Source organism: Haemorhous mexicanus, chromosome 16 (assembly GCF_027477595.1).
Source record: "Haemorhous mexicanus isolate bHaeMex1 chromosome 16, bHaeMex1.pri, whole genome shotgun sequence".
NCBI lineage: Eukaryota > Metazoa > Chordata > Aves > Passeriformes > Fringillidae > Haemorhous > Haemorhous mexicanus.
In genome coordinates, this window is record NC_082356.1 from 5799472 (window position 1) to 5868974 (window position 69503).

At 51.8% G+C, this 69503-nt stretch overlaps 3 protein-coding genes and 1 pseudogene across 3 annotated transcripts; 2 read left to right on the forward strand and 2 right to left on the reverse strand.

The window, feature by feature from the left end:
• The first annotated feature begins 7787 nt into the window (after window positions 1-7787).
• Window positions 7788-8720, forward strand: LOC132334613 (olfactory receptor 14A16-like). The gene has a single exon (XM_059860716.1). The coding sequence runs from the start codon at window positions 7788-7790 to the stop codon at window positions 8718-8720; it is 933 nt and encodes a 310-aa protein (XP_059716699.1).
• Window positions 8721-13468: 4748 nt separating this feature from the next.
• LOC132334614 (serine/threonine-protein kinase pim-1-like) lies at window positions 13469-35071 on the forward strand. Its single transcript, XM_059860717.1, has 8 exons — window positions 13469-13689; window positions 13807-14053; window positions 14170-14220; window positions 14425-14791; window positions 15434-15610; window positions 15859-15941; window positions 17736-17849; window positions 34985-35071. Exons 1-8 carry the CDS (start codon window positions 13469-13471, stop codon window positions 35069-35071), a joined length of 1347 nt encoding a protein of 448 aa, XP_059716700.1.
• A 3079-nt stretch (window positions 35072-38150) lies between these two features.
• LOC132334615 (hydrocephalus-inducing protein-like) lies at window positions 38151-59447 on the reverse strand. The gene is made up of 13 exons (XM_059860719.1): window positions 59248-59447; window positions 57320-57454; window positions 55663-55862; window positions 50958-51048; window positions 49746-49845; window positions 49081-49199; window positions 47727-47950; window positions 45764-45831; window positions 43415-43647; window positions 41842-41942; window positions 40461-40596; window positions 39848-39952; window positions 38151-38180 (listed from the first exon to the last, which is right to left on the reverse strand). Exons 1-13 carry the CDS (start codon window positions 59275-59277, stop codon window positions 38151-38153), a joined length of 1572 nt encoding a protein of 523 aa, XP_059716702.1. The 5' UTR covers window positions 59278-59447.
• Window positions 59448-66415: 6968 nt separating this feature from the next.
• The window catches only part of LOC132334616 (telomere repeats-binding bouquet formation protein 1-like), a 10082-nt pseudogene continuing 6994 nt past the window's right edge, over window positions 66416-69503 (reverse strand).

Sequence of the window (69503 nt, forward strand, 5' to 3'; positions counted from 1 at the left end):
AAGCAAGTCCTGTGGAGACATGGAACCCCTGAGAAAACTGAGTCACACAATGGGACCCATTTCAACAACAGCCTTATCAACCCCTGGGCCAAAAAACATGGTATTAAATGGATATATCACATCCCCTATCATGCACCAGCTGCCGGGAAAGTTGAACGGTGCAATGGACTGCTTAGGACTACCCTGAAGGCACCTGGGGGGGGAACATTTAGAACTCGGGAAATGAACTTAGCAAAAGTCGCCTGGATGGTCAACACCTGAGGGTCCATCAATCGAGCTGGTCCTGCCCAGTCTGAACCCTTGCACACAGTGGATGGAGATAAAGTCCCTGTTGTACACATGAAAGGTATTTTAGGAAAGACTGTTTGGATTAATCCCACCTCAGGCAAAGACAAACCCATCTGTGGAATTGTTTTTGCTCGAGGACCTGGTTACACTTGGTGGGTAATGCAGAAAGATGGAGAAAGCCGCTGTGTACCACAGGGAAACCTAGTCTTAAATGAGCACAGTGTGTAAGGTTTATTGTGATGCAGATGGAAATAGAATAAGGGATGGATAATGTCCTAGATTGCAAGGCAATGTGTGTGTTCTATTTGCCATCTGTTAGAGGTGTGGCAGTTATCTTCTGTGAATTGGGCAGTTTTTCTTTATCTCTTCCACAAACCAATCCTCCCTCTGGGAGACATCTGCTGTTAATGGGCTAATGAATGTCACTGCATGACTGATAACAGTTACATCATCCCATTGTGAGATGCTCCGCCCAGAGGGAGGGGCCAAGCATTCCTACCTGGATAGAATCTGAGATTTTGGGACAACCGAATAGCCTTTCCACTGGATTCCCAGAGGAGGAGCAGCCTTTTCCACTGGATTCCCAGAGGAAGACCAGGCCCATCTATACCACCACTGGATCTTCAGAGGAAGACTACACCCTTCTACAGGATCACTGCTCCAACAGAACCACACCTGTCTGCAGGAAGACTGCAGGAGGACTGCAGCCACCATTTCAATTGCACTGCTACCAACACCCTGACCCACAGGGTGTCAGGTCATATTCTGACTCTGTCAGTGCTGTTTTGTATTACTGCATCGTTTCTTTTATTTTCTTCCCTAATTTTTATTTTCTTCCCTTATTCCTGCTCCCATATCTGTGCCTGAGAGCCCCCTCAATTTCAAAATTATAACAATTCGGAGGGAGGGGATTTACACTTTCCATTTCAGGGGCGGCTCCTGCCTTCATTAGCAGACACCTGTCTTTTCCAACCAAGACAAGGGAAAAGGTTCAAAGCCTCAGTTATAATGCCAATAAAGTTTGAAGGAACAAATAAAATAGGAATTGGGGATGTTCTGTTAGTTCCAAATGCAGGGTGAAATTTATTAGGATGGAGTGCTCCCAGAGAAAGGGAAGATGGTAGTTAAGCTTCTCCAGTTAAGGGAAGGAAATGAGGAGAAAATTCATGAGATGATGTGGGCAAAACTAAAAAATGGACGTAAATTAAACATCAAACCTATAGTAATAAAAATAGTTAATGAAAACCATCCAGTTTGGGTATGGCAACATCCACTCTCCCTGGAGGGGAGACAAGGACTACGGCTGGTGATCCAGGACCTACTTGAGGACAGGCCCTTAAAGCCATGTATGTCCCCCCATAATACACCCATATTACCAGGAAAGAAGTCAGAAGGGACTTACAGGCTTGTCCAAGAGTTGAGAGAAGTGAACAAAAGAACAGTGAATCGGTACCCAGTGGTGCCTAATCCCTATAGACTACTGAGTAACATCCCAGTGGTTCAGTGTGATAGACCTAAAAGATGCTTTTTGGGTGTGCTCTCTGGCAGAGGAAAGTGGGTTATATTTGCCTTTGAATGGGAGAACCCTGATTCTGGGGGAAGCAACAGCTTCAGTGAACTGGGTTTCCCCAAGGGTTTTCCAAATCCCCAAACCTGTTTGGTCAAACCCTAGGAGGAGAAGTACTAAAAACACTTCTCCATTAAACCTGGGATAAAGCTCATCCAATATGTAAATTATTTGCTTCTCTCAGGACTGGAAGAAAAAGAAGTTTGGGAATCCACCATAGTGTTGTTAAATTTTCTGGGGAACTAAGTTTTTGGATCTCAAAATGGATTCTACAATTTGTAAAAATGGAAGTAAAGTACCTAGGACATGTGATTTGTCAAGGGAGCTGGCAGCTGACCCTGAGAGAATTATGGGGATAGTCTCACTCCCAGGGCCAAAAACTAAGAGGGAAGTCAGCAGGTTTTAGGCTTGTGGGGATATTGTAGGCTATCGATTGAAGGATACATGCAGGCCATCCAGATCTTGTATGAAAAGTTGGTTGAAGAAGAGATTAGGTGGGAAAAAGATGATGAACAAAAGTTTGAAGCTTTAAAGCAAAAATTAGTCAGTGTACCGGCACTGAGTCTTCCTGCCTTAGACAAACCCTTCTATCTGCTTGTGGATATAGAAAAAGGGGAAATGAGATTGACTCTCAAGCAGAGACTGAAAGAAAACCAGAAAAACACCAAGATGCCCAAAAAGTAGAGTCAAGCTTCCACCAACCAACTCGAGAACTGTCTTCCTGTTTTAATGGGTGAGAATTACCAGCATCTGTTGAGGAGAAGTACACAAGGGACTGTAAAAGGTAATGGGACATCTTCATCAAGAAAATAAGATAAAGGGAGGAGAGCAAGACCGGGTTGGCCGCTTTGCTCACTACCAAGAAGGCTCCATAGCCCTGCTGCAGGCGGCAACCCCGTAGGCATGGTAAGGTAGGGACAAAAGGCCAGACCAGACCTCTGTCATTCCTCTCCTCAGTTGTCTTTTAATTCAACAGGGACTGGAGGGCAGGACCGAGTTGGCCTCTGTACTCACCCCTAAGATACACTGACTATGGGTAGCAGCCACACAGGCATGGTAGATGGGAGTCAAAGCCATACTGGACCTCTGTGATGCCCTTTTGTCCATTCCAAATAAGTGTGTCCAAGGAAAACCTGAGATTTTTTCTCCTCTTCCCGCTGTCCTTGCCCACATCAACAGATGCTGGTATGACTCATTCAAGAGAGAGAGGAAATTTTTTACTTAACTGTTTGAGCCAAATGACTAATAGAAAAAGAAAAGGGGGGTTTGTTATAGATGAGTAATGCTATGGTTGACTCTCACAATCAAGGGGTGAATATTAAATATATGTTAAGAGAAGTTTTGTGGATGTATAATTATCTTTCCCCTCCCCCTTGCCTTGTTATCATGGGATGGCCTCAGTAGTTGGGGCATTTGGGAGGGTCAGCTTGTTACTATGGCAGCACCTGACCTCCAATCAAGGTGTAATAAAGTGATCTGCACCACTGGACAGGAGTCGATTGACAAAGCTTTGGGAGGGGCTGGAAGTATAAAAGACAGAACATCCATTTAGTAAATAAGGACACGGTGACTGAATCCTTTGCTCCCAGTGCTGTGTCCTTCTCTTTATTCAGTCTTCTGTTGTGTTTTGATAAGATCTTAATAATTTAAATTTTTGAAAGTGATAATGGTTTCTCACATGAAGTTGGGGAATGTGAGGGAAGGTTGTCCACGCTGAGTCAGCTCTCAAGGTACAACTTCTCTGGCCGACCTCCTTGGGAGGGGTCCAACATCAATATCAAACACAGAGTGCTGCAATCACCTCTTCCCTAAAGAGAACAGTAATAAAATACATTCTTTAAAATAGAATTAAATATTTCTTAGAAGCTCATTGAAATAGGAATCCATAACTGTAAAAGGAAAACTTCCTGCTGACATGAACTAGACCAGAGGGAAATCAAGGCAGAGCCATGGTTTGTCAGGACTTGCTTGATCCTAATGAGCTTCACTGTGCATTTGGAGCTGAGCCCTGCAACCTCAGGGCCTGAGAGGAGATTGCACAAACCTTTCCAGGAGCCAAAGGCAGAAGAAAACCCCAAAGCATCTCAAGGCATGAATGGGTCCCACTGAGGTCCATCCCAAAAGTGGCTCCTCATGGACTCCTTGGAGGAGAAAATTGGAGGCCAGGATGACACAAAAACTTCTCAGAGATTCAGTGTGGGAAGGAAATTCCAAAGTACCTTAAACACCTTGAGTGTCTCAAAGTATTAATGAGCCCCACTGAGTGTCAGTACAAAGCTCTCAAGGGACTCCTTAAAGCAGATAATTGGGGCCATGATTGCACAAACCTCTCCCAGAGTCTGTATCCAAAGGGAAACACCAAGTACCTTAAAAGAACTGAAGTACCTTGAAGCATTAATGAGCCCCACTGAGTGTTGTTACTGACAAAGACTCTCCAGGGACTAATTACAGCAGATAATTGGAGGCCATGATTGCTCACACCTCTCAGAGACTCCCAGGCAAAAGCCAAACCCAAAGTCCTTTGAAAACCCTGCAGTCCCTGGGAGCATTCAGGAGCCTTCAGGGCCATTGCTGAGCAAGGCTCCCCAGGGACTCCTTCCAGCAGATCCTTGAGGCTACTGGGATGTGGGCTAGGGGGGGATGCTGAGGGCAGGACAAGGGGCTGACAGTGCCCAGCCTGGCTGGGGCTGTGCCAGGAGGCCTGAGTGCCTCAGGACAAGGTGTCTCCTCCCAGCCCTTGGTGGCACAGACCCTGCTGTGCCCCAGGGCACCAAGATTGGCTTCTCTTTGTCCCCAGCTGTCATCAGTGCCTCCAGTTCTCTGCTCTGCCTGGGGCCTGGGGACACTTTCTCTGTTGTGTCCCTCAGTGGGACCCATTAAAAGTGAAAGAAACATTGGAGTTGGATTCTGACTTGGAGTTCTGGAGAGGTTTCTTCAGCTCCCTCTAAAGGACTGATGTTCAGGTCCTCAGCATAAAGCCCCAGAGGGTCATTAAAGTCCTTGTGCTGTGTCTGTGCTGCTGAGCTGGGCTGGGCTCCTGGCACAGAGGCAGCTCCTGGTAACCAAGAAGAGCTTCAAAAGCACATTTCTCTTGATGAGCAGCTTTTCTCCCAGCCCAGCAGAGCTGGGGCACTGCCTGCAGCCACCCCGGGCACAGCACAGAGGCACAGAGAGCTTCAATCAGTCAGGGCTGGGAAGGTGCTGAGAAGTGCCTGGGGCACAATCACTGCCAGCCCTTGGCACAGGAACCTCTGGCTGCAGGACAATGCAGCTGCAGCTCCTGGAGCCATCTCCTAAAGCTGGAACATCCCAATGCCTGCAGACTCTGTGAGTACATTCTCTGATTCTCTCTTGTGCAGAGCAGCCAGGGGTGCCCAGGGCTGTCCTGCAGAGCAGGGTCCTGCAGCCCAGGGCGCTGTGCTGGGGCAGGGACTCTGCTGCCTGCCAGGGACAGCTCTCAGCCAGCCCGGGAGCTGCCCCCAGCGCTGGGGAGAAGCTCTGGGGGGAAGGAGCCACCCTGAGCAGGGCAGGTGCTGCTGCTGAGAGGGGCTGGGTGGGACAGGGCTGCTCCCAGCTCCAGACCAGCCTGGGCACAGCTCTGGAGGGCACTTCTCAAAGAAGGTAAGCCTGGGATTGCTGTAAGGATCAGGAGGTTTCCTGAGAGTGTTTTCAATTTCCTTCTTGGAGAAGGATGGGAATGTTGGGGTGGTGCCAAAACATTTTTGCTTTTTCTATATTTTTCATATATTCATGCCTCTGTAAAATACAATTATATAGTCGTAAATCTATAATCATTATTTTTTTCTATTAAACTCTTTTTTTTACTCTTATTAAGCTGCTATTATATACTTCTATAACTAGAATCCTTAATTAACTCTGGTACATTTCCTAACCTTTCTCTTAGATTTTAGAACAACGGGCTGACTGTATAAATACATTCCTGAAATACTGTCTTATTATCTGTGTTATTATCAAATAGCCTTATTATTAGGAAGAGAGCCTACAAGAAAATTTTGTTTTTTGACCAGAATGTGAGCAGTCACAACAAAAAGTAGAGGCAAAGAAGCCCTTGGACCTACTCCAATGAGTTGAGCCAGGGGTGTGTAACTGGGGCAACTGAATCTCCTATTGGATGTTCCTGTTAAATATCCTGATTTATCAACCCTAATAAATTGGTAAAACCAGGCCCCAGGTGTGCCCCATCCCCACTGGGACACCTGGAAGCTTCCAATAAATGTCTGGTTTTTACTTTATTGTTCTAACACGGTTGCAAGGGGTTTTTTCTCTTTTGATTATAGACCACAAGGGGATGAGAGAAGAAGAACAGGAATTGTAATCCCAGAATCACAGAACATTCTGAGTTAAAAGGGACAGAGATGATCATCCAAGGAATGTTTGAACATTTACAGAGACTCCAGAACTGTAACTTTGGGTGGTCAGTCTCTCTGCTGGGAGCCTCCCAAAGGTCCCTCAGCCACTCCTCAGCCCTGGACAGCAGCAGCATCACCTCTGCAGGGCCCAGCAGGGCTCTCCTGAGCTGCCCTTGCCCACCTGCACACAGAGCCTGCCCCAGCCAGGGCCCTGCACACAGGCAGGTTTCTCTAGGGCCAGGGCACACAGGGTGGGATGGGCTCTGTGAGCGCTGGCAGGGACAAGGCTCCTCTCAGGAGGGAATGTCCAGGCCCATGGAGATGCTCAGGGAGGGAGAGGGGGCTGAGGAGAGCAGTGCTGGGGGCAGGAGGGCACTGTTGGTGTGTGGGAGGTGCCGGGCACAGCTGGGCACGGGAACACTGTCCTGAGTGCCCGGCTGTCTCTGCCCTGCCCTCTCAGGCACAGCACCACAACACCTTCCCTTGTTTCTGCACTGCCCTGATATTGTCACTGTTATCTGCTGCTCTCAGGGAGGCTCTGGAATTTGCAGCAGCTGGGTCAGGCACTGCCCCTGGCATTCCTGCCAGGCAGGGGGATCCATGGGAATGGGGTGTCCAAGCTTCCCTGGCACCTGTGGGGCTGAGGGCAAAGCAGTCCATGGGAAAGGGGAATGAGCTGAGCCCACTCCCTGAGATCCCATCATGGGCACAGCCAGGGATCTCCTTGCTGTTCCCTTCCATGCTCTGAGCTGCCCTCCTGGGTGCAAATCTGTGCCAGAGCCTCTGGGACTTCCCTGAATGTCCCACAGGGAAGGGCAGAGCTGCCACAGCTGAGGAAATGCTGCTGGGTTTGCCAAGGGAGCCATGAGTGTCCTTGGCACAAGGGGGTGCTGAGATCTTGCCCAGAGACCTTGAGAGAGAGTGAGATATTCAGGGATCCCTCTGCTCTGGGCAGGGTCTGGTTTATCCCAGGATGACCGCAGAGTGTGATTGTGCTCTGACTGCAGGCAAAGGTGCAAAGCCAGGGCAGCTGGGAACAAGCCCATCCAGCCCCTCACCTTCCCTGAGCCACAGGGAATTCTTTGGCTCTCACATCTCTCAGTGGCAAACTTGGAGTACAGCAGAAATGCTGGGGATTTCTGACCTCAAAAAGCCCCAGGAAAGAGATATTGGTAGGAAAACAATTCCTAAAACCAACTCCTCCCTTTAGAAATGGGAGTGCAGATGCCACCAAGCCTGTCTGCATTAGGAGTGATTCCCCTGACAAATCCTGAATACCAGCCTTGTCCCTTTTCCACATGGCCACAAACCCAGGGCAGTGGGGCAGGGATGGCTCCTCAAGAGCCCCCACACACATACCTGGCTGCTCCTGGCACACTCAGCCAGAACAACTGGAGCTCAGGCAGGGACCTGGGTGAAGGTTTTCCCAGAGCAGGAACAAGGATGGGTGAGTCCCAGCAGGACAGTCTGCAGGGAATGGCCCAGGTTTGGCTCAAAGCAGCCTCTCCTGACTTGTCACTGTCCTTTCTCCATGATCAGGACCCCAAGTGCAGCCACAGCAAATGTCCAACAGCAGCTCCATCAGGCACTTCCTCCTGCTGGCACTGGCAGACACGCGGCAGCTGCAGCTCCTGCACTTCTGCCTCTTGCTGGGCATCTCCCTGGCTGCCCTCCTGGGCAACGGCCTCATCATCAGCGCCGTAGCCTGCGGCCACCACCTGCACACGCCCATGTTCTTCTTCCTGCTCAACCTGGCCCTCACTGACCTGGGCTCCATCTGCACCACTGTCCCCAAAGCCATGCACAATTCCCTCCGGGACACCAGGAACATCTCCTACACAGGATGTGCTGCACAGCTCTTTTTCTTTATGTTCTTCATCTCAGCAGAGTTTTCCCTCCTGACCATCATGTGCTACGACCGCTACGTGTCCATCTGCAAACCCCTGCACCACGGGACCCTCCTGGGCAGCAGAGCTTGTGCCCACATGGCAGCAGCTGCCTGGGCCAGTGCCTTTCTCTATTCACTGATGCACACAGCCAATACATTTTCCCTGCCCCTGTGCCATGGCAATGCCCTGGGCCAGTTCTTCTGTGAAGTGCCTGCAATCCTCAAGCTCTCCTGCTCCCAATCCAGCCTCAGGGAACTTGGGCTCATTGCAGTCAGTGCCTGTTTAGGACTTGGCTGTTTTGCGTTCATTGTTTTCTCCTATGTGCAGATCTTCAGGGCTGTGCTGAGGATCCCCTCTGAGCAGGGACAGCACAAAGCCTTTTCCACCTGCCTCCCTCACCTGGCCGTGGTCTCTCTGTTCCTCAGCACTGGCACATTTACCTACCTGAAGCCCTCCTCCATGTCCTCTCCATCCCTGGATCTGGCCCTGTCAGTTCTGTACTCAGTGGTGCCTCCAGCCCTGAACCCCCTCATCTACAGCCTGAGGAACCAGGAGCTCAAGGCTGCAGTGTGGAAAATGATGACTGGATGGTTTCAGAAACATTAAACTGCTGGCCAATTTCTGCAAATCACTTGTAATAAAAGTAATCTTTCAAGCTTCTTGTAATTAGGTTGTGGTGGTATTTTTTCTTTGGTTTAGCTATTCATATGGTCCAAAAAAAAATGTTACTCTTTGTGCCATTTCTCATTTTGTGTTACTCCACCTTCCCTGTGGCCACAGACTGTGTCAATGAGGGGCTGTGCTCTCGGTGGCTTTAATGGAACTAAAGGATCTCCCAGCAAAGTTTTCTGCAGAGATGCCCTTTTGTTCCCTTCTCTGGAGCTGCAGCAGCAATGTCTGTGTGCAGAGCTGGGGGCAGATCAGTGCTGGCCCAGCAGCTGTGCCCAGCAGCAGCAGCACTTGGTGTTGCCAGTGCTGCTCCCGTGGCCCTGCCCCGCTGCCCTGGTGGCCCTGGTGTTGCTGTAGGGCCTGAGTGCTCTCGGGGCCGGGCACAGCCCTGGGGGTGGCAGTGCCAGGGCTGCAGCAGGGACAGGCCATGGGCACTGCTGGGGCAGCGCTGACGCCTCAGGCCAGGCCCTGGGGGCTCCAGGCTCCTTGCCCAGGCTCTCTCAAGAACACGGCCAGGCCAATGCTCAGCACAGAAAACCCCCGTGAGCAGCCCCAGGGTGGCCATGGGCAGGCTGGGGGCAAACAGCATGGCTGGTGCTCTGCAAGGGCCCTGGGGGAGATGGGAAGGAGCAGCAGAGCAGGGGCTGATCCATCCCCAGTGCGCTGGACAGCCCAGGGCAGCGTCCCAGAGCGTCCTCATGGAGCTGCCAACAACATCCCCCCTCTGCAGCCCTGGCCTCTCCCCCAGCTCACACAGGTGCCCCATCCTTGCAGGCACAGACATGGCAGCACTGGCTCAGGAGCCCCTGTTTGCATTGCACAGAGCAGGGGGAGCACCCCCATGCTGTTGGTGTGGGGACATGAACCTGAGGGAGCACAAATGCCATCAGCCCCTGGGGCCAGCAAGGCCTGGGGGACACCAGGGAAATGACTCAGCTTTGTCCTGGCTTCTGCACTCAGCCAGAAAGTTTGTTCCCATCAGCTGGGAGTTTCCTGTCCCACTGCAGACGCTGTTGCTCAGAGCCAGGGCTGCCTGGCAGCCACCCCCAAACTGCCCTGAGCATTTCCTTGGCTTCACCTTTGCTTTCCTTACTCTTCCTGCTACAAATTTCTTCTCATTGCCCACCCCTGTTCCCTCTCCTGCAAACAGCCCATCCCTGTTTGCCCTTCCCTCTCTGGCCCCACTTCCCATTACAGTTCCTGACTTGGCACCATGGGAACGTCCCTTGGGGAGCAGGATCATCCCACAAGTGCTGCAGGAATTGTCTGCAGGCTCCTGCAGTGCCTCCTGCTGCTCCCTTGCCAGAGGCACCACAGGCCAGGTGGGCACATCTGGGCTGCTGTGTCTGGCTCTGGGGCTCCCTGTTCTGGGCAATGAGGAGGAGCTGCAGAGGCTCTGCAGGACTGACAGGATGGGCTTTGGGGCTGGCAGGAGAAGCTGAGGGACCTGGGCTGCTGGAGCTTCTGAAGAGGAGGCCCAGGGCTCATCCTGCAACTGCTCCAAGGGTGATTTCAGAGAATCCCAGAATCAGCAAGGGTGGAAAAGGCCATGGAGATCATCAGGCCTAAGCTGTGCCCTGACACCACCTTGTCTCCTCTGAGCCTCCGCTTCTCCAGGATAAACAACCCCAGCTCCCTCAGCCACTCTGAACAGGACTTGTGCTCCAGACCCCTCCCCAGCCTTGTTGCCCTTCTCTGGACACGCTCTAGCCTCTCCATGTCCTTCCTAAATTGGGGGTCCAGAACTGGACACAACACTCGAGGTGCTGCCCAAGCTGTGCCCAGCACAGGGGAAGAATCACTGCCCTGCTCCTGCTGGCCACACCATTCCTGATCCAGGCCAGGAGCCTTGGCCTTCTTGGCCACCTGGACACACTGCTGCCTCATGTCCAGCCTGCTGCCCATCAGTCCCTGCAGGTCCCTTTTTGCCTGGCTGCTGTCCAGCCACTCTGTCCCCAGCCTGTCGAGCAGGAGGGAGGAAGGGAGGGAGGAAGGAAAAGAGGAAGGGGTCCAGATCCAGTCCTTCCTGAAATGTGCTGTTTGCTGGCACTGCCAGTTCCCAGATCTGGATATTTCCCTATTCTGGCACAGCCCAATTGCAGCAATGTGCTGGCACAGGAATGAGAATTCCTGGTACTTGTACATACTATATAAACCTTCTTGTAAACCTCCTTGTAGACATACTATATAAACCTTCTGTCAAACCTTAAAAATTCTCTACAAATTCATGTCCAGCATTACTGGGTCTGGCCCCACCCAGATCTGGTGTTTGCTGGCACCGCCAGTGCTCAGATCCAGCAGTTTCCCAGTGGCAGCACAGCCCAAGTCCAGCATGTTGCTGGCACAGAAAGCCAAAACCCGCCAATTTTCTGGTGTCAGCACCGGCACTGCCCAGATCTGCTGTTAGTTGGCACTGCCAGTACCCAGATCTGGCAATTTCCCAGTGCTGGAACAACCCAAATGCAGCAATTTTCTGGCAAAGAAAGCCAAAACCTGGCAGCTTCCTGGTGCAGCCACCAGCACCACCCACATCTGGTGTTGGCTGCCACTGCCTGTGCCCAGATCCGGACATTTCCTGGTTCCAGCACAGCCCAAGTGCAGCAAGTTTTTGGAAAAGAAAGATAAAACACAGCAATTTCCCGGTGCCAGGACTGCCACTGCCCAGATCTGGGGTTTCCCAGCACTGCCAGTGCCCAGATCCAGAGATTTCTGGGTGCCAGCACAGCCCAAGTGCAGCAATTTGCTGGCACAGAAAGCCAAAACCAAGCAAATACCTGGTACCTACAGCAACCCGATCTCATGTTTGCTGACACTGCTAGTGTCCCAATCAGGAATATTTCAGATGCCTGTCCAGTGTAATTCCAGCAGTTTGCTGGCACAGAAAGGGAACATTTGGCAATTTCCCAGTGGGGGCACAATCCCTGCCCAGATCTGGTGTGCGTTGGCACTGCCAGTGCCCAGATCTGGCAATTTCCCAGTGCCAGCACAACCCAAATGCAGCAATTTTCTGGCAAAGAAAGCAAAAACCTGGCACACTGGTGTGTGTTTGGGCTGGTTTAAAAGAAGAAGGAGGCCTCAGCTTAAGGCTGTGGGAAAACCCTGTTTAGTTAGGCTGAGCAGGAGCTCCTGCCCATATTCCTCTTGTACAGTTATGCAGACTGTTACTAGAAAGTTCTGAGTTCTCTTTGCTACCATTGGTTACTTTTTACTGCAAAAATTATAATATTCTTAATCGTTCCTTCCTCTTGGATCCTTCCCTCAGATCCCACCTTAACCCCTCCCCATAAATAAATGTATAAATATCCCTGCTAGACCTTGGACCCAGGCTTTTTTCTGCTTCGCTCTCTGAACTGTGCACGCCGTCCTGTTTGTTGTGTTTGCCTTCATTAAAGTTCTGTTTCCAGACACCCAGACGAAAGCAGTCTCTCTCTGTAAAGTGGCCAGAGCTGGTTCTCAGGGCAACCACTGGTCAAGGGTCTGGACTGGTGTTTGCTGGCACCACCAGTGCCCAGATCTGGAAATTTCCCTGTTCCAGCACCGCCCATGTCCAGCAATTTGCTGGTACAGAAATCCAAAACCCGGCAACTTCCTGCTCCTGGCTCTGGGACCTCCCACATCTTGTGTTTGCTGCACCAGTACCCAGATTTGGAAATTTCCCAATGCCAGCAGAGCCCAAATCCAGCAGATTTCTGCCACTGGCAACAACACGACCCAGATCTGGTGTTTGCTGGCAGCGCCAGTGCCCAGATCTGAAAACTTCCTGGTGCTGGCACAGCCCAAGTCCAGTGATTTTCTGGCACAGAAAGACAAAATTTGGAAATTTCCAGGTTCTGGCTCCAGCAACATCAAGATCTGGTGCTGCACACACAGTGCAGTGTGGAAAGCCAAGAGAAGCGGCAGCTGGTGGCTGCAGAAGTTCAACCTTGTTCTCCACAAGAGGTTCTTAAAAAGAACAGACAGGAGAAGATTCCTGGAAAACTGAAACAGCTTTCCAGAAGTGACATGAAAACAGAAGACACAATCCAGGACGTTTTCCTCTATTTATTTCTATGCTCCCCTTCTCCATGTTGCACTACTTCTCCATCCCAGTAATTGTAGATGCACCTCACCTACAAAATTGGCGACTTAGCAAGTTTTAGGCACTCTAAAATACCATGAGCCACACACACTTTTCCTTGCCCTGTTTTTACTGGAAAGCAACACTGGAGATGGAAGTGCAGTGCTGGGGTCAGGTAAGAATCCTACACCAAGGGAAGGTGCCCCGACAGTGTTTGACCCTCAGCAAGGACAATGCACAGCAGGAAGCGAGGGGATTGCTCTGCCAGTGTGCAGGAGTCAGGGCTCTGCATCTGGGCTCAACCCTGCAAAGTTCCCGTGTTCGGACAGACGAAGGGGCTGTCCCCGGGGCGCGCGGAGCTCGGCCGTGGGGCTCGTGGGGCGAGCGGGGAACGGACACGGGGACGAACGGCACCGGGGCTTCAGTTGCAGCGGCGGCAGCGGCGGCAGCGGCGGCAGCGACAGCGGCGGCAGTAGCAGCGGCGGCAAAAAAACAGAGAAGCCTCTATACTCTTTTTTTCTTTTTCTTTCTCTCCCTTTCCCGCTGTCGGGCACTCTTCTCTCGGGGCCCGTTTCCCGGCGTTCCTCTCCTCTCCCCGCCTCCCTCTCTCCCCTTGCCTGGCCCGGCCATGCCCCCGGCCCGCCCCCGGCCCAGGGCGGGGCTGCGCCGTCCCCGTCCCCGTCCCCGGGCGTCCCGCCGCAGTCTCGCCTCCGCCCGGCTCTGGCCGTACTGGCGGTGCTGCTGCTGGGCGGGCATCGGTGCCTGGGGCTCCGGCGGCATCGCCGCCCTTTTTTTCCGCCTGGCCCGAGCCCGGCCCCGGACCCAACGCCGGGCCCGACGCAGGGTCCAGTCTCGACCCCGACCCCGGCCGCGGCTCCTCCCGGGGCCCGCAGAGGACACACGCGGCGCGGCCGCTTCCGCCGCCTCCGCTGCGGCTTCCCCGGCCCGAGCTCCGCCGCTCGGCAGCGCGGCCGCCGGCCCCGAGCCTCCCGTGTGGCGTTCCCAAGAGCGAACGCCCGGGGATGGCCGGCCCGGGGCGGGTGAGGGGCGCTCGGGGGCCGTAGCTGGCCCCGGGCCGAGCGCTGACAGCCGCGTCCCGCCCGCAGGGAAGGCGCAGGAGGCCCTGCAGGGGCGGTACCGGCTGGGTTCGCTGCTGGGGCGCGGCGGCTTCGGCAGCGTCTTCGCGGCCACGCGGCTCTCGGACGGCGCCCCGGTGAGCGGCGGGGCCGGCGGCGGGCGCAGGAGGAGGGGGCGGAGGAGGAGGAGGATGGGGCTGTGCCTGGGCAGGGCGGGCGGCGAGCTCAGCCCGCTCTTCCCCTTGGCTTGCAGGTGGCCATCAAAAGGGTGCCACGGAACCGCGTCCGGCACTGGGGCGAGCTGGTGAGTGAGCGGGGCCAGCGGCAGAAGCCGGGGCTGCCGGGCGGGGATGAGCCGAGGTCCGGCAGGGTGGAAGCTGCCAGGACGGCTCGAGGCGGAGCGGGCGTGGGGCCAGTGCAGGGCGCAGAGCATCCCGGGCTGGGTGAGGGCTTCCCCAGGCCTGGCACGGCATCGGCCCCTACTGACGGCATCGTGCTCCTCCCGCAGCCCGACGGCACCAGCGCACCGCTGGAGATCGTGCTGCTGGACAAGGTGTCCACCGGCTTCCCCGGTGTGGTGCAGCTGCTGGAGTGGCTCGAGCTCCCCAACAAAATTGTGATGGTGCTGGAGCGGCCAGAGCGGTGTCAGGACCTGCGGCATTTCATTCGGGCACGGCGGTTCCTGTCCGAGGAGGTGGCGCGGGGGCTGTTCCGCCAGGTGCTGGAGGCCGTGCGGCACTGCACCAGCTGCGGGGTCCTGCACCGCGACATCAAACCAGAGAACATCCTGGTTGACCTGGCCACCGGGCAGGCCAAACTGATTGACTTTGGCTGTGGCACCTACCTGCAAGACACAGCCTACACGCACTTTGCAGGTGAGCCTCCACAGGGGTGTGCTCCTGGTGCTGGCATCTCATGGCTCAGCATCTCCCAGGCCAAGCTGGCTGTGGCAGAGGGGATTCTCCCTTTTGCTGCCAGTCAGGGGACGGAGTCTTCGGCTGAGTTGCTTTGGAGGGGGGCTGGGTGGGGAGCCATCTTCCAGCCCTGCTGTCAGCCTTTGCCAGCCACTCTTCCCAGGATGGGGGCTGGGCTGGGGCAGCCAGCCCGACAAAAACCCCCGTGGGTGGGGGTAGCAGAGAGGGGTGGCCAGAACCTGTGCCCCAGCCAGTTTGTTGTGCAGGCGAGAGGAAGGGCTTGGACTGCTCCACTCGCCCTGTTTGCCTTGGCTTCATAATATTTTAGGAGCAATGCAAGCAGGGAGGATAAGGGAATGTTTTTTCCCCAGCACAGAGGGGTTTTCCCTTTGCATGTCATGGTCAGGCCTAGCCAGGGCTGCCCTCTTCCAACACCAGTGGCTTCTTTTGCAACCCTGAGTTTGTGCACAAGTCCCAGGTGCTGGCGGGAGGGCAGTGGTCACCCTGTGTGCCACTGATGCAGCCCCTGCCCACCCAGGGATGCTGGGGCCAGGCTGTGGGAGCAGCAGCATCCCCCTGCTGAACTCCATCTGTATTCCATAGGAACACCATCATACAGCCCCCCAGAATGGAACCACTATGGCTGGTACCACAGCGAGGCAGCAACGATCTGGTCCCTGGGCATCCTGCTGCACCAGATGGTCTGCGGGGAGCACCCTTTCAGGAGGGGCTGGAACATCTGCTGGGGCCAGCTCTCACTGCCACAACGGCTCTCTCAAGGTGGATCCTCTTCTCTGGGCACGGGGGGAATACCAGTGCTGGGAGCCAGCAGCGGGCTCGTGAGCATCCTGCTCTGGCAGCTGCTGAGGAGGTGGCACATGTCCTGCTCTCCTCCAGAACAGGGAATTGATGGGAAAGTTGAGGCCCAGCTCTGGGCGCATCCAGAATGGCCTGGGCATGGGAATAGTGGGGCAAAGCAGACAGGAGCCTTCTCCAGCTGAGCGGCAGTTTCTGCTTTCTCTCCCCAGAGTGCAAAGATCTGATCAGGTGGTGTTTATCCGTGCACTTCTTGGACAGACCCACATTAGAAGATCTGTTCTGTGATCCTTGGGTGCAGGATATTCCTCTGCCATAGAAGAAGGGAGAGAGTCCCAGGCACACTTTGATCCCGGGCCCTGGTAAGTTCCAGCTCCACACACACCTTGGCAATCAGAAGCAAAGGAACCCAGAACCTTTTTGTGCTGCCAGTGCCACTGCCCAGGGGTCATGGGATGGGAACATGCAGCCCTTGTGCTGGAGCTGAGCTGCTCTGCCCAGCACTGGTGGCCGCCATCCAAGCTGGTTTTGCTTGTCCTGGTTCCCTGACAGCTGGGGCCCTGGGCAGAGCCCTGAGAGCCTGGTCTCACCGCAGGGAAGGAGAAGGAGCCCCTGGAGAAGCTGTACCAGGTGGGGATGTTGCTGCTGCTGCTGCTGGGGACAGCGAGGATGACATCAAGGATGACAAGCTCTTCCTCAGCCTGGCCACCGGTGGTTGAAGGTGATGGACTTTGATTCTGGCACCTTCTTCAAAGCCAAAGTCCACAGGGAATTTGCAGATGAGTCCAGAGCTGGGGAAATGCTCCCAGATTTGGGCATTGCCCAGCCTGGCAGGGAAGCAAAGGTTCCCCCTTTGCTGGGGCAGATGCAACTCATTCTTCAGTCGGCTGCCCAGCTGCTTTTTGGTAGGGCTGGAGGGATGGGCTGGGGTGGGTACAAAATGGGAGTGGGCTCCTGGCCCTGCCAACAGCCCCAGCACCCACCATGGCCTGGGCTGGGGCTGGGGCAGCCAGCCCGACACAAACAAACCCCATGGTGGGAGCAGAGGTGGGACTCCAGAAGCTGTGCACAGCTGCTTTGCTGTGCAGGCAAGGAAGGGCTTGGGCTGCTCCACTGCCCTTGTTTGCTTTGGGATCCCCGTGATTTTGGTGGCCAGTGCAGGGGGGAAGAGAGAAAGTGAGGGCTTCCCTCACCCATGGCTGGGTTTTTCCCTAGCATGTAGGGGTTGGGCCTTCCTCAAGGCCCTTACAGAGATAAGAGTTTTTCCCTTTTTTCTTGTTTTCCCTTTTTGTCTCCAATCTTTTTTCAATAATGTGTTGTTTGTTTTTCCAGAGCAAGCATACTGGGTGGTCCAACGTGGATGGGGAAGTGCTTGGGAGCAGCTGTGGCGTGGATGGGCCGTGCCCTTGGGGAAGGCTGAGGACATGGTTTGGGAGCAGCTTTTCTTCCAGCCGTGGATGGCGTGAGGTGGGTCCCTGTCTGCTTGGCAGGGTGGGATCAGAGCTTTTGGGAGATGGCAGCAAGCACAGGAGCATCCTGCTCTGGGCAGCTGCTGAGGGCTGGATGTGCCGTGGCTGGCTGCAGGCTGGGCACATGTCCTGCCCTCCTGCTCTGTTCCAAAGGCAGCAGGGATGGGCAGCTCTGGGCACAGCTCTGGGCACAGCCAGCATGGTCTGGGCACCGCAGGCCTTGGCACAAGGGGACAGGATCCCTCAGCTGACGGGCAGTTTCTGCTTTCTCTCCTTGCAGCTGGGCTCTGCGGGTGCTGAGGCTGCTCTGGGCTCTGCCAGGGCTCTGCTGGGCTCAGCCCTGGGCCCAGCTGGGCTGGCTCTGCCCTCACATTGCTCTGACAGCTTTGCATCAGACGAGCACGTTCTGAGCACAGCGCCTGAGCTTTCTGCTTTGGCAGGTGAGTGAGACTCTCCTGCAGGCCCAGAGATTGCAGCTGGGGACACACATCCAATTGGCAAGGACCCAGACTCTCCACAGTCCCATCTAACCCCCTGGATCTGCACAGGGTGTTTTGTCTGTCCCGTTCTTCCTTCTTTATTGGCTGGAATTGTGCAATTGCACTTTCTTCCTCCTCTAGAAGTGCCACGAGTGGGCCAAGGCTGGCGAGTGGGCCGTGTTCCTGAGGCAGTGCAGGCTGGAGCTGATGGATGGAGAATTGCCCTTCTGCACTTCCCAGCCAGAGCAAGAAGCCGTAAGTGGGACTTGGTGTCTTTAAGAAATCCCTGACAGTTTCAAATGGAATGTGCAGTTCATTACCAGGGTGAGGAGGAAGGTCATCTTCTAAAGGATTTGAGGATTGACAGAGTTTCCATTCCCAGTCCTGCTTGGAGCTGGAAGGGCACAAAGCAATTTTTGGGGTTTTTTTTTGCTTTAACCATAATTTCAAAAAAACATGTTGGAAACAAAGCCCACAATTTTAAAAAAGGCTGCTGAGGTCAGTAAGATGGATCCATGCCATCAGCCCATTTACAATGTAAATAACTGAGCTGACTTTTTAAGTAGATAATTTACCTCTTAATGCAAAGAATGTAACCCTTGCATTTATGGTTTGTTTTTTTCACTAACATTCTGTTATGTTTTTTCACTAACACTTTGATTTTATTCTTATCTTTTAGAATTTATCAAGTTTTTTTTTTCTTTTTCTTATTTTTCTCTTTAAATAGAAAACGTGGCCTTCAAAAGGAATGTCCTTTGCTCCTGGTTCCTGTGTGGAGCAGCTCCCTTCCTGCTGGCTGAGCTGCTCAGCCAGAGCCCAGCAGCTCCTGGCCCTGCAGGGCTGAGGCTTTTCCCCGTTGCTGAGCACAGACTGATGGAGCAGCACTGCTGAACACGGGCACACCCAGAGGGACCAGCAGCAGCTGCCTTTGGCCACCTGAGGCTCCAAGGCCTAAACTCCGAGCAGACAGGGCTGGAAGAGACTGGCAGGCTCCCTGCTGGCTGTGCTGCCCCACTTGTGCCTGGCCCAGCTTTGCTTGGGGCAGAGGGAGAACAAGGGGCAGCTCCCTGCCAGCCCCAGCCCAGGGACCCCTCCAGCCCCAGGGCTTGGGGCACTGTCAGCACCTGCTGCTCCAGCCAGGGCTTCTGCTGGCCCTGACAGCAACAGCCAAAGTGGGGCTGATCCTGAGGGAGCAGCAGCAGGGCCTGGATCTGATCCCTGACTCTGGTCCAGGGCTGCACAAATGACCCCACAGCAGCAGCAGCAGCAGCAGCAGCACATGGAGCTGACTTTCAGCACAGCCCCTGCCCCTCTTCCCTCCCATGTGCAGCGGTGTCACAGCAGCCTGAGGCACCTGGGAGCCCCCAGTGCCAGCAGGGACTTGAGATGGCAGCCCTGGGCTCCTGGAGGTTGTGCAGGGAACGGAGCTGGGGACTCCCTGTCCATGGGGAGCTTCCAGATGGAAAAGGCTGCTGTGCCCAGGCAGCTCCAAGGGCACAGAAAGGAGGGTCTGGAGCACTGGATCTGTGCCAGTGCCACAGTCCTGGGCAGCAGCCAGCGAGCCCTGAGGGAACAGAGGACACAGCAAGAGGGACAGAACCAGGCAAGGTCAGAGACTGCAGAGAGCCAGACCCAGGAGCAGGAACAGCTGCTCCATTGCACTCTTGGAGAAAGCTCTTGGCTGGTTCAGAGCGCTGAAAGGTGTGAAGGGCAGAGAGGAGGCCACAGCAAACAATGCTCCTGTTTCCACAGCCTCCCCTCTCAGTGTCCCAGAAGAAATTGGATGGACTGTGTTCATCTCTCCGAGTCGTCTCGTTCAGCATGAGCAGCTCAGCACCAGGAGCTGAAGGAGCTGAAGCCTCAGGCCACAGGAGCTGGGCAAGAGGGAACTTTCTGAGCAAAGTCATGCTGCTAAAATAGCCCCAGCTGAATGCAGTGGATGTAACCATGGAATCCCAGAATCCTTTCACTTGGAAAAGACCTCTGAGCTCACCAGTGCAGTCGGTCACCCAGCAGTGACAAGCCCAGCACTAAACCACGTCCCTGAAGTGCCAAGGCCTGGACAGCAGCCCTGAGGGAGGCCTGGACAGCAGGCCCTGAGCCAAAGGTGCCTCTGGATGAACCTTCCACCCAAAGGTTATCTTTGTATCTGCTCCCTAATGAAATATGCATGGTCATTAGCACTGTGATAGATGTAGGCACTCCTCAGTGAAACATGCATTGACCTTTCTGTGTTTAGAAGCCAGACAAGGCCATGAAATCTGACATCTGGCCTTGTTTGGGGCTGAAGGATCAAAGTCACCTCCCTTGGTTCCTCCTGGGGCCCTGGCCAGGCTTTGGGAGGGAGCCAAGAGGAGCATGAAACCAGATGTTCCCACCCTAGAAGTGCTGTCAGTTTGTTCATCCAGCACTGTCAGAGCTGGGCCCTCTCCCAGCGGGGTTGGAGCCTCACCTGTGGCTGGAGGCACCTGCAGGAATTCCCAGTGCCCAGGAGTGGCTCTGCAGCCCTGGGCTGTGACAGCTTCCCCCAGCTGCTGTGTGGATCTGGGGGATGGAAAAGGCTGAGGGTAAATGCTGCTGGATCTTTGTTAATCACTGCAGGCAATCTTTGGTGGGGATGATTGGGTGCATTGCTGAGCTGCTCCTTTTGTGATTCTTTGCTGCTTTGAGCTGCAGGAAATGACACTGATTCCTTCAGCTGGAGTCTGTGTCCTTGGTGCTGACCCTGCCCACTGGTAAAACAGAACTGGCACAGTCTGGCCAGATGACAACAAAATGTCACTTGTTCAATGTAAATGTGAGGAATCAGTCCCATCAGAAATTCCCAGATGGGAAGCTCTTCCCTGGAGTTCCCTGGCTCTGGAGTGGGCTGAGGTCGGGGCACCGTGTGAGCAGTGGGGCAGTCGGTGAAAAGAAGCTGCACCCCTGGATGTCTTCAAATGCATCCAAAAATTATATATGGAAAAGGAAAAGAACTTGTGGGTTTGGGCAGACAAAGATGGATTTGTTAAGAGTTCATTGGAAATATCACCTTCAGAAGGAACAATTATTGTTGGAATGCTCCCACATGGAGCAAGAAAAGAAGGTTTTAATCTTGAGATCAGATGCATTTGTGCAAGTGAAATATTAATATAATAAATAATTATATATGTATTTATAGTATAATAGGACCTTTATATATTTTTTATATTTTTATATGTATGTCTATATCAATCTATATCTATACCAATATGAATATCTACATATAAAAGAATAATAATGTGAAATAGTGCTGACATTACTAATTTGGTAGCTTTGGCTTCTCAGGGATGTAACACTAAATTCCCTACAGAACAGGATTGGCCAGGACCCTAATGTCAGTGGTCAACTTTGTGAGATTGTATTCAATGAAAAAAGGAGGAAGGGATGAAATTGGCTATTTTTACAGGGTTTGCTGATACTGTGATGCAGAGTGCTTTGTCTGTTCCTGTGAAAAATACAGTGATTAAGCCTGCAGGGTTTTTCATGTAGCAGACTATCCACAAGCTGCAGGACTGGTTGAACGGGTGAAGGGGTTGTGAAAAGAGCAGTTGAAAGAATGAAGAGATGGGAACCTGTGCCCATGGAGAACCCATCTCCCAGATGTGCTCCATGCCCTTAACAATGGCCCACTGGGGAAATGGAAACCCCCTGGCTGTGCAGGGCTGCACCCAATTTGCAAATACAGCCATGGGCAGTGAGACTTGGACTGCCTGGGAACTTGTTCTGGCTGGGATGGCCCCTGGCAGGGCCAGCCCAGAGGCTGCAGGGCTGGGCCTTCATGCACTGGAATTAATTAGGATAAATTCAAAGCAAATGAGAGCTATCAATACTGAAACAGGAATTGAGATTCCTCCAGGACACTTTGCTTTGGTCACTGCTCGCTTGGAGCTTGGCCTTGCAAAGTGTTCATGTCATGGCAGGAGGAATTGATGCAGAATATCAAGGAGAAATTGCAGTAATTCTGTTAAAGAATAGTGAACAAGTTTGGATTATTCAAGCCCATGACAGGGTAGCACAATTATTGAAATTGCAATTTTAAGAAAAGTTGTGAAAAAAGGAGCTCCACCTCCAATCACCACCATTTGTGGAGATAAAGGGTTTGGATCCAGCAGCCCTAATAATGGAGCCAGAGTGTGGGTGTGGAGGCCAAAAGGCCCTCCCGAGGCAGCTGAAGGAACAGCTCCTAGGAAAGACAACTCTGAGTCCTGAAACCTGGGCAGGAGCAATGGGAATGTGTCCCTGCAGCCAAGTGTTCTGTGTGAGACCCAGCAGATCTGACAGGATATTGTTTTACACATCCTGCCAGAGCAAATCTCCCTGTTTGCCCCAAGGGCCCCTTTGGAAAATGCTCTGATCCACAGGGCTCCATGTGCAGGCTGCTGTGACCCTGAGGGACTTCCAGAGGAATTCCATCCAGGAGCCTGGGTGCCCCTCAGGGACTGGGACCCGGCCCCCTTCCAGCCAGAGGGGAAAGGGCCCCCCCAGGCCTTGTTAGGCACAGACAACATGGAAAAGCTGAACAGCAAAGGGCCTTGGGGCATTATTCTGGAATTAAAAAGGCACCAGCTCCATGGACAACAGAATTATTGTTCCCAACTCGAATGAGACTGAGAAAAAAGAATGAAGAACTGTGTCACTAAAGTGCTGCTGATGTCTGTAAGTTGTACCTTGATGGTCAGCCAGAATCTTTGTCTGCACAAACACCTCTAGTGTTTCACCAAGGGGTGAGTGATCAAAATGGAATGATTAGTTATGAAAATGTGAAGATCAGGGTAGCCAAAGCAGTGCATGTCACCAATTGCTGGGGATGTTCTCAGCTGGAGTTGGGAAGGATGGGGTTCCCTTGGAGGGCCCACCCTGTGGGGTGGCCAGAGCTCTGTCCCTGGGCTCTGACTGTCACTGTCAGTGAAGGGACAGTGAAAGAAAACACAGGAATACAAGTATCCTTGGACAGGATTCCCTGAGATTTCCCTTCAGGAGAAACCAAACCCTGTTCTAGTTCTAGAGGCCCCAGTGTGAGAGGATTTCTGTGCTTTTCCATCCCTGCCAGTGTCAGTAGAACTCGGGGTGCTGGAGCTGCTCGGTGTCAGTGTCACACCACTCTTGGCTGCAGGGCCACCATTTCGGGTCCTTCAGCAACAACCACAAGGAAGAGTTGGGGCCCAGGGAACATTTTCCCCCCAAGGAATGCCTTGGCTTTCAGCAAGCAAAAGATTCTGGTTCATCCTGTGCCCCATGTGTGCTGCCCTGTCCTGTGGAGTTTCCATGAATAAGCTGAATGGATTATTAGCAGAAGTAGCAACTGATCCTGTTGAAATGTGCAATAGCACTTAATTGAAGCAGAAGAGGAGGTGCCTTTATGCCTAATATGGAAATCTAAACTGTGTTATTGAAAGAATTGTTGAGGGTTGTAGTTCATTGTAGGTCTGAGGACCGATCAAAGTACCAAGGCCTGAACAAGCCCTGAGGCAAAGTTCACCTCTAGATGAACCTTCCAACCAAATGTTAGATTTGTATCCACTCCTTAAGGAAGCATTATTACCAACATGATCTGTGTATGTGTTCCTTGATAAAAAGTGGATTTATCTTTCTGTATTTAGAAACCAGAGCAGGCCCCACCTGGCCTTGTTTGGGCTGAAGGATCAAAGCCAACTCCCCTGGTTCCTCCTTGAGCCCTGGCCAGGCTTTGGGAGAAAGCAGTGAGGAGAATGAAACCAGATGTTCCCAGAGTAGCAGTGATGTCAGCTTGTGTGTTTAACAGTGTAAAAGCTGTGTCCTCTCCCAGCGGGCTTGGAGCCTCCTTGCCTGCAGAGGTGGAGGCCCCTGCAGGAATTCCCAGTGTCTGGGAGTGGCTCTGCAGTCCTTGGCTTCCCCAGCTGATGTGTGGATCTGGGTGATGGTAGAGCCTGAGGGGAACTGCTGATGGATCTTTCTTTAATCACTTCAGGCAATCTTTGGTAGTAATGACTGGATGGATTGCTGAGCTTCTTTTGTAATTCTTTGCTAACGATGATGTGCTTTGCTGAGCTTATCCTTTTGTAATTCTTTGCAGCTGTGCATGATATAAATGACACAATTCCTTAAGCTGGTGTCTGTGTCTTTGGTAGTGACCCTGCCCACGGGTGAAACAGGGCCCCCTCTTGCCTAAGTGTTCCCTGGCAAGGCAAAATCCCTCCCTCCAAAATTCCCTCCCTCCTCTTTGTCCCCCCCTTCATACACTGAGCATGATGTCCTATGGTGTGGGGTATCCCTGGGCTCAGTTGGGGTCCCCTGTCCTGGCTGTGTCCCCTGCCCAGCTGCCCCGCAGCCCCAGCCCCTCCCCAGCGTGGCTGGACCAGGGGCAGGACAGGCCTTGGCTCTGCTGCAGCTCAGCAAGAACAAAACCATCTCTGCGTGCTCAGCCCTGTGCTCAGCACCCGGCCCAGCAGTGCCTCAGTGCCAGTGTCTGTGCCCTCAGTCCCTGCCAGGGCTTTCCATGGCAACTGCCAGCACAGGTGAGCCAGGTGTCACCCCCAGGGACGGTTGCCATGGAAACAGTGCCCAGCACTGCCCCTTTCTGTCTGGCTGACCTGGCCTTTGGCCCTGGCAGTGGCGTTGGCTGCTGGTTCCTGGTGCCTGAGCGGCCAGCGCGGCACAGGGCAGGTGGCCATGGCACAAGCCCCCAGCCAGGGATCCCCTCTGGCTCTGGGCAGTGACACCAGCACTGAGCAAGGGGCCCAGGGCAGGTTTCCATGGCCACCAACCACCACAACTGGTCTGGGCATTGGTTGCCATGGCACCAAACTAAGGAATGGGTCCCCGTGGCCGTTGCCATGGCACCTGGTGGCACCAAGGAGTGTCACTGCAATTGTACCTGGAACAGCCCTGGCACCGCTTTGTCCTGAGGGCTGCCTTGGCAGCCGAGGGCAGCAACAGCTCTGCAGTCAAGTGGCCATGGAACCTGGCTGCAGAAATGGCTCCTTGGGCTGGTTTCCAAGGAAACCTGAACTGATGGGGTGTCCATGGCACCCAAACCCAGCAGTGGGGTCACTGCAGTGTCCATGGCAACAGTCCCTTGCAATGGCCCACTGCATGTTGGCATGATGATCCACCCTCACAGCTGGCCCAGGGCAGGTCTGGAGTGCTCTTGGTGGCACCTTGGGCTTGGCACACACTTGACACAGGTGCCATGCTGTGTCACCATGGACACTTGCTTCCTCCAAGGCTGAAGGTGTCCCAGTGGCACTGGGCTTCCATGAGGCCATGCTTTGTCACAATGGAGCCTTGGTTCCATGAGATTCCATTGTCCCACAGTGGTCTCCTGGGTGCCATGGGGCCTGCCTTTGTCCCAGTGGAACCTTGCTTGCAGGAGCCTTGGCAATGTCCCAGTGGCACAGGGGTTCCATGAGACCCTGCCGTGTCCCAAGGGGCCCTTGGCTCCATCAGGTTCCATTGTGTCACAGAGCTCTCCTGGGTCCCATGAGGCCTTGGTCTGCCACAGGGGTGTCTTGTTCCTCCTGGGCCTGACAATGTCCCAGTGGCACCTGTGTCCCATGAGGCCCCACTTGATCAAAGCAGAGCCTTGCTTCCATGAGATTGCCCTGTGTCACAATGTTCTGCTTGGTTTCATGAGAACCTGATGTGTTGGCAATTGATCCTCGGATCCATGAGATTCCCTTCCATCACGGGCTGTCCTTGGTTCCATGAGGCCCAGCTTTGTCACAACTGGACCTTGGTTCCATGAGATTCCATTGTATCCCAGCGGTGTCCTTGGTTCCATGAGGCCCTGCTGGGTCCCAGTGGAGCCTTTGTGCCATTCATTCCATGGTGCCACAATGGTCTCCAGCATTCCATGGGGCCACGCAGCCAAAGAGTGGGCCCTTGGTTCCATGAGTTCCCATTCCATCAGGATGATCTCTTGCATTCCATGAGGCCCTGCTGTGTCACAGTGGAGCCTTTGTTCCCTGTGTTCCCACTGGGACACAATGGTCTCCAGCGCTCCATGGGGCTGAGCTGTGAAACTCTGGGCACTTGGTTCCATGAGATTCCACAGTGTCACCATGGTCTCCTGGGTCCTGTAAGAATTCAGACTTGGTTCCATGAGATTCCATGGGGTCACCATGGTCTCCTGGGTCCTGTCACAATTCAGACTAGGTTCCATGAGGTTCCACGGTGTCACTATGGTCTCCTGGGTCCCATGAGGCCCCTCTGTGTGTCACAGTGTTTTCCTTGGTTTCCTGAGAAGCTGATGTGTTGACAGTTGGCCCTGGGTTCTTTGAGATTCGATTGCATCCCAGCGGTGTCCTTGTTTTCATAAAGCCCAGGTTTGTCACAATGGAGCCTTGGTTTCAGGATATTCCATTGTGTCACAATGGTCTCCCCACTCTCTGAGGCTGCACTGTGAAACAGTGGACACCTGCTTCCATGAGATTCCGTGGGGGAACAGTCAGTTCTTTTGCTTCTTCTCTGCCAAGGTCGGGATTAAATCACAAGACAGTGTTTCTTGTTTGGACTCAGGTGTTCATTAGCTCTTGTCTATACAACAGTCTCACGAGCTGTGAGTTCTGCAGCACTTCGCTAACAAGCTAAAAATGGAGCCCAATCTCTCTCTCTGCAAGGTCTTTTAAGGATAAACTGTCCAATTAAGAGATGACACCTCAAGTATTTTTCCTTTTAACCCAATAACCAACCACCCGTGCCTGACAACGGGGACTCCTTTATCCAATTACACAATACCACCCAAACCCCAGGAGGAGGAAGAGAGAGGACAAGGGTGAGAAGGAGGAGGAGGAGGAGGAGGAGAAGAAGGTGAAGAAGAAGGAGAAGGAAAAGAAGAAGGTGAGGAAGAAGAAGAAGGTGAAGAAGAAGGCAAAGAAAAAGGATCAGCCTCTGCCCTGAAACCTCCATCTTGCTTTATTTATATTACTATACTCTAAAACCTTAAACTCTAAGTTTTCCACCATGTGCTATTACACCCTTCCATTCAAGGGTGTAATCCCAGTTCTATCATTCCATTTTGGAAGCCTTCTCCACAGCCTCAGGTCAAATGCAGTGTTCTCTTAGGGGTCAGTGTCTGTCAGCTCAAGAGCCTAAAATTCTCAGCAGCCAGGATTCCAACAGGTAACAATGTTCTCCTGTGTTCCATTAGGTTCCATCAGGCCCGGCTCTGTCACCATGGACACCTGGTTCCATGAGATTCCATGGGTAACAATGTTCTCCAGTGTTCCATCAGGCCCGGCTCTGTCACCATGGACACCTGGTTCCATGGGCAGTGGCCATGTCCCAGTGGCACCTCTGTCCCATGGCACCCCGCTGTCTGACAAGGGACAGTTTGTTCCAGGACATTCCATGGAGTCACAGCGGTCACTTGGGTTCCCTGCAGGTGCCTGGGGAGCGGGAGCTCAGCCCAAATAACCTGGGGGTCCCTGGGCTGGTGTTTTTTGGGGGGAATCTTTGGATCTTGCAGGGCTCCAAAGCTGAGCCGCAGATGCCCCTTGGGACAGAGTGGAGCATCATGGAAGCCAGGAGATGCTCATGGAAACCAGGAAACCCTCATGTAGCCAGGAGACCCTCATGGAGCCAGGAGACCCTGATGGAAGCCAGGAGACCCTCATGGAGCCAAGGCTGCAGCAGGACATAGAGGGACCTCATGGAAGCCAGGAGAGCGCTGTGAGGCTGTGGAACAATGCAGCACTGAGGTTCCACTGGGGCTTGACAGAAGCTCCTGGAGACAAGGAAGCTCTGGGAGCCTCCGGAATCAGCGTCTGCAGGAGGATTTTCTGCTCCCTCCTGGGATGCTGGGGGACAATAAAGCCTGAGGCAGCCTCCCAAGTGCCCGGCTGTGTCACCAGTGGGGGCCACATCTGGGGGGACGCCCTGTCAGCCCCGGCCCTGCTGCTCCTCCTGGCCAGGTGTGGAGCTGCTGGGAGCCCGGGCTGGGGGGAATCCTCAGGGCTGTGCAGGGAAAGGTTCACCACGAGCAGCACTGGAGCGAGATGTGCAGGCAAAGCCAGCGAGACAGCAGAGAAAGCCAGAGAGCAGAGCAAGGGACACAACAAACGCACCAAGAGCAGGAGAGCAAGTTTTCACAGAACTTGCAAAGGGCAAAATCAGCTAAAACCAGGTTAGAGTGAAGAACAAGGAGCACCAGGCATGGGCTGATGATCCAGGGAAAAAGTTCCAATGTGAGGAGGACTACAGAAGCCTTCATCAAAAGACCACCAGAAGACTTCCGAGCACCACAGGAGGAGCTGACCCAGGCGCTGAAGCCACACACGGCTGTAAAACCGTGACACAGCTTTATGCAAATGTGAGCATGCTAATGAGGTGTTGTAATTGGGACTTTTAAAATGGAACTGAAGGCTAAAGGAGATCGAGAGGGTTTTTGACAGAGAGATCCCCCTCGCTCCCAGAGCTGGACAAACAAATCCCTGCTCTGACTGTAGACTTTGATTTTCTGGCCCAGTTTGTCCCACTCCACCTTTCCCTCCCCTCTCCTCCCCTGTCCCAGCATTCCCCCAGTCCACAGCTCCCTCCCAGCTCAATTTGGGGGTCTCATCCCCCTCTTTCCCCCCTCCCTCCAGCCCCTTCCCCATCATTCCCCCAATCCCCAATCCCCTCCCACATGCTTGGTTTTGGGGGTTCCAGGCCCCTCCTGCTCCTTTTGGGGGTCCCGACCCCCCTTTGGTTGAATTTGGGGCCCCCGCCCCCTCTCTCACGGCGTTCCCAGCACCACCAGTGCCACCAGTACGGCCCCAGCTGCCCCCGCACGCCCCATCCCCATCCCCGGGGTCACCTCCCCCCTCCCCAAATTCCGCTCCTGAACACTGATGAGTCATCAGCGCCCCGTGCTCTGATTGGCCAGGATCTGTTTTGGGGTGCGGACGGGAGGAACTGGGCACCCCCAGGAGCCCCTCGGGTTTGGGGCTTTTGATCCCCCCTTGGCCCTCGGGGCGGCCCTGGGGCCACCCCAACACCCCCAAAATGGGGAGGGTCCCCGGGGCCCTTTTGAACCCCCGGGAATGGGCTGGAAGCATCAGGAGCCGCCCCAAAAAGGGATTGAAGGGTCCGGGCCGGGAATGGGGGAGGCTCTGGGGATGGCTCTGGTCCGGATTGGGGCGGGCTGGGATTGAGGGAGGGTCCGTTCAGCGGCTGGGGAGGGGCTGGGACTGGGGGAGGGGCTGGGACTGGGGAGGGGTCCGGGATTGTGGGGATGGGTCCATTCCGGGACTGGGGCGGGGTCTCTCCCTGGGATTGGGGCCCGGGATTGCGTCAGGATCTCTCCCCTTGCCGATCTCGTTCCCAATCCCGATCCCGCCGCTGTTCCCAGGGAATGGCTCCGATCTCAACCCAAACCCAGGGGGTCAAACATTGGGGTCAAACACCCCAAATCCTGGGGTCAATCGTCCCCAACCCCAAATCCTGGGGGGTCAAACACCCCCAAACCCAAACTCTGGGATCTCAACCTTCCCCCCCCAGCCCGAACCCCAATTTTTAGGATCAAATCCCCAAATCCCAGATCCTGGGGTATCAAACACTCCCCAGTTCCCAAACGTTGGGGTTAAATCCCCCTGACCCCAAATCCTGGGGTTTGAAACATTTGGGGTGTCCAACACCCCGTTCCCAAAGTCTGGGGTCAAAAACCCCCAAATGCCAAATCCTGAGGTGTCAAACAGCCCCAACCCCCAAAGTTTGGGGTTAAAGCCCCCAATCCCCAACTCCTGGGGTTTGAAATGTCTGGGGTGTCCAACTCTCCTCATCCCCAAAGTCTGGGGTCAAACCCCCCAGTTCCCAAACTTTGGGGTCTAAGTCCCCCCGATCCCAAACTATCAGGGGATGTCAAATCCCCCTGATCCCCTCAACTTTGGGGTTAAATCCCCCCAAATCTTGGGCTCAATCCCCCAATTCCCAAACTTTTGTGTCAAAACCCCCTGATTCCAAATCCTGGGGTGTGAAACATCTGGGGTGTCCAACTGCCCTGATCCCAAAAGTTGGGGTCAAACCCCCTGATCCCCAAATCCTGGGGACAAAATCTTCCAAACCCCAAATCCTGGGAACAAAAACCCCCAAATTCCAAACCCTTGGGTGTCAAACATCCACAATTCCCAAAGTCTGGGTTCAGAAATCCCCAAACCCAGAGGCGCCAAACCCCGCCAAGCCCCAAATCCTAGGATCAAACCCTCCCAATCCTCCAAGTCTGGAGTCAAACCCCCCCGACCTCAAATCCTGGGGTGTCAAACACCCCCAAATTCCTGAATCTGACATCGAAAACTCCCCAAACCCCAAGGTGTCAAACTCCTCTAAACCCCAAATTTAAGGATCAAACCCCCCGATTCCCAAAGTTTGGGATCAAATACCCCCAGATCCCAAATCCTGAAGTGTCAAAAACCCCCAAATTTTAGTATCAACCACCACCCCCCACCCCCCCCCCCACCCCAGTCCCCAAAATTTGGGATTTATTTGGGATTATTTGGGGCAGCTCCAGGTGCAATGTCTGCAGAGAGACCCTGGGTACAATGCTGGGAAAAACCCCAAAAACCCCTCAGGAAGCCCAAAACCCCTGGGGGCTGGGGAAGAGGACTTGGGGTGGGGATCTGGGGTGGCAGAAGGGGATTTGGGTTGAAAGAAGAAGGATTTGGGGTGAGGAGATTTGGGGTGGGAAAAGCAGGATTTCAGATGGAAAAAGGAGATTTTGGGGTGAAAGAAGGAGGATTTGGGGTGGGAAAAAGGGATCTGGAGTGGGAAAAAAGGGTTTCGGGTGAAAGGAGAAGGATTTGGGATGTACAATAAAGGCTTTGGGGTGGAAAAGGGGGATTTGAGTGGGAAAGGGATTTAGTGTGGGAAAAGGGGATTTAGGGTGGGGAGAGGAAAAGGCAAATTGTGGTGGGAATTAGGGGATTCAGGATGGGGAAAGATTTTGTAATGGAAAAAGGGATTTGGGGTTGAAAAAGGTGATTTGGGATGGGGAAAGGGTTTGGGGTGAGGAAAGGGGATTTGCAGTGGGAAATAGGGGTGGAAAAGGGAGATTTTGGGATGGGAAAAGGGACTGGGGACACACAAAGGATTTGGGGTGGAAAAAGGAAAATTTGTGGTGGGAAAAGGAGGATTTGTGTGGGAAAAGGAAATTTGGGGTGCACAAAGAAGGATTTGGGGGGGGGGAAATGATATTTGGGATGAAAAGAGATTTTGGGGCTGAAAAAACGAGGATTTGGGGGGGAAATGAGGATTTGGAATAAAAAAAGGAAGGATTTGGGTTGAGCTGAAATTACCTGGGAAAGTGGGGGCATGTGGTTGTTTGGGGTAGGGTCAGGACCATTTTTTTGACAGTTTTCTGGGATTTTGGGGTGTTCCTATGGGATTTCGGGGCAGTTCTATGGGATTTGGAAGCAGTTTTAAGGGATTTAGGGTGTTTTGGGGTGGTTTTGTGGGATTTTGAGGTGTTTCTATGGGATTTTGGGGCATTGTAGAGGGAGTTTAGGATGTTTCTTTGGGATTTGGGGGTGCTTCTATGGGATTTTGTGGCAGCTTGAAGGTATTTGAGGTGATTTAGGGTATTCAGGGGCAGTTTAAAGGATTTTGGAGATGTTTGGAGGGATTTCAGGGTGGTCCTATGGAATTTTGGGGGGTTTGGAGGGAGTTCAGGGTGTTCCTATGGGATTTTGGGGTGGTTTGGAGGGATTTGGGGTGTTTTGGGGCAGTTTTTGGGTATTTAGGGGTGGGTTTGGGGCAGTTTTTCAGGATTTTGGGGTATTTCAGACCTGTTTTTTTGGGTTTGGGGGTGTTCAGGTGGGGTTTGGGGTGTTCTGGGTCCCTTTTTGGCGAAGGAGATCTTCCTGGTGCTGCTCTGGGTGATGCTGGAGCCCTGCAGGGCCTCGCGGGCGGCGCCCGCCTGCACCTCGGTGTCCAACTGCACCCAGGCGATGCCGCGGCGCCCGGGCACCAGGGCAGCTCCTGGAACCCCGGGAACCTGGGATGGGAACGGGGCCAGGAGAGCCCCAGACACCCAGGAACGTTCCCCAGACACCTGGGAATGTTCCCCAGATACCCAGGAATGTTCCACAGACTCCCTGAAACATGCCCCAGACACCTGGGAGTGTTCCCCCAGAAACCCGGGAATGTTCCCCCAAAAAATACAGAAATGTGCCCCCCCCAAATTCAGAAATGCTCCCTGTGGAATAACAGTTTTCCAAAAAATGTCCAGAAATGTTCTCAAAAAGAAATCCTGAAACATTCCCCCAAAAAGTCAGAAATGTTCCCCAAAGAAATCCAGAAATGCTCATCCAAAAAATCCTGGAACATTCCCAAAAAATGAGGAACTTTTCCCAGAAAATTCAAAAACATTCCTCCTCAAAAATTCCAAAATCAACCCTGTTCTCCATGCAGAAACATTCCCAAAAACTGCAGAAACATTCCCAAAAATCCAGAATTTTCTGCCTCAAAAATGCAAAAACATTCCTCCAAAAACCCCAAAATTCCCCCTCAAAAAATATTCCAGAAATTCCCTCAAAAAATCCAGAAGGCACAAAAATTCAGACATTGCCCGCTAAAAAAACCCAGAAATTTCCCACCAAAAATGCAGACATTCCCCCCAAAATCCCGATACTTTCCCCAAACAATCCAGCCCCAAGCCCCCAAGCCCCCCTCACCCCCCCCAAGCCCCAAATCCCCCAATGCCCAAAGGCCGCCCGGAATCCCCAGAGTGCTGGGTTTGCCCCAGATCTTCCTGGGGGCAGAGCATGGAGAGCATCAGCTCCTTGGGCTCCTCAGGAGCTGGGGCAGGAACAGGATGTGCTTTGGGGCTTTGCCCACAGCTGGGCAAACGGGAGAAAAACCCCAACATCAGCAACAAACCTGCCCCAAACCTGCCCCAAGCAGGCCCCAAATCTGCCCAAAGTCACTCTGGATACAGCAAACAATCTGCCCCAAATCCCACCAAAATCCTCCATGGTTTGACCCAGGGCTGTCTCAGCATTTTTAAGGATTTTTCAGAGTTCCAAGAAATGATCTCTCAGCTCTGTGGGAAGCCTCCTCTAAACTGATGGCGTTGTGACATCTCCTCTAAGGAATCAGATGCAGCCCCAATTATTATTACAGAACCACTCCAACAGTTTGCTGGGTTTAAAGCATCTCTGTGCTGGGGGAATTTTGGAGGAGACAGCTATTGGATGGTTCATTAGTCTGTCACCCCCAGACCTTCACTCCTAAGTGCCAGTCTCAAGAGCCTTGTTTTAAATTACCTTTAGGGAATTCTCTCCCACTTAGAGCTTGGGTGGTGGCCAGGCCTCAGCTCTGCCTGGACGGGAATTTGCCAACAGAGCCAGATGTTTTCTGCATCAAAACTAGATTTGAGTTGCTTTGACTTGGCAATCTGACCCTCTAGACATGACAGTTGGACTATTTTTAAAGGGAGCTTGGGAATTATTGTCTGGAAATAATGATCCAAGTCCCCCCTGAATGGAGGTTTGTCAGCTGTTTGCAGACTCTGGGATGATGGTACATTATTTCAGAGATTGCTATTTACCTAATTCCACCTATGTTGTTAGTTTTGTCTGCTATTTGAAATATTCCTGATTGTTGTATCCAAATTATTCCTAATTGCTGTAAGTTTCTTGTCCACTGCATGTATTATTTTACTGTGATGTTGCTTCATACTCATAACAAAAGACATGCATCTCATTCTTAAAAAACCAAAAAGAAGAGGAATGGACGCCTTAAGAACGTTCAGATAATGCAAATTGTACATGAGAAATTTGGACAACTAATCATTCTGAATGATGCAATATTTACATTAGAAATTTGGAAAAAAGATCATCACATCTAAATCCCAACTGAGTGCACCACAGTGAAGCCCAATTGATTCATTACCTTCAGGAGAAGATGTGCCTGTGTTTTATCATCAGCAGCTCAAAGCTGTCACCTGTTCATTCCATCAGACACTGATCAGCTCTGAAAAAATGAGGCCCAGGGCAAAGAGAAATAACCTCATCACCTTGCAGCCTCTGTGGCCAGAGCAGGAGCAGGAGGAGGACTGCCAAGACATGGCTGGGTCTGGAAACTGACAGAGGCACTTTGCCAACAAAAGCCTCATGGCACCCTCATGGTACAGTGCTCCTACTGACCTTCTCCAGTTATTCCCTGTTCCAGCTCCCAGGAGGACATTCAGGGATGGCAAAGATCAACATTTCCAGCTAATGGACTTTCTCACACTTCTCAACTAATTGGAAACAGTGGTCATTTCTTTCCATTTCCCAAAGAGACATTGAACATTATTCTTCTGTTTTCTCATGCTGCAAAATCCTGTGTCAATGACTTGATAGAATTTGGTGAGTTTTGTTGATTGTAATTGCTCTTTTATCTACCTTATCCCATATCTAATAGATAACCAGTGATAACCTTGATGAGATAATACCCTCACAAGAGTGAGCAGTTTCAGCATCAGAACATAGGAGCCTTTTTTAAATGAACAAAAAGGAGGAGATGCCATAGACAGGTAGAATAATGATAAAAGAAAGGCCCTATGAAATCAGGCCTTGCTCTGCTCTATTAACAGCTGGCCTCTCATCTCCTCTGAGTGCAGCTAAGCAGTTACAAGTTCCCATGTGAAGCTATTTTGAGAATGAGACTTTGTGAACAATCTATTCTGATGGTGAGAAACAAATGCACCTGCAACAACAAGGGATTTGTGCCATGAGAATCAGTGAAGAGAACAGGTAAACAATACAATAGAGAGACAAGTAAAATCTATTTTATTAACAAATATTAGAATAACCGCTACAAAATCTATTAACTAAACTTGCACATGAGGTCTGACAAACTGTGTAAAATGAGCTTTTTGCATAAAGAATAAAGCCTTCTTCTCCCGCTCAGCTGGGTCCTTGGGGATTTCAGTTCCCCCCCTTCTTTAGGGCCATGGCTTCCTTCTTTGGAGCTTTTGGCTCCTTTTCTGCTGCTTGGGTTTTGTTCCCTGGCATTTTGGTTTTCTTCCTCTCTGATTCTTTGGTGACCTTCTTCTCTGGAGCCTTGGTTTCTTTCTTCTCTGCAGCTTTCTTTTCCTTCTTCTTTGGGGATTTTGTTTCCTTTTGTGGGATTTTGGTTTCATACTTCTCTGGGGATTTGCTTTTCCCCTTCTCTGCTTTTGGAGGTTGCTTCCCCACAGAGACTCCCTTCTTTCCCTTCTTCCACCTCTCCTCCTCCTTCTGCCTCTTTTCTTCCTCTAAGGTTTTGGCCTCCTCCTGAAGCTTTTGAGCAGGCTGCTTCAGTTCCCTTCTGCAGACAAAACAGAAAACATGGCTGAGAGTCCCACCAGAAACTTGGGCTCACCAGTCCTGGCTGGCCCTGCACTTAATTCCTTCACCCTGAGGCCATTTCCGTGAATTCTCCTCAACCCACAGAGGCTGGGAACATCCCAAGTGAGGGCACTGGTGGAAGGGGACCTCCAGGACCAGCCAAACCTGAGCTTTGCCATCATCAGCTCTTGACTGTGCAAGCTCCCTCTCAAGGCACAGCCAGAGCCCTCCAGCCCAGTGCCAAAGGCTGATCCACCAGCTCTCTGTGCTGGTGCTGAAAATGCCCTTTGTCTCTTGGCTCCCCAGGTTAGAGCAGAGCACAGATTGCTCACATCTGCTTCTCTCTCCTACCATTCTTACTCAGCTCATTCAGCCCCTTCTCCCTGGGCACAGCTGAAGCATGATTTTAAAGGGTTAAGATTTCAGCTGAGGGTTAGAAGCAATTCCCATGGATCAGGATGTAAGGTAGATAGGCAGACCATAGGTTAATGATTATGAGATGCTTAAGCTGGAGCTGATTCTTCTATTGTTTACCATTAAGAGCTTCTTTCTAGAAGGAAGTGGAGTAAGTGAACTGTTAGAAGAACAAATTGAAACCAGTAGAACAATGGTTACCACCTGGGCTTGGTGTCAATCCATCACTAAGCAGGGGATCTTGGATCATGCCAGAGGGTCACAGAGACCTGATGAAGACATTCCTGACTTCATCCCTTAAAACCACTGACCAATTTCAGACCACCGACCCAATTCAAGAGAAGAATTGCACAGGTGTGAAGGACCAATGACCTCATTTGAATACAGAGCAGGGATGGGAGGTGCTGGGGCTGTGCAGATGTATTGTATGTAAGATCTTGGGAAATAAAGAGAGAGCAAAGAACCTTGGGCAGCACGGTCACGCCTTTTAGGGACGGCTCTGGTGCCGCCCGCCGGTGTTAATAAACACACCACTGTCTGACTTTAGTTAATTAGAGAGTCTCTGTCCCTCATCTTCGGTTTTAAGGACTCCTAGCCTGCTCCTTAATGAGAAAAATCCTGTCAGTCAGAAAGCAAAGGCTGCAGGAACTCCTCTCCTGCCAGACAGGCTCTTGGCAGCCAGATTTCCTGCTGGAACCCAGCTGTGACCAAGCAAACCAGGGCTGGCTGCCATGGAAACCATTGGAAGCAGCCTCATCCATCTCCTCCCCATGAAACCAACTTCAGCCTGGTCTGAAGAAGTCCTGATGCACAGGCTTGCTTTGAGCAGCCTCCCCTCCCAGCTCCACACTTGGCCTGTGTGTCCTGAGCTGGGCTGCCTTGCTGGAGCTGAGCTTCTCCTGTGCTTGCCTACTGCTGCAGCTGAAAGGGAGCCTCAAGGACATGAGCTTTTCTGGGTGCTGTCCCACCACAAGGAGAACCTGGCAGATCAGCATTGCAAGGACTTCATCTGGGGCAGGAGCAGGACCCAAAGCAAGGTTTGGTCTGTGCCCCACACCTGCCCATCCCACAATCCCACTGCTTTGGTGAAGAAGAGAGATGATGAAGAAGATGCCACTCAACACCATGGACTTCAAGACACCTCCAGAGGCAGTGCCAAGGCAAGCCCAGAGCCCAGCTCCCTGCAGGCAGAAGCTAAGCCAGGAGGGCTCAGCACTCCAATAGAGAAGAAGATGTTCTCTCTCAACAGAAGAAGGTCCTTCCTCTCTTGGGAGCCAGGGAGCTCAGAGTGGCCATCCCTGTGTTGCTTCTGGCCTTTGCTATGCAGCACCTCTGAGCTCAGAGTCCTTGGAGCAGGGAAGCCCTGCAGGGACAAGAACCCATGGCAGAGCAGTAACCCATGCAAGGCTCACTCACCTGTCCCTGAGAGGTGCCTGAGAGCCACAGCTGATCTCCCGGGGGCTCAGGGAGGAGCTGACACCTGAGGCCTCCCCGGTCACCAGCACCTCGCAGGTGGGGCCTCCCTCCACGTGGCACAGCTCGGTGACATTGGAGGTGCTTCTGAGGTGGCCAGAGAAGGTGGAGGAGACCTGCTGGCTCTGTCCTGGCTGCAGCACACCTGAGAGTGGCAGGATACTGAAAGCCTGCATGGAAGACAGGAGAGATTGAGGTGTTGAGCATGGAAATGGATGCAGAAGAGCATCTTGGAGCAAAGTGCAGCTGGACCTGGAGGGGCCTATTCTCCAAACACTGCCAGAATCACCCTCACCTCATCCTGCATCCATGCCACTGACCAGGGCAGGGACCATGGGGAAAATCTTCTCCCATGCTCACAGGTCAATGCATTAATTAGTACATTACATGAAAGGGAACTGGGATGTCTCCTGGCAGTAGAAATTCTCTCTGATGCACAACTTGCCTTGAAAAAGTTTAAAAACTTCCTGCTTTTAGAGAAGGAGAAGACTCAGAGTGAAAGCTCTTGCAGCTGAGGGAAGGAGTCCAGCCCAGCTCATCTGACTCCTGAGGCTCTTCCCCTCTCTCTCTGATTGAAATGCTGCTTTCTCAAGGTGCTACAGCAAAAGCTCCTGCAAAAATTTCCTATGGACCACCTGAGGAGTTCCAGGGGGAGCAGTGCCCTCCACAGGTGCTGCACAGTGTCCTTGGGCAGCCCCACAACGTGTCCTGCACGGCCTCTCCAACAAGCAGCTGCTTCAGCAGCACTTTGTGCCGGGCCTGGAGGGAGGGGAGGCCCCTCTGTGGCCAATGCTGAGGGCCCCCAGTGGCACTGGGAGCTCCAGCCCTGCTGGCCACACTGACAATGGGCAAGTGAGACAGATTCCCTCTTGCCTTCCAGGGGAGTGTGCACTACGTCCAGGGAGCACCTGAATCCCTCCAAGCCCCGTGGGAGGGGAGGGTTTTCAGGAGTTTGTGCTGGCACCTGAAAAACAAGCCATTTTCTGTGCTGGGAGGAAGAGACAGCCACTCTGCAAAGTCTCCCTTTGTAAGAGAGCTTCAGGGCCAGCAGTGCAACAGCAGCTCTGGGGTGAAAGCAGAGCCCTGCACACAGGGAGTCTGGCTGGCTTGGGAAGAGGCTCCATGGAGATCAGGACTCATCCCAGCTTGCTCTGGGAAGGAAGCTGGAGCTCTGAGCATGATGATGCAGATAAAAGTCTCATCTTACATTGGGAAGGAAACAAGGCAAAACATCCCACACTCAGCACAGGCCTGTAGGATCTGAGTCAGCTTCTCCAAGGAAAACTCTCCTCTTTCTCCCTCCCACTCACCCCATGTCCAGCCACTGGCCCTGCTGCCCAGCCCACTGCCAGGGCACAGGACAGCAGGGCAGCAAAAAGGGAGGTCAGCACGAGCATGACTTGGTGCTGGCAGGCTGGGGAGGCAACACAAGCACTGGGTGGACAAGAAAATCTACCTCTGCTCCTGAAGACTGGGCAAGATCCTGCACTTCTCTCAGGGCTGGGACTGGCTCCTCCCTTCTGATCTTGAAGTTCCGCCATCGAGATGCTGAGGAGTCCAAGCCGGTTCTCTTCTCCTTTGGTGGTTGGGGCTTGAACTTAGGTGGGTGAAGCTCATCTCTGGAAAATAAGAGAACTATGAACAGGGACCTGCAGTGGGAGGGAGGGACACCTGCACCAGCAGCTCCTGGTCAGGATGCAGCCCCTGGCTGGGTGCTGGCACCTTGAACTGAGAAATGGTTTGATCCAGCCCTTCCCAATCCAGGCTGGAGCAGCTCTGCTCTAAAGGCAGCCCAGGGATGACACTGAGCTGCTGCAGCAGCTGCAACTGCTTGCACTGAGCAGCTCCAGAGAACAGGCATGAACACCTTGTGGGGATGCCAAAAGCACAGTGGGAGAGGAAAGGACAGAGAAGGCAAGCAAAAAGGGGAGATCTGAGGCAGACCCAGGGGCAGACCCAGCCAGTGCCCAGCCAGCACAGCCCCCCCCAGTGCCCAAGGCCAGAAACTCTGCAGCTCCAACAGGGATTTATCAGGAATGTTCCCCTGACACTGCTGGGGCCTTGGTTGACATTTTCCAGCACTCCCAGGTGACTCAGGTCACATTCCCCATCCATACATACACAGGCTGTGGTGCTGGGATCCTGCCAAGCTCTGTCACCCTTGGGCTTGGGGAGGTTTCTGCCAGCCGTCCTGAGCTCCGTAATTGTGCTCTCTGTGCCAGGAAGCAAGCAAGAAAGATTTTTAAAAAAACCCAAACCAAACCACAACAGGGAAACCTAAAAAACCTTCAACAGCTCAACCCTGCTCACGTTATTTCTTTAGGGACACCTAGCACTCTCCAGCTGAAATGCTGGGCTTTTGGGGAAAAAGAAAATTACATGTTCACCTCCAAATTGAAAAGGATTAAGGTAAGAGAACCTTTCAAAGTACAAATTATTGGCCCAAAGGTAAAAGATTTGCCAGAAATCTCTAGTTAAGACCATGCTGACAGTTAAACAACTGGTTCTTCTGGTGGGCAGAAACCCTCCTCTTTAAGGGAAGCAGCCTGAGAGTTGAAAGCAACTGTTTTGTCAAACTTCAGGCTCCCTGGCACAGCCTGCACTGCCTGTCCTTCCTGTTCACTGATTTACAGGCAGTGCCACAATGGCCCAGGTTCAGATGTTTGCTGCCATCCAGGGAATTTGGCATCACCATTTCCATATGTCTTAAGATAAGTTTCAATCTTTGCATCCACACTTCAAATGCCAGCTTTCCTTTCTTTTATAGAAAGCTCAAGGTTCTTAGAAGTCTTCTGACCTCCTCTTTTGTGCTCAGAGAGATGGCATTTAAACCAGATGTTTCCAAAGTGAACAGCATTTTAAAGAACAATGAACTAAAATGACCCTGGATCCCAGCTTAGCCCAACTCCATTCTGTGTCAGACACTGAGATTCCCACCTCTAAGGCACGAACTGTTTGTGCCACCCATCCCTCCTGTCCTTCTCCACAGCAGCCTGTGCCTGTTTTCCCCAGAAGAATCCCTGTCCCTGTGCCCCTGCCAGGAGCAGTTGCCCACAGGCACACAGCTCCCCTTGCCCTCACCAGGGGGTTTCTCTCATCCCCGAACACGCCGATGAGAACGTTGGTGCGATGCTCGCCCAGCGCCTGCACCTCCACCACAACTGGGATCTCTGCTGTGCTCTGGGGCTGGACAATCCCACAGGGCTGGGGGCTGGAGTAGAACACAGCAGAGTCCTCCTTGCGTTTCTGGAAGGGACAGAATGAAATGCAGCTTCAGAGGCACCTCTGAAGAAACTTTAGACTCCTTAATATCCACCGCAGCAGCAACTTACACACACGTTTAAAACTCCCCAGGACAAAGGTAAAAGGAACAAACAAGATGCAAGAATTGGAGGCTTAATATTCGCAGGGGATCCTGCAAGGAGGCTGCCAGCACAGGCACTGGTGTCTCTGGATGCAGCAGCTTTTCACAACCCTCTAAGATCTCCCACAAGAAAACACCCTGAAGACTAGAACATCAACTGTTCCCTCAGCAGCTTACACTGCCTCCTCAAGTTTACATTCGGGTAGGATCCTGTTCTCAGACGATCTTTAAGACTGAATAGAAAGCAGCAAAGTCTTATCTAAACCCTTTTTTTCCCCTAAGAATCTCCTCAATAATATTTGACAGGAGGAGGTGGATGTGATGCCAAACCTGGGGAATAAGCCCGTAGCAGCCAGGGAGGTGGCTGGGATTCCTGATGATGAGCTTCTTCTCATAGGGCACCTTCAGGTGGCACTCATCATACTGGAGCACATAGGGGGACACTTGGAGCTCAGGAACGAGACATCTGGGCAAAGAGATGACCCCAGGGGAATTAGAGATACTGAGAGAATGGAGAACGTTTACCCCCAAAGATTGTGCAATGGAGCAGAACACATTGGTCACTGTCAAATGGACATTTAACAGCCCTACAGGGATAAATTGCCTTCTGCCTCTTCCCACTCAAACAGGTCCTGTCAAGGAGGGGCAAACCCTGAGGCAGCACCCAGAGGCTGCCAAGTGCCCCAGGCAGAGCACTTTGTGCCACAGCTGCCTCAGCCCCTCCTTTGCCCAAGAAGCCTTGCAAGGACTCCTGTCACAGTCCCAGTGATCCACGAGCTCTGGGGGAGCCTTCCCAACAAGGATCAGGGCTCACTAAGGCTCAAGGAACACACAGCTCCAGTGTCTCAGGAAAAATGACTCCCTTCTCTGCCATGGTGCTGTTGCCCTGCCTGAGAACTCAGCTCCTTTGCCCCAGCCCTGGAGGGCACGAGACACCAGCTGCCCTCCAGAGTGGCTGATCACCCCCTCCCAGGCCCTGCAGCTCCCTCCCTCCTTCCCTCCACAGCTCCAGGCACTGAATGGCCCCAGCTCCACCTGCTTTACAGAATGGCAGCCCAGGCACTGACTGGATGGCTCTGCCTGGGACAGGGAACAGCACCAGGGAGCTGCATCCCTCTGGGCATTCAACTGGCACCCACAGCAGCACTGCAGGATGGAATTCTGCTGCAGCAACAACGGCCTTTAGTCTCAACTCTGAGAATATTAAAGCTCAAAATGGGAAGGAGAGGGAAGGAGAAAAACTGGACTGAGCTGCCACATCCAGGGCTGCTTTCCCCTCCTAAGACCTTGCCCTCGCCACTCTTGCTGAGAGCCACTTCCCCCCTGCCATGTGCCCTCATGAACAGAAGCAGAGCCTGACTCTCAGCAGGCTGCTTGCTGTGGCCCAAACCAATGCACGCTGGTCACAACCAGCACAACTCCACCTCTTGCAGCAAGAAGGAGAGGAGGCCCTCGGGAAATTTGTTCCACCTCAAGCACCAAAACCCAGGCCAAGAAATGATATCATTCCTGGTCCCTTTAGAAGAGGGCCCAGGACCGTGCTGGGCTGTGAGCAGGGCTGCTTTTCACCACAGGCTGCTGCCCAAGCCCTGCTGTTCTCATGTCCAGCTGGCACAACATGAGGCCATTAAGCAGCACTTCTCCTTGGCAGCTGCAGCCAGCAAAGCCTGTGCAAGGCAGTGCCTGGGGGAGGCCAGGCAAGGGCTGGTACCTGGCTGTGATGAACAGTTTTGTCACTCCCTTGCCAATGCCCTCCAGGTCCACCAGCATCCTCCGGCGGAACTCCATCACCGTGTTGGAACACAGGGTCACCTGGTGGAAGAGAAGAACAGGAAATTCTTCCTTACAAAAGCTCATTACCCACCTGTGATATCCTCCAGTTCTTGAGGAGGATTTGGCCTTCATTCTTCTGCAGCTCCATGTGTAGAGCACAGTCTCAGAGGAACAAAAGCCTTCTGGCAATACCAGATTTGTTAAACACACCTTGCTATCAGGGCATAGGTCAGCTACATTCAGACATTAGACTAAAGCTCTTTGCAATACTGAATTCAAATTAGGGGTCCAATTTCTCATCTGACTACAATGACATCCATGCAGAGGAAATCTGACTTGAACAAAATGAGTTCAGCTTTACAGCAGCAAGCTGAGGGCAAAGTGTGGCCCAGCAGGTGCTGGGCACTTCATGGCTGCCGTGGGACCCAGAGCCCGGGCTGGCTCTCAGAACTCCGGCCCCATGCCAGGAGTGGGGAACTGCCTCAGGATGGGCACTTACCAGAGGCAGAACCCTCAGAGCCACTTGCTCTATGGTGCAAGAGACAAGCCACGACAGGGAGCAGGCAGAGAAGAAAGGAGGAGGCTCCCTGTCTTGAAGTTCCACAAGGAAGGGTTTATTCCAAGCAAGGGGATCAGAGGCAAAAGAGCCCTGGGCACTCCTGTGAAACGGCTTTTGTACAGACACAAATGGGGGGGGGGGATACAAACAGCAAACCAAGAGGGAATCCTCAGGGGAGCAGGGAGGGGATTACATCAAGTGTACATCTGGGGCCACTTGGGGTAGGAGGGTGGAGAGGATGGCTCACAAGGGCCAATGGGACCTCCAGGAATAGGGGAATTCCAAAGGAGTGTTGCAGACAGGGAATGGCTCGAGGTCAAATTGGCAAAGAAGGCTGGAGAACAAAAGGGGGTGGGTTGCCTTGAAAGGCAGGGAAAGAGCTGGAACAAGGGGCAAGGAATGGCATGAGGGACAGCTTTGAGGGAGGGTGAAACCCAGGGGTAAAACAACTCGGGGAGAACATGGGGGTACAACAGAACAAACCACTTAAGAAGAAATCAATAAAATAAATTTGAACCACTACACATGGCTGCAAAGTTTTCTGTCCCCTCTAGAGATCCCTGCAGTGAACACAAATCATTCTGCTCCCCAGGAGGGGGGAAATGAGACCAAGAAGAAAAGCCAACTGCTTTATACAATGACATCTCTCTAACAGCCACCTTCTGCCATCATCCTTGCTCTGCCCACTTGCAATCAAATCAATTGCTCTCAAAAACACAAGAATGGCTTCAGGCCTTGACCATAAGGTATGTGACCTCAGCAGATGATTTTGGAAACCAAACAGTGCTCCTGGAGGAACATCCCGAGTAAGCCAGCTAGCAGAGGCCTCCCAGCAGTGCAGATCTCTCCCTCCCACCATGCTCAAAGCTGGCACCAGAGCTAAAGCCCTCCCACACTCCAGTGCAGCTTCAGCCCTGGTGCTGCAGCGTCTGTGGCTGGACTCTGGCTGTACCTCGATGTCCTGGTGTCCCTGGGGGAGGATGGTCCCTCGGCTGGGATTCATGGTGAACTCCCTGGGCTCAACATAGAAATGGATTCCCTTCCTCCAGGCTGGGTCGCTGTGCCTGCGGATCTGATCCACGCTGTCAACAGCCGGCTGCGTGCCATCGTCCGACATGCGGAGCTGGAACGTCAGCGGCACCGCGGAGCTGTTGGTGAGGCGACAGCGCTGGGTGTAGGGAAAGCCTGGCAAAGGACACAAATATCCAGTCAGACACCCATGATGGCATGATCCTGGGGTGAATATCCTGGCAGGATCAAAGTGGGATTGGAGTTCAGCTCTTTATTATCTGAACTACAGCTCACCGAGAAGGTGCGTGAGGAATTAATCGTCACTTAGTTCCCTTTGACACAGTTTCCAGATTCCAGACTGCAGCCCTGAAAATGCCCACTCCTAGCCCTGCTCAACACTGCAAGCTTCTCTCTTTGGGATGGGGAGGAGCTCCCTCACCTGCCCCAAACCAGCACCACTTATCTCTCAGTGATGGGTGTGCATCCAGACCCAGCATTTACTCTGAGAATTCAAGCTGTCAAATTCCCTGGGAAGCCTGCCAACACTCCCACTGTTTTCAAGAGATATAAACAGGGAGTCATCATTGAGAAGAAGCTACAGCAAAAGAAAGTGAGGATGGAATCAGGAACTAGAACGTGAGGCAAAGCACCCTAATGCAGCTTCTCTCTGCAGCATCCTTGAGGCATCTCTTGATTTGGGCCAAACAGACTGAGCACGGGACAGCTCAGAGCCCACTCAGCTGGGGGCACACCCAAGCCTTGCTTTGAGATTAGCAATTAGGAATCAGGTCCCACCTCACCCAACAAACAGGGACATCACAGCCATGCTGCTCACTGGGATTGCTGCCTGCAAGGGTTTAGCCCACTTTAGCTCTGAGATTTGCTTTCCATCCTGGAAAGCCAGAGATACAGCCACTCATGGTGGGGATGTCCTGCCGAGCCCGCAGAGCAGCCACAACCTGCTCTGCAGGGCACACCTGGCTGGGCTGGCCAGCTCTGTGGGGAGGAGACTTCTGTGCAGCCCAGAGCTTCTCTGGGCCCATCCAAATGACCACTGCCAGCTCCAGCAGTGACTCCAGCAGGGAGGTAGGAGAGGCACAAAAAGGACAAACCCAGATGTCAAAACCTCAAATGAGACTGAGCTCAGCACATGCAGACAACAGTCAACAGTCACAAAGAAGCAAAGATACAACAGCTGCCTTCAGCTGGAGAGACCTTAGGAATGAAATTGGATTCAGCAGGATCAATCTCCTGGTTCAGAACCATATTTCTATCTGTTGCCTTGCTTGTTTCATTTCTTCACAAGGCAACTTGACAAGTGCCTCCATGCCGATGCAGGCTGGGGAAGAAGCAGCTCAGGAAAGGCAATGAGTTTCCTTCCAAAGTTCAGGAACTTCATTGTTCTGGGTTTAGGCTTGGCAGTGAATGTTGCCCTTGGTCTGGGAAGGGGCAGAGGGGTTTTGGGGTGTTTTGGCCCTGGGGCTGGGCTTTTCCCTTCGGGGTTTTTTGGGATTTCGGGCGTGATACTGGGGGCGGCTGTGCAGTCGGAGCTGAGCTCGGGCAGTGAGCGGAGCTTCCCTTCCTCCCGCTCGGGGATCGAAGCTCGGCCGCTGCTGCTGCGGGAGGTTGTGTGCTTGGCCCCGGGACTGCCCTGGCTGCAGCTCAGCGCTGCCATCGACCCTGCCTGCCTGCCCTGCTCCTGCCTGCTGCTGCTCCGCACTGCCGACATCCCCCTGCCCTTTGGCAGTTTGCAAAAGGAGCATTTCCTTCCTTCCTCCCTTCCCTTCCCTCCTTCCCTCCCTGCACCGGCTGGGAGGGGATCACTGCCCTGCCGGATCCCACAGCTCCTCCTGCTGGGACCCGAACTCCACTCAAGGGGAAAAACGGGACTTGGCACCTGGGAAACGTCTGTTCTTGCCTTCTTATCTGTGCTCTCCTGATCGAGTCTAGGAAAGAACTGTTATTCCTTTTCCCATAGTTTTGCCTGGGAGCCCTCTCATTTCAAAGGTAGAATTATTTGGAGGGATGGGCTCATCTTTCCATTGCAGGAAGATTCCCACCTTCCTTGACAGACATCTGTCTTTTAAAGCAGCACAGAGACACTAGAAAACACTGACTTTATATTCCTTGCTTCTGTTGGATCTCCCAATGGCAAAATGCCACCTGAGGCAGCAGCAGCCCTGCAGTTCACAGCCTGGAGAGGCTGCTGGGGCAGAGCGTGAGTGAGGGATGCTGTTCTGTTGGAAGGCACAGATTCCTGAGGCTGTGTCCCAGCCCAGGGAACACTCACCAAAGGAGATGTCCCCGAAGTCGAGCTCAGGGAGGTCGAAGTGTAAACTCAGTGCACTGACGCTGCCCCTGGAGGGCGAGGACAGAGGAGGAAATGGCTCGGTTAAAGGAATTGCAAAGGTCTGGCTGTCCTGGCTCGGGGGCACAAAACCTGGGCTCAGGGCACCCTGGGTTTCCAACCAACACAGCCCCATGTGCTCAGCACAGGGCCCCGTGCACAGGAGGCAGCTAAAGCCAAGTGGCCAGCAGCCAACAGCCACTGATGGGCTCTGGGCACAGGGCAGGCAGGAGAAGCCCCCAGGTTGTTGCTGGTCCCATGAAGGACCCTGAACACACACCCAGACATGGCTCTGTGCCTCAGTTTCCCCGTCTGCAAGGGGATGGACATAAAGGTGTCCCCACACACTTCTGTAAGCAGCCCTTGCAGCCACAGGTTCCCTGCTTTGCTCCTTCTTAGCTGGAACTGCTGTTCCCATGGAGGAGCTTTCTCAGCAGAGTTTGACCCACACAATCATGACAGACAGAGTTCTGAGACATGAATCCAGGCCATGCCCAATCATCCTCTGAAAGGAGCAGCAACAGTTCTAGCCGGGGACAGATGGATCCCAGAGGAAAGGACCAGCTTGTCAGCAGTGCACCAGCTGGCACAGCCAAGAGCAACAGCTTCAGCAACCAAACCAGGGTGTCCTGAATCCAGCACAGCACCTCAGCTGTCCTTGAACTCAGCAGACAAACTCCAAAAGTCACCAACATCCACTGAAATCAGCACTTGAAGCTGCACAACACTCACCAGTTGATTTCATGATTGCTGCCAATCAATGCCCACTCTGCCTTTTGGTTCAAACTCAAGGAGCAGTGACCTGGGCCTTGTGTTGTGTTCACAGGACTGCCCCTGGCTCTGCTCTGCACATCTCAACAAGAGACACCTGCCCTTGCCCAAGGAGAAAGCTGCTTATGCAGAAACACCCCTGATCACTTTTGGGGAGGGACAGAGGAGAATCAATTCTTTGATGGTGAAAGGTTCCCTCTTGATTTCCAAAATACAAAAGCAGCACTTTTCCTCCAAAAACAAAGCCAGCATCATTGTTTCTCCACTGTGGGCACACCTACTTGCCACTTTTCTCTTGCTAGGTAAGAACTTCCTTGCTCTTTTTTATCCCTCTCCCTTATCTTCTTGGTGTAATCCAGTGCAGATTGCTTCCATTTCTTTACTGCCTTGAGCCAGTGCCTGCCAACAGCAGCAGCCCAGCTCCAAAGCTGCAGAGCAGCCAGAACAGCTCTCCTGCTCCCACTACATTATCCCAGCAGCACATGGCTCAGGCTGGCAGGGACAAGGCCTCACGCTGCTGTGCTTCTGAGGACTGAGCTCTGCTTCCCCTGTGATCAGCCCTTCTCCCTTGTGCTGGGCCAGGATTATCTCTTGCCATGGCCCCAGCCCACGGGAGGATGCCCAAGTCCTTGGGACAGTTCCTGCTGCAGTTCCCTGACTCCCACCTCAGCCCTTTCCTGGCTGTGCCAAGGAGGCACCAGAGCACTCTGTGCACAGCAGCTGGGAGCACAGCTTGTCCCTCCCAGCAGGGCTGGCAGAGGTGAGCTGAGGCTGCTGCTGCCCACCTGCAATGGATTATTAACACAAGTTTTTACAAGCACTGCTGCTGCTGCAGAATCAGCCTGGCTGGCCCATTCAGGTGGGACATCCCAGAGCAGCTGCTGCCCAAGTCTGATCCATCCCACTGCCTGCCATGGCCCAAGGCACAGGGAGATCTCTGCAGGGAGGAGTCATTCCAGCTCCCAGGCACCACCAAGGGCAGGAGGCATCCTCACACTAAAGCAGTGCCAGCATCAGAGCACAGATTCAGACCTCAGGAAACACCTTTTTTCTCTGCTCCAGCCCAACATGAGGTAGGTGGGGGATGTCCCAGAGACAGCTACAGATGTGCCCACCCAGCTCCTAGGGTCCTTACTTGATGGTCAGGATGGCAGGCATAGGAGATCCAGCCACTCTGAGCTGGAACTCTTCCTCAAAGCTGCCCAACACGGTGGCACTGAAGGAGATCTGCACAGTCTGGCTCCCTCCTGCTGCAATGATGCCCTCCTCGGGTGCAAACTTGAAGCAGGAGCCCACCTTGGTGGCTGAAGGGATACAGGTGAAGGGAGCATCAAGAGCTCCTCGGTTCATCAGTTTCACCTGCAGCAGCAAGAAAGCAAAGTGGAAATACATGTGGAACCTTTCCTTCTTGGGAGTTATTGTCTCATGATGCCAAGAACAGCCAGAAAAGGCAGAAGATGCTTTGTGCTGCTGAGTGGCAGAAGTCAAAAGATACAACAGGACAAGTTCTGCCTTTGGGTTTTCCTGCAGAGCAGAGGTAACTCCCCAGAACTGCACTCACCCTGGGGTGATCCCATGGACACAGAGCTGTGCACCTCTGCTCAGCATCACCAAGCTCACTGAGAGCTGGTCCTGAGAGCAACATGGGCTGATTGCAGCTGCGTAGGGAATCACCCCAGAGCTGCTGCTGCCCCAGTTAGCACAGCTCCACCAGCACCATCTGCTCATTCACCTTTCCCCACACCATGAAAACAATACATTGGGAATGAGGCATCAGCATCAAAATGTACAGACAGCACCAACTTTTGGTAAGAAAACTCAGGGTGTCTTTCTCTTCCCCAGCCAAGCTTTTGAAAATGTCTGGCATGATGCAGTGCCTCACTTTCTACCCCTTCAGTTGATCTCTCATGGGTTTTTTTGGCAAGCTTGACACTATTGTGCGGGAGGCAAATAGGTAGAAAAATGCTTTGCTTTATTCCCAGGGACACTTTTCTCTTTCTAGAGCCAGAGATGCACCAAGGCTGAAGTGTGCTGAGGGACTGGTCAGCAAGGGAGAGAACTCCCAAGGCTTTCCTGTGCCTTGCAGCAATCAGCAGGAGACACTTGCCTGGAAGCTGTTGCAGTGGGCTGAAGCTCAAAGGCAGCCAGTTTGTGTCAGCTGCTTCTGCAGAGCCCAGGCCAAAGGAACCTTGTGTCTGCACTGCCACAAAAGCCTCTGAACATGCAGCTTTTGGAGCCAGTGCTGGGTTCATGGGCCAAGGGGTTGTGGTGCAGGAAGCCTCCCAGCTGATCCCTAAGGAAGGCTGCCCAAAAGCAGGGACTGGGGCTTCAGGAACAACAGACACACCTTCCTGACCTCCCCCAGATTTGAGCAGGACATCAAATATTCCCTGCTCACAAGTGCCCAGGGTGGCAGGAATTCCACAGCTCCAGCACGCTTGCTGCTGCCTCAGGAGCCATCAGGATCCATCCCAAGTCCTGCTGCTCACCTCATAGACGTGGGGGGTGTTGACAAAAACGTTCCCAAGGTCCAGAGTCTGAGAGCTGAGTTCAACCAAGGGTCCTTGGCCTTCCCCTCGGAGCTGCAGGGGCAGCCTGCTCTCACGGCCTGGGGAGAGATGTCCATTGCAGTGCAATCATTCCCTCTGTTACACTGCATTTTCCAGGCTGCCTCAGTGCTAGTGCCTGACACTGAGCTGGATGCAACCAGCTCCTGATGCTGCAGGAGAAGATCTGGACCCTTCTCTCCCCTCAGGAGATATCCCTTGGGGCTGACTTCTAATTTCTAACCCATTCCTCGGGCTGCTTTCCAATTTGAGCCACCACTTTGCTGAGTTTAAAACATCTCTGGTGTCCTGGAGTGGCAGGCCAAGGAGTAATGGGTAGAAATTGAAAGAAAGGAAATTGAGGTTAGATATTAGGGAAGGAATTTTTTACTGTGAGTGATTGGAGCAGGTTCCCCAGGGAAGCTGTGGGGGTTCCAGCCCTGCAAGTGCTCCAAGCTAGGCTGGATGGGGCTTGGAGCTTCCTGGTCTAGGGGGAGGTATCCCTGCTGACCAGGGACTCTTCCCAGCAGTTCCATGGGAGCCCAGTGGGCTCAGGCTTGCACCATGGCTTCACTGAGGGGCAGAGAAGCAGGGCAAAGGAGCTGCACCTGAGATGCTGCAGTAAGCCACACTTCCATACTCCTGTGCTTCCAGGGGTTTGAAGGTCACCTTGATTTCGGCCGAACAATTCGGCCCGATTTCTCCCTCCTACAACAGAGAGAGACAGCAAAACATTGCTCTGCACACTTCACACTGCTTGTTTGCAACCACACTCCTGTAAGCCTTTGTTTAGAGCATCAGTGATAAGTGAACCACCCAAGGAGCCAAGGAAACCCTCCAAACCCAGCTCAACCCAGCGCTGGAAGCTCTCAATGCTCAGCTGATCAGCTCCCACTCTCCACAAGATTCCTGCTGCTCTGACACAAGCTCTTGCTCACATCATGCTGCTGGCAGCCACAGTGGGATGCAACTGCCCCTGTGCACTGGTGGCTCTTGGCCTTAGATGGGCCATAGGAGTGATCAAGAAGAGAACATGATGCCCTTCCTTGAAATGCAAATATTAGTTAAGCTGTTTTGAAAGAAAGCAGAGGTTGGGATTATTCTGGGCTTTACTCCAAGATGAGAAGGGATTTTGCACTGTGCACACACCAGGTACTCATCATCTCTCACAATGCCAGCACTCAGAATCAGGGCTCTGCTTGATGGGAGCACGTGGCAGTTTGCTTGCATCACCAGAAAAGGAAAAGGTTTTGTGTCCCTGTGTGCAGGAGAACTCCAAAGGCCCATTTCAGCCTTGCACCCTGGTGTCCAGGCTCACAGATGACACTGGAAGGCAGACTCAGAAATAGTGCAAGGCATGCTTACAGGAGGGGATTGGCATTTCTGGCATTACCCTTGGGCTGAATTTGGCCTCCTTTTGCCAGGGAACCATGGCAAGCTTCAGGTCAGTGTGTGAGCTGGCAGTGCTCCAACAGCCTCTGCTGAACCCCACGTGTTGGGGGAGCCCCTGCCTGCAATAACTGCTCCCTGTGACACTGCAGGGACACACACACAGTGCCTTGAGCAGCTCGAGCCTGGCAGCAGAGCTCGGCTTTGTCAGGCTCCCAGCCCTGCCTTGAGCCTGCAGGGCACAAATGCTTTGAGCAGGGAGCTCTGCAGCCACTCCAGAAACTCCATGTCCTCCCTCCCACCACATGGGGCCAGCTGAGGATCTGCCCAGTGACTGCAGCCAGGGGAAGGGGGATGGGGGCAGGGTGCTTGGGAGGAGCAAGTGGAAGAGGAGGAGGAGGAGGAAAATGAGGTTCTCAGCTATCACTTACCATTGGCTCGATGGAAAAAATGTCATGGGAGAACAGCATGGGGTCTTCTGGCACCTTTGCCACCTTCTCCTGGACCATGCTTTTGAAGGAACTAAGGGAAAGAAGAGGGTGTATCACCTTTGGAAAAAGGGGCTGGCAATTCAGGAAATGTTTAGGGATGTTGCCAGGTCATGTAGGAAGAAGATTAGAGAGACAAGAGCCCAATGAGAACCTGAGGAAATCCAGTCATCACAATCAACCTTTCCTTCCCAAAATGCCATCCCTGGCTGGAGTATCAATGGAACTGGAATGCTGAGTGCTGAGCTCCTGAAGGCCAGGGACACACACCCCAGTGCCAGGGATAGTTTGCTTGGCCTTAACCCTTCAAAAGCACCAACACCCCCCTGAGGCCAAACATTAGCTTCAGTCTTGGGCCATGGATCTCACTGAAATGCATCTTTCAAACCAACCTCCTCTTCTCTTCATTCTCTTCTTCCTCACTAGGAAAAGCCTTCCACTGGAAGTGGGCTGTGATGTTACTCCTGTTCTCAATGAACACAGTTCTGTGGCTTGACATGGTGATGAAAGTCTTGTCAAGCTCCACGGAACTTGTGCTCAGCCCAACGTTGACATCCACAGCTTCTCCGTGAAGCTTTGTGTGGATAATTTCTTCCCCTGGAACAAAGCAAAGGGGAGTCTTTGCTCAGCTCACTGCCTGATGGAAGCACAAGGAACGGAGCAAACCACTAGGCACAGAAGAAAGTGTCCCAGTTTTGAGCTGAATGAGGAGTTCTGTGGATCAGTCCATTTATCCCATCCTGACAGCTCTGTGTGTAGAATGTGGGGATGTCCTGAGCAGCTCCTTAAACACCTTATTTCTGAGGGTGTTTGTGGAGATTTGGCCCCAAGGTGACAGTATGGACAGGGAGATTGGTCCATGTGCTCCGGTGACCACTCAGATCACCAGGATTTCTGCATCCAAGTCCTTCAGGTGACAGGGCTGAGGAGCCCTGCTCAGTCCTGCCTTGCCCAGACTCTCCCTGGGCATCCCACCAGACTCTGTCTCTCCTGATCCCTTGGATCCCTTGTTGCTGACCAGCAAATATGCCTGGGGGCAGGTGGGCAGCAAAAGGAGGCCCAGAGGAACAAGTGAAGTGACAGCCCCCAGCAGGAGGGGACACAGGGGAGGAAACACAACCAGCCTGGCTCTGCAATGTGACAAACCACTGCAAAATGAACACCATGAAAATCATCATCATCATCATCATCATCATCATCATCTCCCTGGCCAAAGCCAAAGCCTCATCAGTCTTGAAATATTTGATATTGTTCTGATCTGAAAAACCAAGCTGGAGCATTGCAAATGAAATAAAAAAGGGACAAAGGAAAGATGAGTAAGTACAGAGCAGCTTCTCCATTAAGACAGAATGGGATTCCTCAGTCTAGAAATCAAATGGGAGACAGATGTGAGAGGTTTGCAACAGCAGGAACAGCCTGGGAAATGGGGACAGGGAGAAGTTTGTTTGGGTTTGTCACAAAAAAAAGAACTAGAGCACCTGAAAATGTTGTTAGACAGAAACTACATCTATGTGTAAGGGCCACAGAGAAAAAGGGTCTGTGGCAAGCCAGGGGAGAAGACACACATGGGACAGAGGTGTGCAAGAAATCCACTGCATTGGAGAGAGTCTGATGGAGACCTCACCTACAGCACTGCCCAGGAATCAAATAAAACTTCAGCCAGGCATAGCCACATGGGAGTGGAGAATCAGGGATCCTCCTTCCTCCACTCAGCAACTCCCAGCACAACAGGAGTCCAAAATCTCTGCCTGTTAGAGGGGATTCACTTTCTCAAGCCCCTAAAGACCAAGGAGTTCTCAGTTTGCTTTGGGGTGAAGCTGAGCAGGGGAGGTACCTCTGGAGGGAATGCAGGGGATGGGACAGCAGGGAGCCATGGTGCAGAACTGTCCTGTGCCCGTGCAGGGCCCAGCACTCACCTGTGCTGCAGCTCACTGCCAGGGAGCCCCAATGGTCACCGCTGGCCCGCGGGTGAAATCCCACTGTCACCTGCACGGTGTCACCAGCGCCCAGAGCTCCTGTGGCCGGCACCACGGAGAAAGGACTGCAACACAGAGAGAGGGAGCAGGGCTGGGGGGACACCTGGCCAGGAGATTCCTTCTGCACTGCAGCTCACTGCAGCTCCCTGGGGCAAGCAGGGAGCAAACCAAGCACAGGCAGCAGAAGACAGCCAGAACAGACAGCATCAGAAACAGCCACTGAGCCACTGCTGAGGAGATCCAGCCCTCACCAGATCCTGGGGCTAAAATGACCTCAGCTCCCCCATACTCTGCATCCAGCTCTCTGCAATGAGGCTCAAGGGTCCCACTGCCACCAATCCCATCAGAGAATGGTTTCTGAAGAGCACAGAGAGGGTTCAGAGCTATCTGCATGACAACTTGACACTGACTGCCTCAGGAATTTCTCTTTTCCTGCTGCCTATGAACCTCATCTCAGGAGATGCAAACGTTAGGGCACTCCCTGTCCTGGCAGATTACAGCCTAGCAATCAGACAGGGAGAAGGAACTATTCCCTGAAGACCAAGGAATAGTTACTGTTGCAGTGTGGTTCTTTGGTTTCTTTTCCATTGAAAACATCCTGATTTAGCCAAAAAGACACATTTTATCAGCATTTCAATGAGAGCTTCCTTTTCTAAGAAAAGGAGCAATCAAAACTCTGAAAGAGTGCAACTGCAGATTAGAGCAATACAGTGACCTGGAAACAAGACCCAAAAGGAGGATGCCATTTACAGTCTGAAGGGTCCAATCCCAGCTCAATGAAGCACCATCAGCAGGAGCACATCAAGGAAACAGAACAGGAGGTTTCTGTGTATTTACCAGCAATGCAGTCTGGGACTCTGGGTTGTCATGCAGGCTGGTAACTGCTTGCTTGGCCCACCAGACAAACTCTGTGCAATGTGTTGGAAATAATTATGCAACTGTGTTGGTGCACTTTGGATTTACCAGGAGCAATCAGCATTGATCACCAGGTAAAGAGCTCTTGCCTGACAAACACAAGACTCTGTGCTTTGATGCTCAGGGACAGCCCAGGGGAAAAGTGCTTCTGCCCAGCAGCTGCTGGGCTTTGTGCTCTTCTACAGCCCCACTGAGCAAACAAAAGTTCCTGGCCTTGGTGCTTTGCTGCTGGTCAATCTGTCACTTCAAAGTGTCTTCTGGGGACTTTGGTGATGAATGCATCACACACAAAAACAAAGGGAACATCTGGCAAGCTGAGCTTTGCTCATGTCAGCAGTGACAGCTGATGAACTTGCTTCAGGTTCTGCCCATGAAGGACCTCTTGCTGCAATGATGGGCTGAGCTGTTCCCATTGCCACTGGGGAGAACATCACTGCTGGCTGGTGGAGAAGCCTTGAGCCAGCAATGTTTATGGGCTGGACGTGAGACTTTGGAGGGAGGGGAGGAAAGACAAGGCCCCAGCAGCCCCAGAGCCAGATCAGTGCACGTGCTCCTGCATCTGCCCCGGGGCTGATGCCAGCCCTGCTGCAGCTCTCTGCTGGGGCTCGGGGGATCAGTGCCTGCTGGGGGCAAGGCACAGGATTCTTCCCTTAGTCTTTTGCCAGAAATTTCATCAGAACAGAGAAGCTGCCAGTTAGGGGAATCCCTGGCCAGGCTTCAGCACTCCCTTCCATTCCATTCCCTTCCCACTCCTGCCCCCTGTTACATGCTCCTGCCCTCAGATGGCAGGATGGGAAGAACATTCCTGGAGGTGACTTCAGGGCTTGCCTGAGAAAGAAGGTGTCTTCTTTTTTTCAAATTATCAGGAGAAGAGGATCCAGCCAAGTCCAGGACTCAGTTTCAGGCCGAAAAAACTGAGTGCAATTCAGCCCCTTCACCTGCTACATCCCACCCTGGGCTGGACCCACCAGACTCTTCTGTTCCTGCTGTAGCAGTCATCTCTCAACTCCTCTGAATTTCAGCCAACAGCACTAAGCTGTTCCCTTAGCCCACAGATAGAAGAGCTGTGCAGGAGACATCCCTGACACTGTAATAACCAAATGAAAACCACTGCCAAGAGATGGGGCTGGCACGCTCAGTTTTGGCCTTTTCTCTGTTCATTGTGAGCTGCTCCTTAAGACACTTCTCACCCAGTTAGATCCATCCTCTCAATGAATCACTACTGCACCTGACAGGCAGAAAAGATAAGGGATGGAGGGGGTTTTCTTGAAAAACACGTTGTTTTCTTCTGCTTTTTAGCTAGGTCCATTGATATGTTTGTTCCCTTCTATGGCATCTAAAGCCAGGTCCAGATCTCCCAATGGCACCTTGCAGTCCCCAGACTCTGCTCTTGCTTTGAGCAGTGTGTTTGCTCAGATGATTGCCAGAGGTCCCCTCCAGGACCACTGGAAAGCCACGTGCCTGTGGCCTCTCAGGGAATGGGTCTATTTGGCTGACAGTGCTGAGGAAGCATTTCAGAAGCTGCTTGTGCTCAGGAGGGTGCAAGCCAGCTACCAACATGTTCCAGCAGCCTCCAGCAAATCTGGGACAGAGAAAGCTCCAAGGCCACAGAAAGCAAGAGCTGATGCCATCCATCCTGCTCCCTTCCAGCCAGGCTGCAGGGCAGCAGCTGCAATGCTCTGGTTCCTTTTGCTGCTCTTTCCCAGCTCTGCTGTCCCCCAAAGGTGTTTTGCACAAGGACAGATGAGCTGCCTCACCTCTGGGTGCTCAGCTGGTAACGAGCTGCCTGGGTACCGACATTGCGCACCAGCAGAGTCTTCTGGGTGCTGCCCTGGACTGCACACTTGGAGAAATCCAGCTGGGCAGGGAAGTCCAGGACAGCTCGGGCACCAATGGCCCGAATTGGCACAACGATCCTTTCCCTTGATGTCATGCAGACCAGCTGGTGGCAATAATCCTGCAGGAAAAGAAACTGCCTCAGCACAGGGCATTTAGTGCCATCCCCATGGCAGAAGAAAAACTTATTGTTCATTTTAGGGTGCAATAGGTAAATTGATGCTCCAAGGGCATCGATTTACCTATTGCACCCTAAAATGAGCACTAAGTTCTACTAATATGTCACATTTTAAAGGCACCGGGGCACTTTTGCAAAACCTATCTCTGTGGCATTCAGCTCTTGTATCACTAGGTCATACCCATACCCTAGGCCACCACAATTTTACTCTAAATTTTAATGATTGTTAAACAATTCCTAAGTTCATTCTAAAGAACATGGTGCTTGGGAACACAGGACATTCCTCTAGGTTTCTATATTCCAACTGTCTGAGAATAGGACAAAGTCTTCAACTGGCTCTAAGCAGCAAAAGGAAGATGAGAAAACAGCTGCACCCAAAGAGATCCTGCACCTCTGGCCTGCTGTAGAAACATCAGTTGGCTCAGAACTCCTCTCTAACTTTGCCTCTCCAACCAAGCCAGGAGAAGAACAGTGCCAAGAGGTAGCAGGATGCTGTTGGAAAGGGCCTCTCTTTGTTTCCCTGCAAGGTTTCCTCCCTTCCATGCCATGTCCTAAACCCTTCCCTATGAACAAGCCTCCAGATCAGAACATGAACCCTCCAGATCCCAGCACTGAGATCAGACTTGCCAGGGCCTCAGCACTGCTGTTCAAACCTCCCCACAAAAGCACCTTTGGCACGGGATGGGTGCCAGCTGACAGAGCAAGCACAGGGACAGGCATGAAGACAGAGCCCCAGTAGTGTCACTGCCACAAGCCCTGGGCTCACAGCTCTGCCTGCAGCTTGTACCTGCCCTGCACGAGCTCCTTCAGGCAGGTGTCCCAGTCCCCTGCAGCTCAGCAACCTCCTGCTGACCAAGGGCACCCAGAGCCCAGTGTGCCTGTGCCAGGCCGGGCTCACGGGCACAGCACATCCTCTGCCCTGGCCCTGCAGCTGTACCATACTCACTTGTGCTCTGGGACAGCACAGCTGCAAGGCTGGAGAGCAGAGGGGGTGAAAAAGCACCGTCTTTGCTCCAGCCCAGGGGCAGGCAGGGAAGCTGGTGCCAGTCAGCAAGGAGGAAAGCTCTCTGACCTCTTGGTTCCTCTGGTGTTTTCCATCATAATGAAACCCCTTCCCCTAGACCTAGAGATGGCCCAACATCTATCAACAGCCCTCTGTCATTTCCATCCTGTTCCCTCTGCATCTTCCCCTGGGAATGCTCAGGGATGTGCAGGGAGGGGAAGCAGAGCCTGTCAGGCCTGGCTGCAGTGCCTGCCAGCAGGGGCCAAGGTGTGACTGGCTGCAGGCTGCCTGCCCATGGCCTGAAGCCAAGCTCACAGCATGCAATGGGCTGGAGCCAGAGTGCAGGGAAAACAATGGCTGTGCAGATCAGTCTGTGCTTTGACTCCTCCACTCTCACCTTGTTCTCGGCGGGGCTGAAGCGGATGCGCACAGGGGCAGAGGAGCCTGCTGGCACCACATGGTACACATCCCTGGGGCACGCCAGCTGGAAATAAGGGCAGCTCTCCATGGACACCTTCACCAGCCAAGGAATCTGCAGCAAAGACACCAAATGATCATTGTGCCACTTGTGCCAACAGGACCAGAGGAGACCTGTCCGTGCCCTGCTGACATCCCTCCTTGGCCCCTTCCCAAAGCACTTTCAGCTCGGCAGGCACAGGCACATCCTTCACAAGGGTGAACTGGAATCCCTTCTGTCTGCCTCCAGCATTTTGGCCAGGGCCAGTAAAGCAGTGCCTGCTGGCAAGGAAGGGCTGAGCAGGTCAGCACCAGCAGGATGGAGACAGAGCACCTGAACCAAGTCATCTGCCTATTCAACAAGGCCAAAAAACCTGCTGGCTTCTGCCTCCACACAGCCATGCAGTTGTCATGTTCCAGAGGGGAATGTGCTCCCTGAAAGCAAACCAGCACATTGTCCTGGGGGAAGGAAGAAATTCCCTTCTAGCAAATCTAGCTTTGGGTAAGGATGTTGTGGGGATACAGTCAGGCAGGCAGAGCAGCAAGAGAGGAGACCAAGCCCTGTGGCCTTACTGGGAAGAAAAGCAAACCTGAAAAGCAAAAGAAGGAAGGAACACAGCAAGACAACCCCTAAAACAAGGAGATGGCAAAGAGAATTGCAATGGGCAGTAAAGCAGCAAGGAAGAATCATTAAACCATGAGAGCAATCAGCTTGCCAAAAGTGACAGAAACACAGACAGGCTGTGCCTGTTGACTGTGGGCTTCAAAGGCCTTTTCTGCCTGGAGAAACATGACCAGCACTGACTAACAGTGTGGTTCCAGGATGAAAAGCCAGTCTTGGCTCTCCAGGCCTTCTTGCTGCCTGTGCAGGCAGGCTGGGCTGCTGGGCATTCCTGCCTGCAGCCAGCAGGCCAGGTTCTGCCCTCTGGCATTCACAGACACAGCAAACATGCATTTTCTGGCACACTGAGAGCATCAACCCCTGAGCACCAAAATGCTCTCCAAAAGTCTAAACCAGATGATTTGGATTCCCTCCTGTCTCCTCCCACCAGTCCACACTTGGCACAAGCCCCCCTTGAGAAAATAATTCCCTGACTGAAATTCCAATGGTCTCAAGTTTTCCTCTTTACGCTGGAACACAACTGCTGACATTTTTCAACTTTTCCCCCCTCTCAGCTCTCTTGGCAAAATGCAAAACAATCCCAATTTCTTCAAGTGAAGCTGGAAACCTCCAGGAGCACATGGCTTTGGATCTGCTGTGGTTCTCCAAAGGGAAAGCAGAGCACTCTGTTCCTTTTGGAAAAGCTGAGCAGAACTGGATGAAGCTGAGCAGGAGCCTGAAGTGGCACCTAAAGGCCTCTCACTGCTTCTGCTCCATCAGCCTGATTGCAGGGCTCTTTCAGAACACGTTTCCTGCAGTGCCAATGCCATTGATGAGAAGTGATTCCAGCACAAAGTGCAGAAGACTCAGCCCCTGAGCTTTGACTGTCAGCTGCACAAAGGGAGCCAAACTGGCTGAGAGAGGCAGAGACTCCTACCAGGAGCCAAGATTAATTAAGGAGACACAGGGTGTGGGATAGACTCAAGGCAAAGCAGGACAGCAGGTAAGAACTGTACAGCCCTCAACATTCCTGTCAATGCAGAGCTTGCAAGAGAAGGAAACTCCTTTGGGATAGACACCATCAATGCAGGGCCAAAATCAGGGGACAATTCCCAGCACAGGAAGATTTCCAGCATCTTGCAGAACAAGGTGCTGAGACATTTTCTTCTGCATGTGCTGCAGCAGACAACTTGCTTTGCTGTACACTGGGGAATGACAGCACTCTCCTCTTCCAGCACAGTGTTAAAGCTTTGGGTGCCAGCACTTACCTTGTCCTTATTAATGAGAGACAGCTCCATCTCAGAGACCTCCGGAGCGACGAAGTTCTGAAATACCAGCTCTGGTGGGGAAACCCCAAACCAGCTCTGTTTCGGGGCAGCTGACGGCAGCTGGAGAGGTGAGAGAGAGCAGGGAGAGCTTCAGCTGCTGGGAGGAAGGTTCATGAAGGAGAATCTTCCACTGATCCCCAGGGAAGTACAGACTCTGGGTGAGCACGTCTGCCCAGCCCACACTGGGCAAACAGTGGCTCACCCACCTCTGCTCTGAGTGATCCAGAGCTGCTGGGCCACACACAGCAGGCTCAGGCCAAGCTGCTCGTTTGGCATCTATTTCTCCAGGTTTCTTTCTCCACAATGCCAGGCAGCACTTCCCTTAAGCACAGCCCTGTGCCCATGTGGTCACAGAGCTCTGGGGCACTGACTGAGCATTCATGGAGTAAGTCAAACCCATGGATTTACAGGAGACTCCATGGGAAAAAATTCTGGGATGTCCTTTATTCTGAGACAGGGAAACCCAGGCCCACACAACTGCAAATATCGTTTTTGCTCTAGACCTTAAACATCAGAAGAAGAGCACAGGACCAGAGGAGGTCAAAAGCAGGTCTCCTATGGGACTTCACAGCAGACACACTCTGCTGAAGGGAATGGCTGCAGCACACTGTCCCTTAGTTGTGCCTTTCCCTGAGGTGTTCCCAATGCCCCTCTCCAGGACAATCCTTAACCACTTTGTTCCATGTCTCCTGCTGCCAATTTCCTGCTCAACAGCCCACCTTGGTCACCTACCCCTTTGGACTGTGCTTTCTACTGAGCCCATCCTGCCAGAAAAGCAGCTTTAAACACACCTCTAAGTAGGCACTGATCCAGATAAAGCACATCCATTGCTCTCTGCCCAGGGCCAGTCCCCTGCACATCTGGCGGCCTGCATAATCTAACACCCTGTAAGGGTCCAACACATTCTTCCAGCCCAAAGCAGGAATGCAATTTGTTTTGCTAAATCTGAAGTAATTCCTGCACATCCTTGGCCTTCAAAGGCCAACACTGCCACTCTGGAGGGAATCCTGTGACCCCAAGCATTTGATAGTGACCACACCAAAGCTAGAGGAGGCTCTCTCAGCAGGAGAATGGCAAATGGCAATGTTGTGCCTTTGTGTCCCCAGCCTTCCCCCATTAGCAATGGCAGCTACACTCCAGCACAGCCCAGCAGCTTCAGCAGAGGTTATTTGTGTTGCTCTGTGCACACCAGGACTCCCAGTCCACCCCTTCCAGCAGTTTGCAATGACAACAGCACCTGGACACTGAGCTGTTTTGCTGGAGGCAAGCCTGTCACAAGCACACACCCCCTTCAAACTTCATGTTCAACAGAAAGGAAAAGAGCAGGAAAAGGCTACCTTTGGACCAGTCTCACTCCTGTCTGGAAATGGGCCAATTCTGGGCAGAATACTCCCCCCAGTACTGGCCTCCTTCTTCCTGCTGGGAGTCTTCTCCCTCTGGAACTTAGAGGGAAGCAGCTGAAAGGCAAAAATACACCAGCTAGAGCCTCAGAGATGGCTTGTTCAGAAAGGCTTTTCTTGAACAAGTGGCACTGGTGAATAACTTGTGATCACAGCCACTAGGACAGTCCTGGGAGCCCTGGAAGTTTCCTGCTGAAATCCTTAGCATCAGTAAATTAATAATACAGAGTGCAATACACACACTCCAGCCACATGGCTCCGTCCCATTGGCTTCTCCAGGACAGGATGGGACATGGTTGGGGATTTCTGCTCTTTGGGCATTTGTTTCCTCTTACATTTCCTTGGACTGAGGCAGCGACCTTTCCAGAGAATGGGCAGGAGCTCTCAGAACTGCCTGAACTCCATCCCTGCACAACACTCAGAACTCACAGCAAGGAGATATTGCTGCTGGCTGAGTCCAACAGATGCAAGAAAACAAAGCTGTACCAAGAGGGAGGTGCACAGGAATGTGTCCAGGTTTTGGTTCTCCCTGTTAAATTGCTTTCTCTGTCTGGGCTGACAGAGCCCTCCACAGAAGAAAACAGAGGGATCTCCTTGACAGAGCCTCAGCACTGGGGCATCTTCAGCCAAGGGAGCTCCAGACAGAAAGGGACCTTTGTGGCCCTGGCTCCAGTGCTGCCTGCAGGGCTGGATCTGTGCCCACACAGCAGCTGGGAGAGAACAGCTGCTTTGGAAGCTCTTCCAGCTGGGAACAGCCATGGCTCCCAAGGCTTTGGGCAGAGTTTGAGGTTTCCTCCCCGACATGCCCGGGTGGCCAAGGGCAGGATGGTCAGAGCAGCACAGGTGAGTGCCCAGTCTGACAGAAGGAATTCCTGTGGCAAAAGGAAAGGGACAGAACACGTGCTCAGGGCTTCAGCTGTACATTGGTTTCACTTGGCTCCACTGGCACAGCCAGGCAAGACACAACTGAAGCATCCCACAGTGTTCCCTGCTGCACCAGGACAGCCCCCAGCAACAGGAGCACGGCACAGAGGGCTGGGGAGGGGCTCTGCAGCTTCACAGCGCTGCTGGACAACAGGGCCAGGGAGAGCAGGGACACCAGGGCAGGTGCCAGCCTTAACACAGCCCCAGTGGCCACTCACAGTGTCTGGCTTCAGCCTTTCCCTGAGCAAAAGACGAGGTGGTGGTGTCTTCTTGGGCAATCCAGACGCCATCTCCAAGGGATGATGTCACAGAGGGAGACAGTGCCTCAACAAAACTGGAAGGAGCAACAACGGAACTCTGAAAATCCACAACCCAATCCATGGCAGTTTCAAGGCATATACTGGTGCTAAACAATTTGATATGATTTGAAAGTAGCTGAGTGCTTGTTTGGCATAAATAGCTGGTATTGTTAGGCCTCTAGTTGGACTTTATTTGAGCTATATGGCTGCCTTGTGCAATTTAAATATGGATTGTACTGAAACCTGGAGCTCAGAAGATGAATATTAAGAATAGTTGGAACAGACAAAGCTGTAGCTTAAATATTACTTAAAAATAGCTAGAGTGGGCCTCCTCTTCTTTAGGCTAAAGCACCCCTGCTCTCTCAGCTGCTTCTCACAGGACTTGGGAGAGACTGAAATGTAATGGCTAATGGCTTAAATCTTGTTAGGAAGGACTTTTTGCCCATTCTGACAAAACTGAATCAAGAATCTGCCACCACTGAAGCCCACCCCTCCCTGAAAATGCCTCCTTATTCAAACTTGGGACTGTGAGTTAAGCCACCTAAGGGAACTTGAGACAAGATCAAGGAGACACTATTGTCCTCCTAGCTCAGGTCTGGGGAGAACTAAACAAGGCTAATTGAGAAAAATGTATCCACAACCAAGCCAAACCCAGCAGCTCTCCTGAAAATCAGCTCTCTCTGCCTTCAGGCTGGGGAAGTCATAGCTACAGACTCATCTGCTGAGGCCAGCTTTGCACACAAACCTCCCATCAACACAGGGGGAAGGAGGAAATTTTGGGCTTGTGGCACAACCTCTGGTAAGGGGCAGTGGACACCCATCCTCCCTCAGACAAACTGGCTCAGCTCTAAAACCCCCCAGCCCCAGAAGGCCACATCCAGGGGACATTCCCATCAGGGGCAGCTGACGGGGTGTCAGAACCCATCAAAGACCTCCAGAGTGCCCCCAGAGCCATTCCTGAGGCCTTGCACCAGGTGACTGCATGGCATGCAAAGGAACACAACAGATCTGAAAATCCACAACCCAATTCACAGCAGGCTCAAAAGGATATACTGGTGCTAAAGATTTTATCTTATTTGAAAGTAGCAAGAGACAGAGTCCAACTTGCCCCACCCCAGGCAGGAACCTGGGCAGTCCCACCTTGCCCAAATCTGCATGAATCCATTGGAGTCTCATGTTTTGTGACACCTCACCACAGAGAAGACCAGAAGAGTATTTCATGGAATGCCAGTGAGATCCATGCAATGGTGATACTTTCTACTTTCTATTTAATCTGTCACTCTCTTTCTCTCCCCCTCCCCAACTCCCTTCTCTATTTCTCTCTCTCTCTCTTCCTCACATTTGCTGTTACATCAAATCCAGACAATTGACTTTGGCATATGGTCCTGTTTGCACCTTAATTCAGGAGCATCTCCCTAATAATTTTAAGAACCAGACCATAACAACCCACAGACACCTGAGTAGAACTCATTCACCTTTAAGCAGTTTAAGTCATCACTATAGGGAAAAAAAATGCCTATAGACTACTACATTTAGGAAATTCTGCATTTCTTCAGTGGAAAAAAAGCACCATCAGTAGACCATATATCGTTCATCTATTCAGCTGCACATTATCCCATCCTCTGTTTCCTTTTGGAATTCTCTTTCAGAGCACAGATGGGACAAAACAAAAAAGCACAATCAATCTTTACCTTCAAATGAAATTCAGGACTCCTCGCTGGCAGAGACCAAAGCTCTGCGAGTCCAGGGATGGCTGGCAGAGACAATCTCTGTGAAAAAGTCACCGAGCGAATCGCTGAGTGCAGCCGTTGCAGGAGCCCAGGCTGCGAACAACCAGCCCGGAGCGCGCTCTGCGGCAACTGAGGCGGCGGCGCCGTCACAGCCGCTGTGGCCGCGCCCGCGGTTCCCCGGCAACCGCAGCACCCGATTGTCGGGGCCGGGCCGGGGGCGGTGACGCCGGGCGGGCCTCGGTCCCCGCTCCTTCCAGCCCTGGTGCCCCCTCGGTCCCCGGCCGGAGGGGGAGGAATCCGCTCCGGGGCCCGGAACGTGACGGGCCACAGCGGCAGCGCTCGATATCGCCGGGGCCTCGGCCCCAGCTCCGGGCTGCTCCTGCACAAGGAAGGCGCGGCCGGGGGGGAACCCAGGCTCTCGACACTTCCCATAAGTGTCTAAAATCATGCACTTCAATTAAAACAGTGAGATGACTGCACAGAAAGAAGGAGTGTTCAGCCTTGAAGTGGAGGGAGAAGCAAAGGCTCTGATCTGTCTGTCCAAGTGGCTCGACTTTGTATTCAGTTCCCTTCAATCCCGTGTCTCAGATCTTTGCCCTTCCGTGCAGCAATGCACACTAGAACAGCACAGAGGGGGAAGCATGTCCAAGTGGCTGGTAATGATTTTAGTCGGGGGAAGGGAGAAAAGGACAATTTCTTCTGCAAAATCATATCTATTCTTGCTTTTCCTGTGCACTTCAGAAGAACCTGAGAACCTCCTGGACAGTCACTAGAAAGACTGTCTGGATACCTGATGCTTAAAGCAACTGTTTTTACAGAACATTGTGGTTACTTGACTGACACAGGGATATTCCACACAATTTCTTTTGAGATCTACTAAAAGCAGATCTAGAATGCTACTTGAAGTCATCTTCCCAGGGCTGACAGACTCTCAGATTCTGAAAACCTCTATGGTTGACAGTATGAAGAAATATTATGAGTGTTGTCATTCTAGTATGGAGGCAACTGAGGTGGTGTTAGAAAAGCTATGGAAAGAGCTGAATTTCCTTCAAACATAAAGTAAGAAACAGGGAATCCATCAGACTTGATGACTGCATGGCAAGAGCCATAAAACCTTTTTATAATTATCTGAGCAGTGAAGATGGCAGTGCCCTGGTCCCTTTCCCAGCTGAAGAAACAGTTAATTTTTCAGCAGCTGGATAAGGATTACTTCCTGCATTTGCTTCCTCCCATTCCAAACTTCAAGCCAAACAAGCACCTGTCAGCATACACTGCCTATTGACCCAAATGATTTGAAGATGTTAGTTAGTGGCTTTATCCTTGTACCTTACAAGGATCTACCTCTTACCATCCCTTGGTTTCTTGTCTTTTATTTTGGAAAGCAGAGCTTTCATTGTTCCACCAGTCTCAATCATGTCCTGAAAGACATAAAAAAGGAAATGATCTTTCAGGTTGGAAAGGAAACCAGACTGTCAGTGGATGAAATGAGAGCATACCAACCTGGCAGCAGAGTAAGATACTTTATTTTATGCAGTATGTATTAATTTGAAAAGAAGGGGGAAAAAAATCCATGTCATTGCATGCCTCCTTCAGTCATTACCTACCTCTACTACTAAAACATTCTCTAGGAGAGGGGAGGTTATATATATATATATATATATATATATATATATATATATATATATATATATATATATATATATATATATATAAAATATCCACCATTTGGGGTAGATCAGTAAATCAGTTCCCACAGCCATACAATCCTGAGCATTTCATGCACCCAAATATTAAAATTACAGGTTTGAATGTCTAGCAATTACAAATTACTTCAACTTCTTTTTCTAGCTTATAGAAAATCTGGGTTTACAGGAAACTAGAATACTTCCTACAATACAGATGCCTCCATTCTCTGCACATCTGTAACTCAGGCTGATCTACAATACTGATAAAAGTTGCAGGTTGTCGTTTCACACAAATTCAACGTTTTTTCCTGGGTTTTTTGCTCACATTGAACTTATCTTAAGGCTTTACTTTTGCTTGCTCCTTAAACTCTGGAAAGATGTGATTAGTTTTATCCCATTTCGGTAAGTAGGCCAACCTCATCATGCTGTTTTTCAATTGAGTTTATTCTGTGTAAAATTACTTTTGCTTTCTTCCAGCTATCTTGCAGACATCTTTTTCTGTCTTGCATATCCAATTCTTCTGCACTGTTCACATTTAATGAGTTATCATATCATTTCAGAGCAACTGTTCAGCTTTATAAAATATAAAACAACATTAATAAAAAAAATTTTATCATGTAAACACAACATTTAAGAAGCATTTATTACATTTTTGTATGCTAAGGGACAGCCCCAATAATTTAATGCAAAATTACAATTTTTATAAAACTAAGATTTCTACATAAATGTTAACACACTTGAAATATAAGCTGCTGTTACAAGAGGTGAACTTGCAATTAGAGTTCCTACAAACTGTTTCCACAATGATGCTGTGAAAGAAAAAAAAGCTTTTTCATTGAATTAACTCTGGGTTCTTCACCAGTACGAGTCACTGCTTTTTTAAAAAAACAACTCCACAGTAATGGACACGACAAATCTCCACACCTCAATCTGACACAAACCTCTCTGTTGTGCTTGCAGCACAGAAATGGAGATACAGGTTTGTTTTTTCCTAATTAGCAACTGCACACCCTCCACGCTCTAGAGATTAGAGGACAAGGTCTCTCTGCTTCATGGGAGGGATTGTACAGGTAATTTATAAAAAACTGAAACAGGGGGCCCAAAAATACATCCTACTTTAGAAAAAAAAGATCAAGATTTCTTCAGATTGGAAATCAGTGCAGACACAGTGATTTCAGGCTTGATTATCTCCTGGTTTATTCCCTCCCTCTAGTGGTACACCCCCAGGAAGAAAGTATCCCCTGGGTGATAAATGACAATGTTGATCTTTTCCACACAATTTAGAGATGGGAAAGCTTTAAGAATTGGCCCTACATGGAGAGGTTTCACAAATGCATTTTTGCAACACTCTTGGAATTTTTACTTCTTTTTTTTTCTGCCTAAGTCAGTTCTTAAAGACAAATAGGCAACTTTCTGTGCAGAAAACAAACATCTTTTGGAGTATACAGAATTACAAAAAAAGCTGCCACAGAAGTTAAAATCACTTGGGGAATCAGCAGAACACAGAGATGGAAACAATCCCTCTCCTTTTTAAAGCAGTCACAGCAAGCTTACTCATTTGTTTGCAGCTCTGCAGCACAAAAGTAGCAGCTTTGACGAGCTCCTTGTCCTGAGATTCTGTCAATACCTGAATCATGAGTGGCAGACCATTGTTCTGAGGCAGCTCACACTGGTTCTCTTCTAGAACAGGACATGGTAAAGGAAAGGTTTGGTTTCAGCCCCACACACCTTCACCTTACAGTCATTGTAGGGGCCAATACTGGCAACTCTCTGCAAGTTTCTGCAGAAAGAGAGATTTTCACTCCAGACCCGAGCCTGCTGCAGTGACAGCAGGAGAGCTTTACATCCCACAGGATGATTTGACCAGAACTCAGGTTGCTGTAAGAAAACTGAAGGACTGAGACCACTTATTCGATGGAGTTCCAAGCTCATTTAATTGTGGCTCAAAACATTTGAATAATGACTCCTGTTTTTCTTCTCTTTCACGACCTGCTCTTGGAGTAGATATGCAACATTTCTGTGAGGCCTGGGATGCAGAAATATCAAAATCTCAAGGTTTCTATTTAGCAAAATAAAATTAGTAGCTTAAGCCTGGTCTAGCCAATCTGTTCCTCCTCATTTCTTCTGTCATTGGCTGAATTTTTATTGTGCTCTCATTCCCATATGGAATCATATAATGGATAATTGCTAAACATAGTTCTTTCTTCTTTAAACTTAACAAAAAAAAGGAAATAAAAACTTTTGCCATTTTTATTTTGACAGTGTTGGCATTTGAAGAAAAACCTTTTTTATGTTGAAATAATTTTTTAATAATTTTTCTTTTCAAAAGACATTTTCCATTAAGTCTTGTTTCACTAGTTCTTAATGAAAAAATGTCTGTTAAAATAAATTTATGACCTCTTGAGCTAATTATTGAACATGTTATTGGCACTCAGAGGATAAAAATCAAACTTTCTGAACACAAGGTCTTTTTCTTGTTTCTCTAAACATACATGAGAAACACCACAAGTACAAATGAATTTCCCTTTCTCTTTGCTTGCACTACCACAAAATACCAACTGAAGTGCTGTATTTGTGCCAGATAAGCTTGGGCAAGCCCTGAGGAACACGACAAAACCATTTTAGAGCCACCAACTGCTTCTGTGTCTTGAAACCAATGCTCTTACATGGCTTTTACAAATATTCCTGGCCTTGTAAGCAGTGGAGAGAAGCTGTATGTGCCAAGGACCATGAAAAGGGTGCTCAAGACAACCCATTTGCTAGGTCTGGATTGTAGTAGCTGTCAAGTCTGGATTAATTATTCCTTGAGACACCTAAGCCCAGCTCTGAATTCTTGCATATTGAGTCTACTTTTCAAAGCTACTTAAGACACTTCCTGCTAACAAGCTTTAAAATTTAAAGATGGAACATTCTAGAAAACTTTTTGTCCAAATACTGACATTGTATTATTTAACTGAACTCTCTCTCGTGTTCCAGTCTTGATGAAGTGACACCACAAGAGGAGTCAGTGGATGAGAATTTAGGAGAAGCTGACAGACAGGAAAAAGAAAAAGCAAATCTTACCACAAACTTCAGTACAGTGTCCAATTGTTAGAATAATACTGATTTTTTTCTCCTGTGCTCAGTGTCTCATTGGACAGCAGCTTCAGCAGCTCTGACACAGTGGGATACTTTGCCAAGACAACACTCATGGCAGCTGTTGGTTAAAATAATTGGAAGGAAAACAAAGTCGATTGTGAATGTACAGGAATTATCCAAGGATCAAATGCTGGGTTTGGAGGGAACTGTACAGAGCCCTCAAAGCCTTGGGCCTGCTCAGCCCTGCCCTGCTCCACCTTGAACAGCTCAGATTACCCCACCCCTCCTGTGCTGCTCCCAAAACCAGCCCTGCCCATCCTCCCAGCCTGTGCTCCACGGAGAGGAGGCAGAAGATCTGATGAATGAGGAGGGCTTTGCACTGTGCAGCTTCTGGAGATCCCTGCTGAGTTTCTCCATGTCCTTGATCAGCTCCAGCATGAAGCCAGAGAGTTGAAAAAGCTTTGACACGCAGAGTATCTGCCATAAAAAGAGCAGGGGGCAAGCCCTTCCTGGCACTGGCAACACCACTGCTAGAGCATCCACGCTGAGGCCCAGTCCTGTCACACCCAACTGAGCTGAAACTACCCTCACAACTAGTGCAGGCTGATGCTTTTCAACTTCTGGGAACTTCCATTTGAAGCTCTTATGGCAGAAGTGTGAGGTACAGCAACCACGGCCACAGCACAGGCTCGTCAGGATCACAGGTTTCTGCAAACCTTCTGTGGAAAACACAAAACCTCATCAGGAGAGCAGTACCCGGCCAGCAAACCAGAGCAGAGTGTGCTGTGCACAAACACCACGTCCGTTCAGCTCCACCTCTAAATGACTAAAGCTTCCTAAAGCTACACAATTTATTATTCAGCCACAGGCATAACTCCAGGATCCAAACTGACTGGTCAAATCCAGGCCCAGAGCTCAGCTTTACTTACCCAGCATGGGCAGGAGCATCTCAATTTTAATTTTCAGTTGGGTTTAAATTTCACTGCATTCATTTGAGCAACAATGGGACAGTAATCCACCTCAGATGAACTGAATCACTCCCCACTTACACCTCTGAGTTTTAAAAAGCATCGCAACATC

What these genes read in the sequence shown, in the direction of transcription:
- LOC132334613 (XM_059860716.1), top strand. Translation starts at nt 7,788, where the DNA reads ATGTCCAACAGCAGCTCCATCAGGCACTTCCTCCTGCTGGCACTGGCA.
- LOC132334615 (XM_059860719.1), bottom strand. Translation starts at nt 59,277, where the DNA reads ATGGAGCTGTCTCTCATTAATAAGGACAAG. An exon ending in TTTTTTCCATCGAGCCAATG is followed by an intron (nt 49,846 to 50,957) that starts GTAAGTGATAGC and finishes TCTCTGTTGTAG; the next exon opens with GAGGGAGAAATCGGGCCGAA. An exon ending in AGGGACACCAGGACATCGAG is followed by an intron (nt 41,943 to 43,414) that starts GTACAGCCAGAG and finishes CTCTTCCACCAG; the next exon opens with GTGACCCTGTGTTCCAACAC.
- LOC132334614 (XM_059860717.1), top strand. Translation starts at nt 13,469, where the DNA reads ATGCCCCCGGCCCGCCCCCGGCCCAGGGCGGGGCTGCGCCGTCCCCGT. An exon ending in CGGGCCCGACGCAGGGTCCA is followed by an intron (nt 13,690 to 13,806) that starts GTCTCGACCCCG and finishes GCCGCTCGGCAG; the next exon opens with CGCGGCCGCCGGCCCCGAGC. An exon ending in AGCCTACACGCACTTTGCAG is followed by an intron (nt 14,792 to 15,433) that starts GTGAGCCTCCAC and finishes TGTATTCCATAG; the next exon opens with GAACACCATCATACAGCCCC.